Source organism: Triplophysa rosa, linkage group LG23, assembly GCF_024868665.1.
Source record: "Triplophysa rosa linkage group LG23, Trosa_1v2, whole genome shotgun sequence".
Lineage (NCBI taxonomy): Eukaryota > Metazoa > Chordata > Actinopteri > Cypriniformes > Nemacheilidae > Triplophysa > Triplophysa rosa.
Genome location: NC_079912.1, coordinates 14,673,285 through 14,745,373, shown reverse-complemented (window position 1 = coordinate 14,745,373; position 72,089 = coordinate 14,673,285). Strand labels below are relative to the sequence as shown.

Sequence of the window (72,089 nt, the reverse complement as noted above, 5' to 3'; positions counted from 1 at the left end):
TTTGTTAAGACCACAGAGCCGTGTTGAGCAGTTCTTTGATCAATGGATGCACTTTTTGGAGCTTCAAAAAGTCAACACCCATTCACTCCCATTCTACCACTCCGACTGCATTAATCTTCAAGAAGAAAGTCATATAAAACATGGGAAAATTTTGATTTGGTGGTGAAATATCCCTTTAATTAATGCATTAGAAATTAAATGCTAATTTCTAATAAAAAAATGAATTAAACATTAAGCCACATAAACAACAGTAATGCAAGTACATGTAGAACTAAAATGAATAGCAAAGTCTATGTGGAATTGTTTGTTAAAGTCTTTCACAGTGGGCATTTTCTGAGTTTTGGCATCGGCTCAGTCACGGGACTTAAAATCGGATCGACCTGTCTAGTTCTGCGGAACTCAACGAATGAGCGCCGTCTCTTTTCAGCCAACAACTGCTCTCTCTCTCTCTCTCTCTCTCTCTCTCTCTCTCTCTCTCTCTCTCTCTCTCTCTCTCTCTCTCTCTCTCTCTCTCTCTTATCCTTTGTACTGCTTTCTAAGACCATCTGTAGCTATTGGCACAACCCGGCATGATAATAAATAGAATAAAGAGCATTCCTACATTACTGAGACTGTTTTCACATTTGGTTCGATGGCTTGGGAGTCTTATTAAAAATGATGACATGACATTATCACTCTCTACCACTAAAACCACCTGCCCTCACCATAACTCAATATATAACACAGATTACATATTTTCCTTAAAAAAAAGTAAAAATAAAACAGATACATAAATGTACTATTTTACAGAAAGCACCACCACAGTGTGTTAAAAAAACAGAAGTAAACAAGAATTATAAAGATGCATTTTTTTTCCCATATTTATGAAAATCAGGCATGATGAAAGTCAACCTTTATTCTAAAAGACCGCGTATTTCACCTGCTGGTCTCTATGGTCCCACATTTTAACTTTAAAGAGCTAGAAACACCAAATGGCTATGAAAAATATGGTTATTTTGTTTATTGTTATTATTATTATTTTTTCTGACAAATCAGTAAATGGCTAAATAGAATTAAACGGTTGAATTAAATAAGAGAACTAAACGAAAGCACACACGTCAGCTTAAAGTGGGCTCTAGACCAAAAACATATCATAAAAATATATGTTATAAGTCTGAAAATAAAATACATTTATAAAATAAATGTATTAAGATGAATAGAAGATAGAAAAAATATTATTGTGCCAAAATAACCACTGGACCACCTTTACAAACAAACTCGAGTGTGATTTTCACAAGACCACTTTTATATCAACCAGACAAACCAAACTCTCATGATAAAAGCACTTGGGTGTGAACACATCCTTACATTTCATTTCATTTTCACTTCAGAGGAAAATATCACTCCCTGTGGAGAAGTGCTGAACGCTAGCTCTTAGACTTTGGTTTTACAGCTGGATATTTTTTATTTGAGAATGTGCTGAGTGCATGTTTACAGAATTTAGTGTTTCATTATGGACATTCAAATATACGTTCTATAGTTTCTCTTGTTCCACGGGATCAAACCCAGAGTTGCTGGTGACATGATCAGGAATATGTACAGCGTGTACCTGTTTTTATTCTTTAAAACAGACCGGGGCGGAGGAGAGGGTCAGATATACATTCCAGGCAACGTGCTCTGCGTGAGCACTTTTTCGATTTCCACTGGCATGCAACGTTAAGCACGAACAGGATGGAAATCTACCCCACCAACCACAGTTCCCGTGAAAACTAATGAAAGGTTATGAAGGATTTGACTAGCTTGGGGTCACAACAGCAATGGTTGAAGGGGAACCAGGTTGTATCTTCTGGAATCTTTTTCTCTTCAGACCCACACCACTCAGCCGAGGGGAATATATTCTGGCATTCACATCTATAAACCTAATACCATCTATAAGAAAAACAAGACCATTTCTGAGGAACAATACTCCTAAATTCTGGATCGAGTTATTTTTTAAACTGTAATCCAACCAATGAGGAAGAACTTAGTAAAAACAGACTCTCAAACCTAGAAAGCCTGAAAGAGCCTCTCAGGCAGATGTTTCAGTTTAAAACTTCAGACAGAACAAAAGTATAAGATGTTTTATCCAGACTAAAGATCATAGCATGAGGAATGGCATTTCCTCGACTTTACAAAGCTGGAATCAATTTACACCCCCTCCCCAACACAGCTCCCCCTGTTGGCTTTCAGGAAATCCCAGACAACATGTTTCCTCCACCTTCCTGCCTTGTATTCTAGGACTACCCCCACAACTCCAGCTGGTCTCTCTCTTGGGACGGGACTCCTGAGGGCAGATATTTGCTGTCATAGAGAATCAGAGAGGAAGTTGGGGGGAGTTTTTGGTCAGAGCTGTGGGGTTCACAAGGTCAGCTGTCGTATGACTAGAATTGGGGTTGGTCCAACATCTACTTGATTAAAGAAATACTCCCACTCTTGTGTTGTTCCAAACCCATATGAGTTTAGTTTCTCCTGGCTGCTCTTTCACATACAATGAAAGTCAATATGGATGAATGCTGTCCAGCTCCAGAAATGACAAACAGCATCAGGAAAGAATGCTGGTCCATATGCCGTATCAAGCATAACATTTTATTTTATGTATGTTAATTTTAATTTGTATTATTATTTTACTGTATAATACTTTTATTAAATAAACAATATGTTGAATATGTCCTATAGTTTTGACGCATTTAAAGAAACTGTATGGTACATGGTAGCGGTTGAGCTTGGTATCGCAGTCTAAATTCCAAATATTGGAGAGACAAGTTTAGCTAAGTAACGGTTCTTCTCGGTTTCTTTTGATTGTTATCAGAAATAATCTACAGGCACTCTTTTGTTTGTGAATGTGTACCGGAAGTTCAGTTGGGGGTCACAAATGTGCGCATGCGCAGTAACTTTTGTTTATGTTGTTAAGATGAAACCGTCCATAATTTACTCAACCTTATGCAATCTCAGATGTTTGTTGAACACAAACAAATACATTTAAATTAAAATGCTATCATGTTATCATGCTATCTTATATGGCACTCATAATGGCGTAAGCGCAAAGGTCTCCGTTAATGTCTTTTGAAGTAAAAAATTACGTTTTTGAGCAAGAGTATTTATTGATATGAATATTTTATATATATATACATATATTTTGTAATATTTTGAAACAAAATATATAAGAAAATAATGAAAATATAATGCACTATATAAAAAATAAAATGTACATATACTAGAACCAAGTGCTTCTACTTTTTAATATATGAACGTATTATTCAATATATTGTAATATTGTACTATTTTAACAATGTATTATCCTATATATTTTCAAATGATTTAATATATTCACAATTAATTTATAGGATAATATATTTTCTATGGGTAGCCGTTCGATTCGTTTAGGCTACATTTCAGTTCCACACAAAATATTAAGTGTTCCCTTAACACAGCATCATTTCGCTTCAAACGACATTTCTTAACCCACTATACCTTTCACAAAATTATTTTATTAAAATACATATCAGAGCACAATTTTGGACTCGTGAGATTTCACAATGACTGTTTAAAAAAACCATAGAAATAAAATGAGATTTTTTGATGGTGCTTACGAACAACTCTCACTGTTAAATGGCCATCAAAGCAGAATGTTTTTTTTTGGTTTGTTTCCAGATGGTGCAGTTATGGCATCTAAGTCCCAGAAGGAGCCTAATTGCCCCTGCAACCATCCAAACCTTGACCCCTTCTGACCCCGCTCAGGAAATGGACCAGATAGAGTCGGGAGAGGACAAGCTATTACCACAATCACGATGACATCAAGAGTCTAATAAGCAACAGAACGACTGTTTTGTTTGCTTAGGGGGAACGTGATATCTGAAACCCAGATCTGGTCATTGGTCAAAGAGCACAACTTCAGTATGATTATCATGCTAGAGCTCCACATATTTCTAACTACTGCTTACAGACCTTTGGGTGACCCTCTCTTTCTCCAAAACCACTCCAGGTGGATGTGAACATATCCTTAAAATTGATATTTGTGCGTTTGGGTCAATGTTTGTCCGTGATGGAGATTATTGTGGATTTTCTAATGAAAGTGTCTAGGTGGCAGTGGATTGCTTTTCTTTATCAGCTGTCTGTCAGGGTTGAGTGCATCAGAGGGACCATATAAATGCATGTTTCATAAATACATTTGTTTAGTAGTTTCAGCACACACTGGACGAATGCCTAATGCAGCCCATTAACTGCAAGAGCCTCTTTTGGGCCCGTGTCCTTCATTCTTGTATTTGTAAGCATGTGTATAGAGCTTGGCGATACCTAGTGCCAACTGTTTGTAAATGTATAGTGAAAATGTTTAGGTGAAAGCAATTTGCAAAATAAAAGTCTCATTAATTAATTATTTTTGTGTGTGAGGGTTTAGTTTAATGGCAGTGGTAGGCAATAAAACATATCATTAGTCTGGCATGAAAACGAGATATGTAGATCAAAAAACAAACAAGCACAGTACATTTGGCACAAATTGTGACCCAGTCTGTGAAGTCTAGTCAAACAGTCTGTGAAGTCAAATCTAACAAGCACCAACATTTGATTTTAACCATTAATTTCACTATGATTTCTGTTTTTGACAAAGTTTAACTAAAAATATACCAATGTTATATTTTTACAGAATGCTCTTTTCATCATGATATTTTTATGTAGAAAAGTGTAAATCACAGAAAAATGACTTTAGCTGGGTGTTCACAATTTATGCCTAAATTACTAAATTTGTAAAAAAAAGATTAAAAAACAAAGTAAATTGATATATAATGTCAATACATACACTACTGTATTGTGTATATCGTCGCTGTCGGGCGGAAACCTCCTATGTCCAAATTTGGTCAATTTCATATTTTTTCACAAATCGATGCTATTGGTCAGTGCCCATGTGGGTCTGTTATTTTTACAAATTATTAACCAATCTAAAGTGTTGAAAATAGCTTGAGAGCAAATCTCTTAACTCCATTGGTCACTTCAACTGTCTGAGAAGTCTCGTAACTCCACCTCTTCTTCACTCCGCGGGAGCCTCTCGGCATTACGTCTCCTGATTGAAAGTTTTTTAGACAATAACGAGTGAAAATAGTTAGGTTAGATACATTTGAGTAGGCCTGTTTTGTTAAAAATCGATAGCTGTAATGCTTCGGTGCAGAAGGAAGCCCGTGAGCCACGAAGGTAAGTTTGCGAGCAGATTCGGCTAATTTCCGCCTTTTAGACAGCCTAGTCAGCTCATCTTTTTTTGTATTACATCACTTATAGTTCTTAAACCTTTAAAATAGAGTTTAGGAAGTTGTATGTAACCACAGTCGTTAGCTTTGGTTTACTATTGAAGCCTTTTTTCTTGTCAAGAGGCTCAACGCGACTGCCGAATTTATTTGCGTGCAGATCAATTTCCGCCTATATTAGACAGCCTGTTTAACGTTTTATTTTGGTATTGTATCACTCATAGATCTAACGTTTAAAATAGAGTTTAGGAAGATGTATGTAACCACAATCATTAGCTTTCATTAGCTCTTAAAGCCTCGTCTCTTGTCAAAAGGCTCATCGCGACCGCAGACTTTGATGAACACTGCTGGCAGCAGCGACGTCTGTGTCCGTACAATTCTTATCAATGACAGCGTAATCTCGTATCTCCCTGCTGCCAAGTTATAAACCTTGTATCTCCGATTAAACATGGTTTTGGGGAAATGTTGTGTTAATGTTGGTACACAACAGTATATGATAGCAATATAATGTATAATACCAACTTTAACGATACAATGTTTAATAACTCAAAAAATATGCAGTTTTTTTAATTTCCTGAAAAATAATGGTTTTGGAGATGCGAGGATTCCACCCGACAGCGACTATATATACAATATATGCAATTCATTTTAAAAATGCTGGGTTCTTCTTCAACTCAGCTTTGGGTCAAAAAGGTACACACCCAACTGCAAGGTGAAATTAACCCAGAAAATATTTATATTTGATCCAACAAAGGCTTAAAACAACTCAAAATTTTGGGTTGAAACAACCCAGTTTAATTTACAATCCAATGGTTGGGTTCGTCCCTTTTTTGACCCATCGCTGTGTTGAAAATAACCCAGCATTTTTTACAGTGTATAGATCAAGTTTTCAACAACATAAAAATGCAAAAGGTTTTCTGTTCAGGTTAGGATGAGTTCGTCTATCGCAACTACGATGAATCTCCCCATTTAGATAAGTGTATGTTCAGCTCTGGAAAGCATTTTCTTGTCACCGACTCCCTCATATCTCGTTTTTCCTCCCTCTCTCTGTTTTCCTGCTTTCCACAAGCCTCTCCGCACCTCCTTCGTTTCTCATACTCCCTTTGTTTCTGAGATCTTCCATTCTGTTCTTCTCTCTCAACCTCATTTTCTCATGATATCTTCTCACACACGACACATTTCTGCGCTGACCAAATCTGAGCATGTAGCAGTCTCAATTTCCATCAACCAACGATCTTTTTCTAAATTGGTAATCTTTTTCTCTTAGGAGATAGCTGACCTCTCTGCTTCTCCCTGTGATCAATGAGTGCTGCAGGCCTGGCGGTGTCTTTCAAATTCTCACTTTGATGCTAATATCACCAGTTCAGTTTTTCTGCTTGAAAGGTCCATGTCTACTCCATACATTTCTCTTTATCTCTCTCTGTCTCTATCTCTCTGTCTTATGTCAGCTTTTTGAATTCAAAGTTCATTATTTACTTTATTGCTTTACAAACAATATTGTCAAACCATGAAAAGAAGAAAATAAAAGGACGAATGCAATGGCGATCACGGTAAGAATAGCGGGCAAAAATAAGTGAAACCTGAGGAGACAAAGTTGCAGTTTCAAACCTTCAATACTGGCACACTATGAATAACAAAACGAAACGTGCTTTAACTATGTGTTTAAGTGAATTGACCCCCACGAACACAGTTCCCACACAAACAGCATCACACCCGACACACTTGCTCTCTGTTTCACGCGGTCAAAGCCTTCACTATCCACGGGCTCCACGCACACAAACATTGCAACATCATGTTCAACCACACGTCTCTCATTCAGACCCTTCTCAATCCGTCACACAGTTGAAGTTTGCATGAGGGTTTTGTGTTCCTGCGGGTTACAGCACACTGGAGCCTTTTAGAGCTGCTGAAACCAACTTCTCAAACAAGCTGCGGCAAACTTCTCCAGCCTGGAAAGGGCTGTTCTAAGATGGGGAACCCTGACGGGGAATCCGAGTTAATGACCAGACGGGCAGGAAGTAAACGAGCCCTGCTGATATTGAGTTTATTTACACAAAAAATGCCATGAAAGCGATGACATAGAAAAAAAAAAGTCGGGTTCCAATGAACCTTTTGTGAAGCCGAAGGGTTATTTGGATGTTTTTTGTGGAACAGTTCAGCCAAAAAAGGGTCCTGTGTGGCACATCGTGAAGCCCTTAAGGATGTAAAATAAAATAAATGAATGAATAATGTTGCTTAAAAATCTTAAAGGAACAGCTCACCAGTTCTTCAAACACAAAAACTTTAATTCATACACTGTTAAAAGCTGTAAAAATAGGGCGATAATAATGTGGCATAATTTCCCAAGGCATATTTTTTAAAAGAGTTATTAGTATTTTGAATTTGCACGCTGTTTTAGAGTTAACAGAAATGTTTTTTTAACGCTGTAATTGATAATAAGTGCAATGAAATGGATCTCATCGTGATCAAATCTCATGTTTTCTGTTCTCCTTAAAAGCAAAATCAGATTTGGGAGGAATTCAGATTTTTTGAACAATGTCAGTCCATATTTCAACAGACCTCTTCAACAATAAACTCTCTCACAACCTCACCCGCCAAAAACCCCGCCCTCTACGAAATGACTGACAGGCAGAGAGGCACCTCCAAGTTTTCCGACCAGCTGTACATCAACCACACACAGATTTCTAGCCGTTCTCATTATTACTGACAGCCATGGATGGTTCTTACCAAATCTGCCATTAGATAAAATAAATACTAGTTACGTTTTTATTCACAAACTTCATAAGGTCATTAAACAATCTCCAAAAATCTGATAAAGTATCCACATGCTTTGTTAGCCATAAATAAAAAGCTTTTCCTTCCAACAAGCAAAACAGCTTTGTTTTGTATTCATGAGGTCTTTACTCCCCGGCTGCAATGTACTCTTAAAGTTACGTTTGGCTTTGTGTCGAAGCCTTTTAGCCAAAACGTATCGGACATTGGCACAGGTTTTCCCAGACTCAGACTCTCTCGCTGAACATCCTCCAAAGATGCTGCATTAAGGGAGTTTGTTCCTGTAAGACGTCGGGGTCTTTAAATCAGACCTCTCACTCACCGTCTCTGCGCTAACAGACGACCGAGCCAAGACTCCCTTTGGCAGCGTCCTCCAGTTTTTTTCTTCATTACTTTAATTGCCTTTAACCTATAATCAATGTTCATACAGAGAAGGAAAGTAGTGAGCACTTCTGTGTCAGTCACTCTGATTGAATTTCGGTCGGCTGCTTTCTCTGCTGCTGTCTTCGCAAAGTTTCTTTACACTTCGAACTTGGAAGTTATTTGGGTTGGACAAAGATGCCGTGTCATTATTTCGACATAATCTGCTTAACATGCATTTTGATGAGATGGAGAAGAGCGTGTAACTTCTTAAAAGCCTTTTAGTTTGTAAAAAATAAGATGAGAAAGCAATGAGGTGTTACAAGAGGCCTAAAATCTGCATGATAAAACAGAATGGTGGGAACGGGACGTTCAGGGGTACTCTTCCAGAGGCCATTGATTTCACATTGGGCTTTATACAAACAAACAAAACAGAAACGTGTGCACAGACAGAACAGGAGGTGAGAGAGATTAAGAGAGTGAGTTATGAGCTCAGAGTTGAAGATAAAATGCTCACGCAGTGCCACCCATCTGGTCTGTTTGATCTGTACCAGTTTTCATGCACTGTGCAAGTGAGAAAAGTCAGTCCCTTTAGAAAACGTGAATACACACACTTGCTTGTATCTGTAGCAGGAGTCTCCTGGTAATTCTTTGAACATGATGTCTAACACAAATCTGATGTTTGAAACTGAGCCTGATGTAGTGCATGGGGAAAGGGTCAGCAAGACCTTTAGCTGGATGCCTTTTAGAGGTCAATGGGGTCATGCACAACAGCTCATCATCAGGTGACCCTGCCAGTGAAATCCCAAGTAAAGTCATTTTATGTGATGATGTTTACATAAAATCTTACTAAATAATATAAAGAGAATTCTGGGAAAATATAGCCTTGATATCTTTAATATGTCATAAATTAAAATGATAGTGAAATTATTGGTTGAAATCAAACTTTGATGCTCATTATCTTATAATATGATTCTGCGAATTTAGCCTGGATTTCACAGACAGGGTCACAAATTATTGTGAAGAAACCAAGAAAAAATAGTGACTACAGACTACATTTTCTCAGTAGCATAATAGTATTTTGGCTCTTTTCAAGCGACTTTTGAACAAGTAGCAGTGCGGTGTGATGAAACACTACATCACTGTCTTTTATGTCACAACGCATCGCACATCAGTTTATTTAGATTATAAAACTACTTAGATTAAAGACTAGATTATAGTATCATTTTAGGCTTTCTTTTACAACTAAATATTTGGTTGAAATTTGTTTTTACAATGTTATTTCCAGGGCTGGAAAAAGGGGACGGTTGCGCATGCGACAGGGTTGCCAGATCTGTGGATCAAAATAAGACAAACGTCCCACCCCGAATAAAAAAAAACTGAAATTATGTCACTCCTGTATCTAAAATACACACCTTACAGTCAATTTTATGCATTACACACAATTTATTCTTGAAAACCCCTGTATAGAGGGATTTAGCAGCAACAACATAAACAAACGTTATGTGGCCCAAACTCAACTACCTAATGTAATTCTTTTTTTACCCTTGGTATTTGTATTAGTTTTATTATGTCTGTACAGCACTTTGGTGAACATGTCTGTTCTATAAAAGTGCTTTATAAATGAATAAACTAAACTAAACTAAACTTCCGGTTGACCTCTGCAAAGAATGAAAAACTGTTGAGTAGTTTTGATGTCATTTAATACAATTATTATATAATAAAATATGAATAAATTAATATGAACATACATTAAATATGAAATAAATTGTTATATTTTAACCAAACACAGACCGGAAATTAACTTCGGGCCAGTCGCATGCGCCCGATGAAACCCTCAACAGTAGCAAACACATTCTGCTTTCATAAATTACTCTTTTTAATGTAAAAATTACAAATGATTAATAAAATTCATCCACGTTTAATCCCCGGATTAAAAACAACCCGCGGCAAGAGTTTAGAAGTAGCCCATTTCCGCAGGAAAATCATATACTTGGCAACCCTGGAAGTCAATTTTAAAGATTTCCATCTTTTATGATAGTGTCCAAATGCTATGCAAACGTCATACATAAATATAGTAGGATTGCATGCATCCCCCAACTAGTGAATATTGTCCATTTCCACCACAAAGTCGTTTGTAGTTTAGCTAACTAGTTTTCGAAGAGCTAGCTTGACTTTAAACAGTAATTTCAGTGACACGTGACTTGACACGTGAAATCCGTACAGTGACTCAATGACCTGCACAATTACACTTAATACATAAAAATAGCCGAAGTAAACACAGCACATAAGCAAACTACAGGCATGAATGAGCCACTGACATGGATCCGAATCAGTTAAATTCTCGGAATATCTGCGTGTATATGCGAGGCTTAGATTTTCCAGAGAATTTCCTTAAGACCACAGTGACCCATTTGACAGAAAATTTAGCATCAAACTATTTATGGAGTCTTGCATAAGCATTTCATCTTACAGGTAAAAAGGGAATAACGGTGCTGCCGGACCTCGAAATCAGCTTTGGAGAGATTCAAGCAATTCAATGTTTGCATGATGATGACAGAATTTTTGTTTGTGGGTAAAGTATCACTTTAAGTTATACGATACGCAACAAAATGTGATTTTTAAAAAGATCTTCATTTTATAAGTCAATTGAATATCATTTAAATTCAAGTGACGTGTAAAGCCAAAAAAAATTACATTCATAAATTGATTTTTTTTACAGTGTAAAGTTTACAACGTTGCATTCTCATAGATTGCATTAGCGCAATGTTTCAAAAATGTTTCAGAAACCATACCGAATATAAAACAAATTATGTAAGCATGACATTACGCAAAGTTTACCTATTTTCTCATCAAAGAAGTCAGACCAATCTTCAACTTTAAGAAAATATATATTGTGGTATTTACTGTATATGGGAGAAACTCTTTAGTTCTTAAGAAACACATGGAAGAGGATGGTGTAAGAATAAATCTGCCGTGTCATGAGTAGTTTACTGACAGTATCAAAATGTCCGCATTCAGATTTAGTCTGTGATCAGAGTTCTGTTTTGAGACATACTGTATATGGAAAACAGACTAACCTTAATGCTGTCACGTTTGCCTTCTCTATGAAATATATGATAAATAAGTCCTTGTAGATGCCCGTGTCCCTCACAGATTGTTCAGACTGTGAGTGACATTCTGTTAATGTGCGTGAGAGATGGAGAAAGTAAGTATAAGAGAGTCTGAGAGTGTGTATCTTTATCACCTGCACTTTGCAAATGAAGTTGGCCGAGTCCCACGACTTCAGGCTTGAATGTAATTTATGAGCTCTGCAGCAGAACTTGCATTAGGAATATCAGACTCACCATTCGCTGACAGATATTGTACTGTCTGCTGGGCATTGCTTCCAAAAGCGGTGTGTCTGGGATTCTGAACCGTTTACTTAAGCTTACAATGTGTGTGCGTGTATATATTTACAATGTAATACCACATGGTATAAACAGTAGTACAACATTTTTTAAATAGTATGTGACAGTATATTCTGTAGTATGCATCATTTAACAATACACATTTCAAATACATAGTTGTTGTGTTATTATATGAACTCACCGCACTGCACGGCATTCATTTTGAGCTATGATATTGGTATTTTGTTAATTGAGATTTTAGTCACTGTTTAGGACACATTGTGCATTATAAATCTTTATCATCGGCATGGAATAATCTCCCACCAGAGCTGTCAAAATAATGAGAAAAATGATTCTGTGAAACATGCAGAGAAACAGATAGTGAATTATTCCTTTACAAATATTCACCTCAGAATCTGGGAATAAGCATTTTAGCACATAAGCACCCTGGCGGCACACTTTGGGCCATAATACTCCTTTCTAATTTCCTCCCAGCACCAATTTAGACCACACATGGCACAGCTGATAGATGGCACAGCATTCGTTCCTCAGGAAACACGATAAAAGATCAATACAAAATGTAGACTGTTTAGATCTGTTCTGATAATCTGATGATCTAGTATATCCTGTATTTCTGAATGAGGTCACTTCTGGGACCCACTGACTATAAGAAGCTGGGAATATCATACCTGTGATTCTGCATCCTGAAATGAGCATGATCTAACCTAGAGCATAACAAAGAGAGATCTGTCCTTGACTGCATCAATACCAAATATCAGCATGGCTATTGTTGCTAAGGAGATGACTGAACACTGACCCGCCTCCATCTGTCTTAATGAGCCATTGGAATCCTCACTGCTGGAATACATCAGTCAACCTCCATCCATCTAATTCATGGCTGCATCTCAGGGCCAGGTCACATTTCACCCTAAAAACAGAGGAAAAACAATTATTTGCTTAATTTGTAACTTTATTTTCAGGACAATAAATCATTTGAATTCAAAGGTCTAATATGTGATTTTTTGGAGGATCTATTGACAGAAATAAAATGTAATATACATAACTAAAGACCTTACACAATAAAGCGTTACGTTTTTATTGACTTAGAATGAGCTATTTCTATCTTGTTTCTATGTTTCTACAGTATCTCTAAATGGACAAACTTCTAAAAAAAAGACAAACTTCTACAGAGTGCGTTTCGTAAATACGTTATCTCTTCTGGCAAAGAAGCGAAACCATGACAACATCTTTGTTCTGTGTCAGCCACCATATAGTGCTTAGAAAGGGAGGGGAGGAGTGAGCTGCAATTTGCAACCTCACCGCTAGATGTTGCTAAATTTCAAACACTGGATCTTTAATAAAAAATTATAAAGAAAATTTTTAAAAAGTGATATTTTATTGTAAATTATTCACACAACATCATAGATTTTCTTGCACCGTAATCAAACACAACTGCTTCAAAAACACACCACTAAGACAGAAAACACACTCGTTACTGATTTAGGACACACACATTACTTCAAAACAAAAATGTTCTTTTAACGTTTTGCTAGCATTCCCATTAACGTAATAAAACATTATTTCTGAAGGCGTATAAACGTTCCACTAACAATGTTAGAACAACACTGTTGTATGTAATTTTTTATTCGTACTTTTATGTTTGACGTATAACGTTGATAAAATGTTCTTTTAACATCACTACTACATTTGGTGCTTCACCAGACACATTTGACAATCAACTTGTCAAACTAGCAAAAACCGGTTTGGTCGTCTTGTCAGCCCAGTCTGTGGCATTCCCCATATAAACGGACATGCTGTTGAGGAGAATTTAACTGCAAATATTCACATGCCATTTGACCTTAACTGCCAAGCATAAATCTCCCAGCATGCACTTGATTTACATCCATGTGTCTGTTCCATCATATCACTTCCTGACGGAGATGGAAACAGTTCAATTTGCTTCTCAATGTCACGCACTCGATTAATCTCAATTGTCAATCAAACCGCAGAAAGCGCATGACAAATGTTTACGTTTTCTCACGGTAACTGAAATAGAGATGAGGTCAAATTGCTCAGCCGTTGATTGACAGCTACCTCTCTCACCTCATCTATGTGTTACAGAGCCGGTAACTGATTCATCGTGACATTCGAGCTCAGAGCTGATGTGATCAGTATTGCAGGAAACAGAGGGTTTGACTCACTGGGCTGAAGGTCTGTTACCCACAATCCCCTGCTGATTTCCTGGAACCCAAGTCATAGCTAAATGACGCAAGTAATCAAACAGAACAACAGAGAAGAAACTGTAATGTCAGCGTGCTTCATACATTTCGCTCGTCAGAAATAACAGCGCTCACAAAACATCCAACAGAGACCCATTAAACAGTAAATCACCTCACGCAGACAATGAAGAGAGGCAAATTGCTTTCAAAACCCAACGTAATTAATTTTGATAGCGATCGTGATCATTAATCTACAGTACCTGTGAAACTGAAATTACACCTTTGATATAAAACATTAAATTAGATAAGTTGAGCAGAGGGCTAAATATTAAAGACCTACATTTTTGATAAGATATTACAGTTCTATGGTACGTACAAGTATTTCGAATGAATATACCATTTTGAAAAATTTGATTTTGATTGGTCAATCACAGCATTTTTTGTTTTATATTGAATAAACTAGCAATGAGTCTAGAAACATTCATCTTTGCTTGATGATAGAAAACCCGTGCTCAATGACAAAAAAAAGAGATGTTTTATTTTTGGCTTTTATTATAATCCACCAAAAAATCATTCATCATTTACTTGCCATAATGTCAAACCTGTATGACGTTCTTTCTTCAGCAGAACACAAAGGAAGATATTTTGAAGAACGTTGGTAACCAAACAACATAGGCCCCTTATTAACTTCCATAGTATGGACACAACCACTCATACATTTCTCAAAATATCTTCTTTTGTGTTCCGCAGAAGATTCATACTGTATATACAGTAGGTTTTGTGTGAATAAATGATGTGAATGAAAGACAAAACTATTATTATAAACACTATGTGCTTAATTTCTGCGTTCTTTCCAATATAAATCGTGTCTTTCTAAAAGAGGAACCTGTTGAATTTCTCATTCGCCTCCATCCAGATGAGCAACCGATGTGCCGTGTGAAACCACAAGACAAGGAGTGTGAATTACATAATACAGTCAATTTCACATGACTATGAGTGAAATGTGGGTGGGACCGTTAAGCCAGTGAGTTTTCTAAGTGTGACTGTGTTCCCGTATGTAAGGATGTTTCCCACACTATCTGAGGGGAATACAGAAGATCCCATCCCCACGCATGAGGGGGTGGCTGTAGTTGGTAGGACTGTGGAACACAATATGCCAATGATGAGGGAGCGTACCAACAGCCTTTAAAATACACACTGAGAGGACAGAAAACGCCAACGTACAGTCAACCGTTACTTGTGATAAACACACGCACACCACAGACCTCTTAAATTAGCAGGAACGGCACAAAACAAACGAACAAAATGAACAGCAATAGAAATAAAATTACTTATTTTTATACCAACGCTTTTTTGTTCTGGAAAAATCTCAGGCCTCTGAATTGCACAAGACAACAACGGATATGTTGCTAAATTAAATATTTAGAGAGATCTGTTCTGAAACCTTGGCAGCATAACAAGATAGATAGTTTTAGCACCAACAATAAAGCAGCATTGTATGTAGAAGGCAAACCCAGAATGCACTGCAGCAAACACAGGGAAAAATAAATCCAAATGGTGGATGGAAATCAATATTATAAGCTAAACATAAGACATTCAATCCTAAAAAGTATCAAAAGACATGAGATGATACAAGACTAATAGAGACATTTTCGATTTTACTCAATTTAAAAAAATAGTAAAAACACTATGGAACACTAAATTATAAACACTAAAGATACCAAATAGTTAGAAAAATGTGAGATAAGCATGAGATTTAAAATAAAAGTAGAGTGAGGAAGTCATATATCCCAAAATAAGCCAAAGGATCGAGGGAGTGAGATATTATGAGAGAGAGGAAGCCATATTTCTCTTAAACAAAAACACTAATCATTCAACTTTGCCAAATAGATAGATGAGAACAGCTTTATATCACTTATCTTTTTATCTCAAATGGCTTCGTAAATGTACGAAACGATGTCTGAATAAAATGAAGAGTGGTTTTTATGAGGTCAGAGGATAAAAAACATCCATGAATAAAAAGCAAGGGAAAGTTCATGTATTGATGTGTGACTCAGTGACGCATCAGTGAAAATGAGAAATGTAGAAAAAATAATGTCGTCCTTCATTAAGACATTTGACCCATCCCTTCCAAAAGTCCATCTTGTGGAGATTCATAAGCATCCTTCATATCTGGTGGCCTGATATTTCAGCATTTGGACTCATTCGAGCTGTTCTAAAGTATGTCATACAGAACTGTGAATGATTCACATTGAAAACACAGATGGCGCTTGCAGGGCTTTGCTTTTTTCTGCTTCCCAACGACAAGCAGTCCAAGTCTCCTTATACGGCAGTGATATTTTTCGTTCCTGCCAGCAAAAGAACCAAACAACACATTTCTGGTGCCAGTTTCTACCGGTTTTGGGACGGTTTGCCCGGGCCTGCGGGCCAGAAAGGAACTGCTATTTCAGAGTAGCGTCAGAATGCATCAAACAAACCAGAGGAACATGGAAGATGAATAAAGAGCAGAACTTCACTGTCTTTCTCAGCACAAATCCTCCTTTAAACATAAGTTATTTAGTATTTAAGTTTTGACATGTACCAAAACGTGTCATGTTGCCAACTTAATCTGGATTTTCAATAGGATATGTTTGGGAAGAGATAAAACAATCCGTTCATCACCTGCCTGTCAGATCTGAGACTTCTTTTGGGTTCACAGGTCTTGTGTCCCTGATTCCAGGCCTGTCACTATACGTCAGCGAGGGCCATGTTCATCAAAACATGACAAGTTCAGTCTGTCAACGCTGGCCTTTTTGGAGGACTCGCCACACACAGAGCACATGCATATTGACCCTTAACTGACAGCAAGATCTGACATGAAGGACATCTTCAACTTGGGTACGTCTGACAGGATTCAATTTCAAGCTCATGACCTGAAAATTGAATACGAAAGGCAAGTGGGATTAACAACATAAACATTTGCGAATGTGAAGTGATGAAAATGGTGCAACAGGAATTACTGCCATTTGGATCATCAGTCTTAGACTGATTTTATTGGCCTCGCTCATGCAGTCTCGTTTACATCAGCAGAAAACTTTAGGTGCGCTTCTCAGTCCATGTTGTATTTACTAAAAGTACGAGATTCCAACTTGTTAAAAAGCATCCACATGCTTGAATTCAAGATTTTCTCAGAGCTCTCACTGCTTACCACCTGAATGTCGCAACCGTACAACGTCACGTGTAAACACTTAAAATGCTGTCAACTTCAGTGGTAAAAAGTTTTGTCGTAATATTTCTGCTTGATCATTTCTATAATATGCTATTATCAATTTAGACTAATCACTTAATGCAAAATTATTGTACACGCAAACAAAAGAAATACAATACAGTATGTTGCCAGGAAAACGATAATTCAGAGTATGAGGACATGAACAGCACTAACAATACAGGATGTCATCCCGTAATTACGACATGGAAGGTGGACAGTTTCTTTAAAAAATAAAATAAACAAAATGTGCACAAAATCAATAATTTTTTTATAAAATTGTTCATTTAAAATTTAAATGAAAATTTGTATTTATAAAAATGACTTAAAACTTAATTTATAATATATATATATATATTTAAATGTCCTTAAAGACATTAAGGAACTATGCAAGTTTTCTTTTTGCCTTTTTCACGCACAGGTAGCACACAGATACTGTTAGGCTGTTTACAAGGCCTGGGAAGCAAATGTTATTTTTCAGGACATGTATTTCAGTGACACCTGTCAGGTAATGGTGACATTTCAAAACCGTTTAAAAAACATCTACTGCCACTGAAAAATCACACTCAGTCCATTCTGAACTTCTCAATTGAACTCATGAGGGTGTGCATTTTTTTGCTCTCCTCTCCTTTTATAGTTAATAGATATATTTAAATTCTAATTGTATTATTTACACAGTAGCCTATATAGCTTCCCTACATAACATTTAGACAGAGATATGTATATACATTTTTTAAACAATAGCTTTTAAATCGTCTTAAACTGCAAGAGCTGCTAAAAAGACAGAGGAAATACAAATCTAACTGCTCTTTTAGAAAACCTCCACATAACTTCTAACCTGTCGGATAGAAGGCCTATTCAATTCAGACCCGTCACGCTTTGCATTCAGTCCTGATTGGAGAGTCGATCTAAGGAAAGTCGATTTAAGCAGAGGTGAACAAAAGCAGCAGGAAACATGAATCAGCTGATCCAGGCTGCTGTCCAGCTTTACATCTCCAGCTGTCTGGCTCTGTTTGAGGATCCTGGACCCGACGCACTGCTGATCTTCTGCTCAATAGAGCAAGTGCTGAGACACCAGGCTGGAACGATCAATGAAGAATAGAGAATCTGACAATTACTCAGAATAGACATTACTCAATACTGTACACCCAGGACTTTATGCTCATTTGACTATGAGGATAAGACCCGATCCGATTAGACAGTCAATTTAGTCAGACGTTGCAGTCGTATCAGTGAACGAAAGCAGTGTCTTGCATCAAAATGTACATTTGCTGCGTTAAAGGGATAGTTCACCCAAAAATAAAAATTCTGTCATCATTTACTCACCCTCATATTGTTCCAAACTTGTATACAGTACATTTCTTTGTTCTGCTAACACAAAGGAAGATATTTGGAAGAATGTCAGTAACCAAACAGATCTCGTCCTCCATTGACTCCAATAGTATTTATTTTCCCTACTATGGCAGTAAATGGGGGATGATGAGATCTGTTTGGTTACTGACATTCTTCCAAATATCTTCCTTTGTGTTCAGCAGGACAAAGACATTTATACAGGTTTGGAACAACCTGAGGGTAAGTAAATAATGACAGCATTTTCATTTTGGTTCATGGTTCAACCAAAAATAAAAGTTCTGTTATCATTCATTTACCCTCATGTCAACCTTCTGTGGAAAAAAAATATATTTTGAGAAATGTCTCTGTGGTTTTGTGTCCATACAAGTCAATGGGGTCATGTTGTTTGGTTACCAACGGTCTGACTACAAAGGCCGATAAATTGTTATGATTCAGGTTTGACTCTTTGTGTGGGCCGGGAATGGGGAATTTTCAACAGCCTGACTGTTTAATGACCTCGGAGAATAGGAATTGAACTAACAGGTCTAAAAGAATGAAAAGTCGTGGGAAACGAAATCACAGAGTTGCACTGTTTGAAGTTAGGCAAAGATACAGCCTACTGACTCTTTAAAAGGATCATCTCCATCTGCTTCAGCGATGAAGCCAAAAGCAGCTCAGACAGATGAAGATATGAAAGCGTATTATTTTTGATAGATGGTCTCTGTGTGAAGCCTCCAGACCAGACTAAAAGGGCCATCACAGGTTCTGTAAAGTATAGTGGCCATTGTAATTCATCTGCGAGGTGCTCAAAAGTGCACTTCGTCTGGTAACCAAAAAGCTCTCTTTTCTTTTGTCTGATCATATATCTGCCGTGGTTTCCTCCCTGTTCTTTCTGACAAATGAGCTGTGCGCAGATTTGATGGAGCATTTTACCCTGGGGCTACGATACATTACGCGCAACAATTCTGCGGCCGCTGTCTCTCTTCTCTTCCTTTCAATAAAGACACAAGTTGTTATTTCTATATGACAACATTCTCAAATGCACTCTTTACGGCCCCCGTATGTCAAATGAGAGTCAAGATAGTCCTTTAACCGGTGTGAAACACAACGTTCTGTTTTAATCTGTGGCAACATATGAACAGCTCTATAGAAATGTTGCTTTCAGCTAAAACATACAGTATGCCATTCCCAAACTCAAAATCTGGATTGTGAAAAATCTCACTTCGCTTCAAACAGAACTGGCTGGAGGATATTTCATCTGGCTTGAGACAGCTATTGTAAAAAGAGAGAGAGAGAGAGAGAGAGGAGAATAAAATATATTTCTTTCAGGACAATTTAGAGAAACACTCATCGTTCTTTGGTTGACCTGACTCTGCCCCCTTGGTCAAACACAAGCATTGTACGGGTCGCCAGGCAGACCACCTGTCAATCACAAGGGGCTGGATTCTGATTGGACGATACACATGCAGGTAAGTGATTGGACAACATGTTTTGATGAAAGAGCGGTGAGATTTATTCAGAGATTATCTCGATGTGTCACAGCCTTATGTGGGAAACAAATCACACATGTGGTTTTGATCCGGTCACCTCTCCAGTGGTGCTGCTGTAAATTTGTCAATCAGTTCATGAGTCTATTTATATTCACCCTTATAAACATTCACCAGGGTTACCACAGCTTCCCACCAAAATACAACCAGCCATAGTAAATTATATATACGATGGGTAAGAACAGACACATTGAAAATCTCGGATTCAAAATTAAATTAAAATCTAAAAAATAAAAGTTTTGAGCAATTTGAAAAAGTGTAAAGCAATGAAAAATTCCAAGAACACAAAAGAAGATATGTTGAGAAATGTCTCAGTGGTTTTGTGTCAATGCAATGGAAGTCATCGAGAGTCAGTATTGTTTGCTTACCAATGTTCTTCAAAATATGTTGTGTGTTCTGCACATGAACAGTCATACAGACCTGGAAACCTTTCCTGAGGCGTCCTCACAGATGGACAAAAAAGTGAAAGGAAAGAGTCTGCACAGGAAGGCCGAGAGGAAGAATGTGAACTCAAGAACATTCTGTTTGCTTTCTGTGAAAGGCCGCAATAATCTTAATCAAATCTTAATGAGGGAAGCTGGCAGTCCAGTCAGACACACTCATTCCCTGACAGGCTGTTCATCACAGCTGTCCCCTCCCACGCCGCTGTGTCACTGGACCAGTCCCAGTTAACAAAGTCAATAAACCCCCTCTCCAAACACGCCAAACGTTCTGTGAGCTTTACAGTTTACATTTGGTACAACATAACAGCTTTAATAATGACTAATCGTTGCATTTGTTATTGTTCTGTTCAATTGCTGTATTACATTTTGCTCTATTCTATTCTGTTCTTTACTGCTTTTTCTATACTATGCCACTCTATTGTGCTGTATTCTAATATATGCAGCTCTTCTGCATTCTATTCTATATAATATATTCAGCTATTTTTTGCTCTGCTTCTTTTTAGTCTATTCTGCTTTTATATTCTGTTTTATTTCCTGCTTCATTATATTCTATTTAATTTCCATTTAATTCTATTCAGGCTTTTTTATCTATTGTTTTCATCTCTTTTCTGCTGTATTCCGTTCCATGGTGCTCTATGATATGCCCTTTTCTGTTCTATTCAGTCCTAATTCTAATTTGTTCGACTTTATCGCTTGTGAGATGTATCATATACCATTTTCTAAGTGCCTACTTGCGACATTCTTCTCTGATGGATCTCTCTCTTTCCATCATTCTTGCCTTCTCGTCTCTCTGCTGTTTTGCAGCCTCAGGGTCTGGCCACGCTCTGATTGGTTTTATTGGCAGCGGTTCAAGACTTGGATGTCGGCTTCCTGGTGGCTTTCATAATGAAGATGGTTCTGCACATAAATGATAGCGGAGCAATTTTCTTTTCATTTAATCTGGAGCAAAGCAAAGTGCCTCCATAGTTGTATAATTTCGTGTCAGAATGACCGGCACTTGTGTATTCGTCAGGACAATCTCTTTAGAGGTTGAAACAGAACAAGAGCTGTTGAAGATACGAAAGAAAGAAAGAAAGAAAGAAAGAAAGAAAGAAAGAAAGAAAGAAAGAAAGAAAGAAAGAAAGAAAGAAAGAAAGAAAGAAAGAATATTTCATAATGAATTTACTCATCTCACCACTGTGATGTTCAACGCCCCTTGTTTTTTTTGCAGTCCTGTGGAATACAAGAAACGCTTTTCTATAGACTAAAAGTGAATAAAATAATTAGAAAAAAGCAACATTGAAGAACTTGGTTTGTATTCTGTATTCCAAGTGCCAAAAAAATGTCCAAATCAAGCTAATTTGAGTCACATTGGTTAAAGTGATGGTTCAACCAAAAAGGAAAATTTGGTCATCATCAACCCACCCATCTTGTCCTGTCAAACATTTATGACTTTCTTTTTTCCACAGAACAAAAAAGAAGATATTTTGAAGAAAGTCGGTAACCGAACAGCACTGGTCCCCATTCTTTCTATTGTATGGACACAAAACCAATGCAAGTGAATGGGGGCCAGTTAACCACAATCGTCAAAATATCTTCTTTTGTGTTGTACGGAAGAAAGTCACACAGGTTCAAAACGAGTAAATCATGACAGAATTTGTATTAGCTTCATACACTCACTAATGTGTATTCCTGGTTAAAGAAAAACTACTTTTTTCACATGTCACACTCTATCAAAGAGTGAAAATCATACATAATTTTTTTTTTGCTTATTTGATGCATAGTTTTTTGTGTTATTGTGATCAACGTGAACATTGAACATTTTTCTTATTGTGCGCTGCCCCTTTAAAAAATACACAGGTTTGAGTTCAAGTCCTGTGATATCACTGTTAATCAGGTAACTCTGGAAATATTCCATCTGTTTTGCAAATTGCAATCGGGATGTAATGTTCCCCCCGAGAACCACAGAGAAACTCCACATAAAAAGTATTAAGAAGCAAGTGAGGCAGGAGCGTTTATTTATGATCCCACTCCGGTCACGCGCTCTCCTAAACTGTGTTTTTTTACTCTCGCCTGCAATTAAAACGGCGCTTTTGATAAACGACTTCAGCGTGAATGAGATGCACGTTTGCAGGGCCTTTACTGGTCGCGGTGAGAACCTGTAGCCGAGCATAACATCCAGACAATTCCTCCTTGTTTGCTGATCATTAGCGGTAATTAAGACTAATCTCTCGCAGTCTCTCAAACTAGCAGGAAGCTCATTCGTAACCGTGGAGACTTTTACGATCTCAGCGTGGTGTGAGGGGGATGTTTCGACAAGAGGCCCGAGGTCCAGTCCAAACAGAACTCTTATGACATTTCTTCTTCACACGACTCGAAGGCTCCGTCTCCTCTCAGGGCGATGGTTCGGCTCTCTTCAGTGATAATGGCTTCATAAAAGATTTAACAGACTGAGCGGGCTTTCACATCGCTGTCCTGTGGCCATGAACAGACTCGGTTCATCTCATCACTGTAACTGATATTATTATGTGCCTTAGAGCTTGAGGAGAACCTTAAGGGGATGCTTGATATGCTCACCTAGATCCAGACGCGATACTGAAGATGACGTGATTGCATTTTATATCAAACCGATTCAAATATGATGTGCCTTGAGACGCCCATGATGATTTTCTAGTTTAGTGGAGAAGGGTGCCATCTGCCGGTAAACGTTCATGGCGTTTAACGTTTATGGAAATAATGAGGGACACTTACGTTTTCAAAGTTATATTCAGTTAAGAGCTTCATGGAGATATGGGTGTGTTTATTGGTATTCTGTACATTAGGTGATTTGTAGTATTTACAATGCTGACAGAAATAGCACGCTGGCGGCCATCAAAAGTGACACAAAACAGCTCCAGTACAGTTCACACAAAAAAATGCAAAGAAAAAACTAAAGTTTTTGTATTGGAGTCCATGAAACCGTTTGCTTAAGTCTCAACTCTCATATTTCTCCTGAGAAAACGAGCCAAAAATCTCACAAATGTCTCCATTAGTTACAGAAGAGAGATCTCAACAATGTCACAAACTGAGATAAAGTTTGCAATCAAAAGTCAATATTATTGAAGATCTCAATATGCAATCAAACATCTTATTAAATTGACCCAAATCCACATTATTTTACCTCTACAATCTACGTTGTGTTTTTATTTATTCTATGTTTGATCCTTAAAATTAGGCCAGACTTGAATGCGACTTTGCCGTGGTTGTGGAGAAGGCGTTCGCAACACATTACGAAGAACACCTCTTCGGAAAACATGCCTTGATGCATCACGCACAAGCATCAGAAAACAGTTAAAAGAAAATAAGGGTCAAGTTCTAGAACGAAAGGCAGAGAGTGTTTTCTAAGCAAACTTTGTAAATAACATTTCTTCCAAAATATTCTGAGGCTCTTAAACAGAACACCCAGTCACATGACTTCCTCCTAAAAGAGCCAGCCCTTGAGGTCACGTGACTAATACAAATGATCCAATACGTCACATGCATTTCCAACCCATTCATGAAAAAACAGCACACAAACAAACAAACCTTTATCATAGTCCATAACTCTAATCCAATGACGGCCTTTTATGAAAGCAACTGAAGTGTCAGCTGATGGTTACGAACGGTGTGCAGTTCAGGCATTATGAGGGTACGAATAGTGAAGAGTGAATAGATTACCATGAGTGGCATTACATGATTGTGACCCTCTCAGGTGATAGGTGGACAGCACTTGGTCTCTCATGGTTGGCGCGTGTCTGATAAGAGTCTAATCCGCGTCTGATCCGCTTCAGCTTCCGGCTCACACAGGGAAGCAGCAACACAATTTTTCCAATGATCACCGTTACAGGCAACACCAGCGCCAAAACAAAATTGGGCGGCATGTAGAAACGGTAGGACTCCTCCTGAAATGCCCGTTGCCATCCGAAGAGCAGGGCGTGGAAGGTTGTTATGAGAAGGGCAATGTAACCTAAAGTGGACTGGGAGAAAAAAGCCCAGAATTTGATGTCGTGAGAAGTTTTTTTTTTGTAGATGAACTATTATGTAACACACATTTAACCTAGAGTTATGAAAATGTCATTTTAAATTAATGAAATGTCTGTATCCAATAATAAAAATCATATATATAACAATAGTTGTTTTGGTTTTCAGTAAAACTACACTAACCAAACAAATTGCTATGGTCTCACAACAATGTCCGTAGTTTTACCTGGATAAAGCTAAACTCTCGCCAGTTGAGGGCGCTGTTGATTGATGGAATTGAAGTGACGGCCAGCAGAGAAAGGAGCCCCAGTCCCATGATGCCAAAGGAAATGTACATCTCCACCCTCCAAACCTCCTCTTCATTCCATGAGTTCTCAATGTTTGCATGTACCTACAGAGAAACAAAGGTTATTAGATTTATTTACGTTACAAAAGTCTTATATTCAATATTCACTAAAAACATTCCGTCATCATTTATTTACCCTCATATCATGCAAAACTGAAACACAAAAGAAGATATTTTGAGAAATGTTGTACAATGGAAGTCAACGGTGGACCATGTTGTTTGGTTACCAACATTCTTAAAAATATATTTTTTGTGTGTGTGTGTTCTCTATAAGGAAGGCCAAATAGTTATTGACAGAAAGCCTCCTGGTCGACTACATTTTCAGTGTCCTTGCTTTAAATTCCATCATATTTATAAGGATTATTTTAATTTACAGAATAAAGACATGTCTGTTATTTACCTTTGTGCATAATGCAACCCCAGGATATTACACATTTTATGATTGTGCTTTTTTTTTATACATATAAACATCTTTTTGACTCGGCAAGGTTTATGTAAATAAACAGAACAGTGTAGCACACACACCTGTTGATAGGCCATGTTGAGCACCAGGTATCTCTCCGAGCGTCTCATTGGAAGACAGAGGCTGTACAGCACGTGCACGCAGCCGAAGAAGAAACTGAGCAAACCGAGCTGTTTGCGGCTCTCCAGCCAGCCTTCCAACCAGGGCGGGAAACGGCGGTACTTGGTCCCGTAGACGAGCTGGTACGCAGCAGCCAGCTGTCCTGCCAAATACACCAGAGCTAACAGAACTATGGCCACTCCGGGCAGAGTCCTGTTCACGATCTCCATAGGAACCTTGTAGAAAAAACTCTGTCTGGTCTTCATGTACGGATGGATGATGTCCCGGACAAAAGAGTAGGCGAAGAAGAAGATGGACAGGGCGACTGTGGTCAAGACGGGCCCTTTCCAGGCTGTGAAGAGATGCAGTGGCATGTTCTCAATCTCTTTGGCGGAGGAGAGGGCACCCATATCCACAGGGATAAAGTTGAGCTGACGGGCCATCTCGATTATTTGCCGCCGGGCATCCACCGAATTACTGCAAATATAGACCTGTACAGAGTCAGACAGATTACAGTAACAATTAGGGTGTTATCTTAACATGCAGTCTCAATGTAAATATATCTATGTGTCACGAATGTCGTGGCTGAAGAGAGAACCCAAGCGCAGACAGGCAGTGAAGGGGTTAACAAATATTTATTGACACAAAACACACAAAACAAAACCCACGAGGGGGTAAAAAACAGGAACTAAACTAAGAAACAAACAGAAAACAAAAGACTTCCCACGAGGGGGCAAAATTAAAACAAGAACAGTAAAACTAAACTAAAAGACACGACCAAACGTCTTAAATAATACAATGAACAAAACTCACAGAACAGGACAAGGAACAGGACCACGGGTAGCAACACCAGCAAGAACACCGTACACAACGCAACATAGCATAATACACATTACATACAATCCACGAGCACAGGACAAAGAAACATGAGGGTATATATAGGCAAGACAAACAAGGGATAACGACATGGGGCAGGTGTGGGTAATCAAACACTTAGGTAAGGATAACAAGGAAACGAGAGGAATGGGGCCAATGACAAGACATTGGAGAGAACGTATATTACTGTCAAACGGACAATAATATGTTTCTCTCCACACATAACCAAAGACTTTGTCATGGCTCTGCTACAGGACCAAGAAAAACATGACTAAGGAAGCAGAGCCATGACATCTATGTATATAGAGAGAGCGAGAGAGAGAGAGAGAGAATATGCTGCATGCGAAATGAAGTGAAATCCCATAATGTTTAAATTCTCCTGCGGTGTTGATTTTAATTTAGCTCTTTACCTGTCGACTGGAGTCTCTGGGGCCTGACTGCATGGCCCACGATGAGATCACGTTGAAGCCTTTGACCACGATGGAATCTGGAAAGAGGGAAGCCAGGTATTCTGCATTGGACTCTGGATACTGGTTCACCCGTCTGTTGTTGCTGACATCCACCAGTATTTTTCCCGCCAGCAGGTGTTTGATGTCCCACAGGGAGGAATAGTGTTCTCGACGTATGGCCAGGAACATGATGTCGGCTTTCCCCACAGCATCCTCGTGATGGGTCACGTCTACCACGTGCGGGAAGGATTCAGCTGCTCTCTTGGGATGGCGGCTTCCCACCACCACGTGAAAGCCGCTACGAAGCAGTCGAATGGTCAGACTTTTGGAAAAATCGCCGGTGCCGATGATGGCGACAGTGGGCTTGCTGGGTCCCTCCTTGGAGCTGTTCTTCAGCCCGTTGGGCAGGAAACAGACTTTGGTGCAGGCCGGGCTGCTGCCCAGCAGGGAAATAGAGTCCATGTTCAGCCCAAATCACCTCACAGTGGATCTAAAGATGCTGTTGAGATGTTTTAATTAGTTTTATACTAATTATATTCAATTGTGAAATTATTTGTCTAATTGTTTTCAAAAATGTAAAATATTGTTATTTACACTGTAAATCGCATTGTACAGCATTTAAACAGTACGGTAGTATTTGTTACACTACCTTTATACTGATATAAAGAGAATGTCTGGACAGGATGAACACTGTGATATGTTAATAAAAAAATAGTTTTTGCTTTAAGATGTGTGCTTTATGCACAATGGAAATTTTCTTTCGATTTTGCCATAAAATATGACCCATACATGTTTTAAAATACTAATTAGATTGCATTAAACGTGGCTTATTCATATTCCGTTGATTTTGTGGAAAAACTATATTTAGATCCACAGGTTGGATGCACGGTGTGGGGTTTCCTCATACAAATATGAACCCAATGTAAATCTGTGTCCTAATATTATGACTTGTGATATATCTGACCTGTTGTGCTGCCTGTGATTTTATGCTCGTGTTAAAACAAAGCAAATAAATCATTATCGAACACTATACAGTAAATACAGCTTCATATTTTCCGATTGCAATGATAATTGAACGCGTCATGCGCTTTGGGTCAGTTCAGCGCATCCGGCGCATCTGCATTATAAATGTCATTGAGAAAATAACTCAAGGTTATAGATGTAACGTTACCTCTTATGGGATCACCATCGAGCAGACAGACGATATGTACAGATGTCCGTCTGATGTGCAATGACCCACGTTTATAATCGGACACGGAGAAGCAGAAGCAGTAGGATCCCCTCGCCGCACGACGTAGCAACGTTCTTCTCAATGTTCTCCTCTAGAGGGCGCATGGAGACTACAGAAGCGTATTCTCCCTCGATACCCATTCACATCTCAGGGCGGTATTAGTCGCGCTGAATATTTGTGCAACGCAGAGTACAATTACGTTTATTTTTCGTTAGTATTTGTAAGAAAGATACAAAGATACACCTACGCCTATGAAAAAACTTACGCGAACGGCTTTAATTCGTTCTAGTCACAGCAGCGCGGAGAAAAACAACACTTATCACGTGTTACTGTCGCTTTACAGCCAAAAGGGCAAAATTGCAAACAAACAGAAAATAAATTAAGTACATTTAATTGAGTTTTAAAATAAACTAACATGCGAGTATTATAAACCCATCATACCAAACAAAACAGATTGACATCTTGACTTCCTAGACCTTTTCTAGAAAACTTCTTCATGCAAATTACTTTGTGTCAATGCGCTTACACGAACTCTGCTGCAGTGCATGTCTATACCTCATATGCGAAAAAAATGTTTAATATACAATTGAAAAGTGGTAAAGACCCTCTTTATATAAGACTGTTTGTATACACTTAGGAAAAAGCACTGTCTACCATCATGTTTATGCAATAATACTCTGTACAAGTTAGTTTGGCACAAAATTAGTCAGAAAACAACATACTTAACTTTATGAATGACTCTGAACTGTCTCAGCAACACCAGGACAAAGTTCAACCGAGGTTGTTTTCTGATTTTAACAAAAAGCAAAGTTTGTATTTGGCCTCTGCAGTAAACAATGAAAAAGTAAATTATTGTGGCCAAACCTTTTGAACTAAAAAACAAAGGTGGGCGTTTTATAAAAGATTTTAAAGTAAACTAACCATGTGTCAACAGATTAAAAGTGAACAACAAATAATAAAATCCTCATTTACCATGCTCTAAAAGCCCACAGACACTGTATTCTTATGGTTTAAAACAGTAAATACAGAATCATAAAACACATTATAAAATGTTATAAACCTGCACAGAATATCAGAATGCAAAAATCTACTTGCTTTGACTCGCATCACATTGAGATGAAACTGTTCAAACTGTAGAGTTTTATTTTTTCTGAGTTGTTCCAGTTTCTATTGCTAAATTTAATCAGATTTGCAGACGTTTCTTGAATATGAATAATGGGTCAGTTTTAAGGGAACAATGACTTCAGGGACCTCATTACTTGCATTAACGCTCGAAAAGTGTTCTTACTTTACACAGAGACTTTCATTTTTGTGTTTAACATTTACACACCCGTGTATGGCAGTTTCTTTTTATGACCTCAGATGATGGTCTAATTAAATTTGGCAATTCCCCTTGAAGCCTCACTCATGACCATCCTGTGATTCTGTTTCTGTCCCGCATAAACACTGCTCTCAAAACCTTAAGCTGTTTTTGAAGACTAAATCTTGCTAAGATACTGGGAATCTTCATCATGATGCGTATCTCTAACTTTCTCTTAATATGTGTAATAACATTTGGAATATGCGAGTTGCGCTCAGCCGGGCCTCTTCATGCACAGTGCAAAGTGGAGTGGTAAAGTATCAGTCTAATTTGTTTGTTGAATGTCTAACTGGGGTAAAGAAGTTTTGTAAGCTTGAATAAATAAAGAAAAGCTTGGTGCATACACTCTTAAAAATAAAGGTTCCTAAAAGGTTTTTGTTAGGCTGTTTACTTAGAGACTTGAACATAGAGCTAAAAAGTAAGCTATACTTTGTGATGAAAAAGGGTCTACACTAGCTTTTCCAAGACCACTAGATCAAGCATTTCTTTAACTAGGCTATAAAATAATTACCTTTGACAAAAAGGTTCTTTGGGGAACAAAAAAATATTCTTCTATGGTCTCTCTGCGAAAAAACCTTTTGTAAATTCTGTCATCATTTACTCACCTTCGAGTTGTTCCAAATCTGTATACATTTTTTTTTTTGTTCTGTTGAACACAAAATAAGACATTTTGAAGGTGACAGCAAACAGTTCTGGATGTCATGATCCTGTCCTCCTGTAGCTGTTTCTCTTGTTCTGGCTGATGGGATCATGACAGCCCCATGTCTTGTGTCTCTGTTGAAAGCACATGGCCATTGTTTGTGTCTTTGTGCCCTTGGTTGTTGCTAGCAGGGATACAGCTACAGCCGGAAGTGATGCAAAATCTCGCCATTAAATTACAGTAAATTACATTAGCTAATGCCTACACCTACCCCAACCCTAAACCTAACCTTACAATAATAAAAAATAGCAGTTAACTGTTGTCACGTGACAAAAATTATTTGGTATTGAAGGTAGCCGTATCCATTCTATCCAAAACCTGTGCTCTCCTGCCTTTCGTCTTAGCCCCGCCCCCTTGTTTCCTTATTCATTATCCTGTCAATAGTTACACCCTTCACCTGTCTCCCTCCTTACCTCTCCTTAGTTGCTTCCCTGTTTAAAGCCCTTGTATTTGCTGTGTTACGCTGCACCGTTTGTGATCCTACCGTCATGTCGTTTTGTATTTGTAGTTTTGTATTTGACCTTGTTATGTTTTTCACCCTCGAGGGATAGAAGTTGTTTTAATAAAGACTTTTTGGAGCTGTCTGCATCTGGGTTCTGTCCATGTGAATCATGACACTTAAAGCACTTTTTAAAACCATTGTATTTTCTCCTACTATGGTGGTCAATGGGGGGCAAAATCTGTCTGCTTATAAGCATTCTTCCAAATATCTTTCTCTGTGTTCGTCATAACAAAGACATTTATACAGATTTGAACAGCTCGGAGGTGAGTAAATGATGACTGAATTTTCATTTTGGGGTATCCCTTTAAAAATGGTAAAAAAATAAAAATACTAACTTACCCGTGTTGCATTTTTTTTTACATTCTAGAAAGTGCATGATTCTCGTAAGCACAGCATTTTTAGAGAACATCGTATGTATAACCGACAGATATCACTGAAATAGGTGACCTAAAATATCTGATCCTGTCAAACATTTGTTTGAACATGGCGACCCATATTTGGTCAAAAGGAAAACAGTGTCGTACTATCAATAATTGTGATAAATAATGGCATGTATAATCTGGTCAGTATAAAGCTGACTTCACTGTCAGGGATCATTCTTTTTCCTGCTCCATCTGTTATTACTAGCGTCTGCGTGCATGTTTTCAGAGGGCGGGGTTTGTCTAACTCCTCCGGAAATCCAAAAAAGGCATCGCGTCCTTCGTTTTTAAATTAAACTTCATTAACAGAAATGCAGTTTCACACGCTAAGAATACGGCTTCAAATTCCACATATTTTCAAAAAATACCACAACAAATCCTTCAAAATAAAGTCATAAAATAACTATGGCTCCACTAGGTGTCAGTATTTGAATGAATGTATTGCTGTGTGTTTTCCAGGTATTTCGGTCTTCCTTGCAGGAGTGTCTATGAAGCCCTGGTTACGCAGATTAAAAAGTGGAGGACAGCCTCAACCTGTGCCACAGGAGGACAGAAATGCCTGTACAAGGTGCATAATTGGGAAATCACAGAAATTGTAATTGATTTAATGTTGTGTGGTTTTAATGGACCCAAAACACACCAGATAAAGTAATTTTGTCATGGTAATGGCCTAATGGTTCATAATGGTGCGGAAAAAATGAAATATGTTATATAACCATTAGAATTTGTATTGTTTTTACAGGGAGGGATTTGTGGGCGTCTTTATTTATGAATTTTGCTGTAAGGCCTATTTGTAAATATTTTCCCAACTCTCTTTCTCCTGGTAGTTGCAGTCCGCATCTGTGCACTTCATTTCCGCCAAACATACTGCAGCAGTAAAGAAATATGTTGAAGACATCAACTTCAGACTTGTCTCTTATGGTTTCTTTCACTGTCGTGTTTCGGTAAGTGAAAACATGATGCCAAGAACGTTTGACTAATTTTTGCCATTAATGTAGTGTATTGTATAGAATACTTGTTTTGTATATTAAAACTACTAAATCTGGTTTCATGTTAACCAGGCCATGTCAGTAGCAGAGACCTGGTATGCTGTCACAGATCACGGCACCAACTATTGTAACCTCTACAACTTAATGGAAGGTAAAATCAACATATCAACGACTACATGTAGCATTAAAATAGTGTATCTATAAACAAACCAGCTGCTGATGTTTATTACGTCTTCTGCGCAGGTAGTGGACTTATTGAAGCTCCAGGATATAAAGAGATCACAAGTGACTTCCTCTGCACTCAGCGTTCATCTGCGGATTGTTCTGTGTATTAATATTCTGTAGTTGATTTAAAACAAACAATGTAAACAGTTCATTGAAAACTGTATGGTTCACACAGTATATTAAAAATACTAATACATCTTTTGGCTGGTGTTTATAATAAAAGAGATTCATTGCCTTGTTTGTGGTTATATTTTGTATTTTTGTTAGGTTCTGTGGGGATATTGTACTTTCTAGGGCAGCAATTTGGTCTGCTTGGCCCATGGATCTCTTGCTTTCATCACTACAGTCCTTCTGGCTGGTGGCATCAGTCTACCACCTGGTTGCAGTAGCGATCTGTCACCAGTAGAGGGGAGTGTCTGCAAGTGTTTTAGTGGGTTCTGATATTTTCAAGTTAAATCTTTTTGGTGGTTCAAGGTTTTGTTTGATACTCTTTTCATTGTTTATCTCAACAAAACCCTGCTGTAAGGTTTCATTGTAAACACATTAATGTCTTGTCCTTAACTGAAATCTCTGTGTTATTTCTTGGGACAACACGTTTTGTTTTACTTTTAACACAATTTTAACACTACGTGTTATTACAAATAACACATAATGTGTCAAATAGGATAACACAAACAATGTGGTAAAATTAATACATCCATTTTAGGAGTGTAGCTACTGAGAAGAGACAATCTACCATTCATCATATAATAAATAATATTTCATGTAAAAACTCAACTGGCTTGAGAGAGTTGAGTTAAATGCTTCCCGCTCTCAGGTGTGAGAAGTTTAAGTAGCAGTAAGAAGAAAGGTACTCTATTACATCCTAGAATATTGCAGAGATTTTTCACATTTACCGAACCATTACTGTAAACCGAGAAACACAATATTACCCTGAAGCCCTCAGAAGCCTTTTATTAAACTACAGAATGTGTTGATCTCAGCCCGAGGAGGACAACAAATTATGATCAAGAGTGAGCGGTTATCTGAATTACACTGACGTTGATGATTTATTTTAAAGAAACAGTTTTCACCAAAACTTTCAGCTAGATTTGAAATACAAGAGCAATACAGAACTCATTGCTGATTGATCAAATGAATGTTTGTTTGAAGTAATTCAGTGTTATCTGGTAGATCATTGTGTTAGCAACGCAAAGGTCACGGGTTTGATCCCCAGTGAACACACATACTGATAAATATATTTTACCTTAATGCAGTAAATCTTTTTTATTAACAGTGTCTGTCAAATGTGTAAATGTCATTTCTGGTCGCTCTTAATTTTTGTTTAACTTACTGCATCTTAATTTTATCAGATAAAACCCTCAAAATGTAGGTAAACACTGAGACTTTCAAATCCCCGCTATGTGAGAGAGTGTGTGTTTGAGTTGGGAATTGAACCGGCCCGACCCTCGGTGTTATGAAGTGTGTCATTGATAAAAGGGTGCACAATCCTTTCAAAACCAATTAAAGAGGTCCTGGCCCTCAGGGGTAGTGAGCGAAAGTCTGACAGGAGACCACAGAGGAACTCAAAGACGTAATCACTGCCTTACTTTTGAACAATATTGAAAAGCACAACAAAACAAAAGATCCCACAATAAATCACATTGAGCAGTAAACTGTAGCTTGTGTTTTCTAGGTTCTCAAGGACAAACGGGTTGTCACCTCAACCTACTCTGCTTCATCTTTTCTCATTTATATTTAAAAAAAAGCCGAACAAGTGATTTTGTATTAACATACACTTAACATGCATGTGTAAAAGAGTTAAACACTTGCATACGTTCAAGCAATAATAGACAAATTTACATTCATGTTAACACAAAATAACTGTAAGCACTAAGCAGTCAAGCACTGAGCCCCAGTTGTAATAAAAACAACCTGTTAACCAGACCGAAAGGTTTCACACAAGTTACACCTGATGCAAGCCCATCAATTTTGTTGTTGGTGCTGCTCTGGGTTTTTCCATGTGACCCACAGTCACATCACACCACCTCTGCCCTGTGTGAGCGACACACGCTTTATAAACAATCATCTCAACATCTCTACCGCATAAACAGGCCTGTTGCTATGCTATCAGTGCGGATTAAATTCTACAAGCATCACAGAGCAGCTTGCACATCCTGAGGGCGCACGGAATAGAATGCGCTACCTGACAGCATCAGGACCGTCAACAGCATCCCTCTGACATCTCTTCTCTCTCACCAGGCCTGTCATCACCCATCTTGTCCGCTTCTTGTAGGGGAAAATAAGAGAGAAGGAGTTGTGTATACTTAGAGGTTCATCTATTGTACCAAGGACTTCACACCATGCTAAATAAAACAAAAGAAATAATGACCGAATGGATTCAATGGATATAATGGGAATTGTATCGGTTTAACTATAATGGTCTCTGTGGGTCTCTGGTAATGTGTAGGGTTTTATTGGTGAGATGTTATTTGGTGAAAGGAACCAGTGAACTACTATCAAATACTGGAATACGACCCAAAACACATTGAATAAAGGACATTTGTGATGGCTTTAATGGAAAACATCTTATGGTTAATAATGGTGACTATGTAATGATTATTAGAATATGTAATAGTAATTGGTCAAAAGACATGCACGCATTCTTATATATTTCTCAAAGGCAGTTTACTTATATCCACAACATTTAACCGTTTATATCACTCGTGTACGCGTCGGGTCAAGCAGGCAGTCAATATGTAGGCTGTGCTCATTATAAGATCAATATTGGTCTGTGCAATAGCAAAATATCAAGTAGGTCCATTTATCACTTTTCTGCAGCTTACATATCACAAATATGTCCCAAAAAATAAACCGTCTTGTATAACAAGCATTTAAATAACTGACCATTTTGTTTGCACAAAGTAGAAAAAGAAACTGGATCACAAACAACACAGATAGATGTGTATGCACTTGCCATGGCTTGAACAAAACAAGTTCTTAAAGGGACAGCCCAAAAATAAAATATCTGTCATCATTAACTTACCCTCAAGTTGTTCCAAATCTGTATACATTTCTTTGTTCTGATGAACACAGAGAAAGATTTTTGGAAGAATGCTGGTAACCAAACAGTTCTTGGCCACCATTGACTACCATAGGAAAAAATACAATGGTAGTCAAGAGTGGCCAAGAACTGTTTTCTTTCATACATTCTTCAAAATATCTTCTTTTGTGTTCAACAGAACAAAGAAATTTGTAAAGCAAGTTTCCTACAATGCAGTCAATGGTGGCCAGAACTGTTTGGTAACAAGCATTCTTCCGAATATCTTTCTCTGTGTTCATCAGAACAAAGACATTTACTACAGGTTTGGAACAACTTGAGGGTTAATAAATGAAGACTTCAATTTTGGGTGAACTGTTCCTTCCACAAAAAGCTAAACTACATGAAATTAACGCATGAAAATCTGAAAAAGTGAACGAAAAATTCACACTAACAACGTGTTAAAACACTCGCTGAGGTCATGAAGCAAAGCAACAGAAAAATGTCTTTGCCCTTAAATCTCTGAAAAGATCAGGCTTCTTCAGAACGCTTAACAGATTCTCTATTTAAAGCATCCAGTCACTCATGCCTGTGATATTATTTTCCTTTAACAGTGCATTAATGAAATCCTCACTCACATGATTTCATTTGGCCCGTGCATTAATAGCAAAGGGAGTAATAATTACATTCAAATATTAATTCTAGGCCGGAGACAGAACCATGAATCATTAGCACCCACCACGTCCGACAAGAGCTCTCGTCCCTTTTATATTTTCCCCGTGACTGACCAGATGAATTAAAATGACAAATAATTGTAATCCCCCGGAGGGCTTTAAAAACACTTTTGGTTGACTAAAGAGGCAGAGTAATGAGTCTCATTTGTTATGCTGTGTTCTGAACATCCTTGCGCTCAATGGCGAAGGGGAAAGACATGGAGATCAAGGGCGATTGTCATGAGATGAGCATTATGTCTATGATAATCAGAGTAGAGATGGGATTGTGAATGCAACTTTTACTGGTCATCAGGACCATTGTTGGAGAAGAAATCTTTTCTTGGGCATCCCAGTAAACGGTTGATTGTGGTCATCATTAAAATAGCAGGTAGACAAAAATGCAGGTTTAAAAACACATGAGGACGAGTAAATGATGACGACGATGTTTATTTTTATATGATCAGTCTCTTTTAACACACCATATACAAAAAAAGCTGTTTGTTCAACACACACGCAGGTACTTAAATAGTTCTTCCCCTAATTACTTTAAGCTTTGCTGTGCCGTGGGATAAATCTATAACTGGCAACCCAACAAAGAACTGCAGTCAATTACTGATAAATGTGTTTTCAGTATTACACAGTAAACAAGTCTAAAGTGACTAAATGAGGGACTTTAAAAGAACAGGAGAACAAACGTTGGTGTCTACCACATTCTGGACTCCAGACTGAAAACAATATATCAGGTTATTTTCAAAGCATGAATAAAAAGTGCTCTTCATAACCCTAAAGAAACTTAATGTAACGCTTGTGTTTGGACTGAATAAGAGGTAATGTCTGGGAGATCTTAGAGAAGACCTGCGATTTCCAAAAGCGGTGCCCCTTCCTTTCATGCCCCCAAGGAAAATATGTTTAACATATTTGTTCGCATTTGTAAACCTAAACAGACACCATAGAGAGAGAGAGAGAGACACACAATTTGAATAAACAAGACAAGATGAGGCTTTATTGATCGCAATCTGAATCCTCAAGGTTTATTGGTCCAATTTTAAATGTTTCAAAAAACATATTACATATCTGCTTGAAAGTATGAATTCTCAAAATTTCTAAAGAAAAACACTATGAAATAAATTTTTATTATTTTTACATTCTGTGAAATCCCCGAAGTAATTTTTAAAATATGTTTAAAAAATACATAAAATAATTCTACATAATGTAAAGAACGTTCAAACCCGCCTTCCAAACCGAACAAAGGTTTGATTGGAACTCGCCCGTTCTTGAGTGGAGAGAAACAAAACAGACCATAATCTTTTGCAGCGCTTTATAAACACTCCCCGCCACAAACACACAAACCCCCCTTGATTGTAGTGATGGATTATGTAATAAGAAATAGATGCCAAAGATCACATTGAAAGCATGGGCACGTGACAAAGCCATCGGCGTGCCCTTCAAGTAACCCCATAACCCATTCAATTTCTTTACCTCAGTCTCTCTCTCCCACCCATTTCTCCTCTCTTTAAATTTATGGTGAGTTATGAAGTCACTCTTCACACCCTAAGCCCCATAGGCAAACGGACATTGTCTCAGTGCTTTAAATACAAGGCAGAAAGATAGACAGGCCGAGTCGAGAGAGATGAAATAAAGAATAAAAATGAGCACCATAGAAGTGTCATTTCTCAGGACTGACTCGGACCTGGGAAAAGAGGGGCAGTTAGATTTATGGGACCCCTGTTAAGACCATGCAGGCGATGGGGTGAGGGAGACATGGAGAGAGAGAGAGAGAGAGAGAGAGAGAGAGAGAGAGAGAGAGAGAGAGAGAGAGATGAACGCTTGACATTTATTGGTGTAGGGGGAGATGGGCCAAGCTGTCAGGGATTGGGCGGATCCAAGGCCCAGTATGAAGGTTGTGTGAAGACCCACTCATTAAGAGACAGACCCACTGACAGGAAGCTAATCCTCTGCGGGAAGCCCCTGTTTCTCAGAAGGAGAACAAGAAGAGAAGAGACGATGTCGCTCATTGGTGGCAGGAGAAGAGTAGAAATGAGAGGAAGGGCTATATTAAGAAATAAAGAAGAGAAGTTCTCAGGCCAACCATTAGCTGTTCATCCTATCAGGTGTAGAACGTGTAACCGTTGATCATGCTTCAAAAATTCTTAACAATCACATTCTTTGAAATGAAAGAAAATATGGCTTTTTAAACACACGGGGGAAAATTTCGATTCTCAAAGAATAAGGGATGCTTTAAGTTCATTTTTGAAGTATACTTAGGCAAAGATCGACCCTGCGTTCCATTTCGAAGGGCTCATCCCTATGCCCTAAGCCCTTCAAAGTGTTTAACCTACGGAGTGAGAGCTTCAAAGGGTTGAAGGGTATAGGGGACCCAACAACTGTTTCTTGAAGTGCCCTTCTGCGTCATCATCCCAAGCCCATAAGGAGGCGCCGTCGCCACGCAAAGAATCTGCGCAAAGAATCACAGGGGCCCGAAGTGACCATTAGTTGTACCCTTCGAAATCCACGACCCTTCAATACGGATGCCATGATTGTTTTCACCCTGAAGTGCCGTTCAGAGGGTGATATATCCCATTTGGAACGCACTGAAAGTATATTATTAAATAAATACACTTTATGTAGTAGGTACTTGTTTAAGTATACTTGGAAGTGTACTATTTCAATGCTACGTTGGATCAAATTGGCCCACTATTAGTTTAAAAAAAGTGTACTTTCAAGCGTACTTTAAGTGTAACTTTGGTAAACTTTGAAATACAACTCAAAACTTATTGCACAATTAGTTATTACACAAAATAAATAACTCAAGTAGATTACAGAAAAATGAAAAAAAAAAAAAGATTTTAAGTTGACACACAGTAGGAGGAAGATCAGTTAAATATCAATTTTGTCTTAGATGCTTCTCATAAGATCCTTTAGAAAAACTAAAAAAGACACAAATAAGACAACACTTGACATATTGTCGGAGCAAGATCATTTAAGTATAAACATTATATCAGATGTTTCGTTCTCTTAGGGGATCTAAAAAAGCCTCAAAGGAGACAATAGTTGTCACACAGTAAGGGGAAGACATACAAAATATTAAATGTGGAAAGCAAAGATCAACCATTTGATCTTGGAAGAATTTAATGAGAGATTGCAAAGCTCTACAACCACACACCACTCACGTCTTTAGTAAATATCAACATTTTAGCTCAAGATTAAGATGCAAATTCAGAAACAAAACTCACATCCTGGCCTGAGATCTCATGGTTGAAGCAAAAATAAAACCCAATAAAGCATCAATTATTCAATATCAATAACCCAACAGCCCACTGGATGTGACCTTTAGTAAGTGAATTGAAAGCCACCCCTCATTACTCTCTCACAAACACACCTATCGTATGAGAAGCATTAGCATCTACTAATAATCCAATAATACGCCACCATTCCTATGACAGATAGAGAGGGAATTTCGTGACAAAAGCTACATCACTGAATAAAAAAACGAGCTGCAATTTTAAAATCTCACAATGAACCCAAGCAAACAAAGAACCGATTCAGTGGTTAGAGAGAAATATTGCATGTGACGTGAACGCACGATAATAAAATGACACAGAATAGCTCTCAGTGCATTCAGCCAGACAGACATTGAGAAACCGTGACCTTTAGGAGCAGGAAAACAAAGTTATCTGGGAGAGTTTATTGTAAGGTCAGTCATCGTAACACATTTTTCATTTCCGAGTTGTGTCCAAGACGGACAGACTTTTATTTTGATATTAGTGTGAGTCTGATGAATGCATTGCAAGATTCTTACCTGTTACCTTTGCTTTCTGAACTCACAGGTGGACCTCCATTATTACCTTGCTTTTAAATGGACCAATCAGCATCATGTTCTCCGGAATCTGTTATTCTGATTGGTCAATTATGTGCAGTATATTTTGTGCACTGTATGTCTCTCACATCAATCACTTTACCTCATGAAATAAAATAGTTTTAATATTTATTTCTATTTATTTGTTGGTAAGTATCTGTGTGTTCTAAATAAGAAAGATTCAATCAAGTGTGCTTAACAATAATGATGAGCTTATTCTTCACTTAAGGTCAGATGTTAAACTTTTGTATCAACAGTGTATGCATGCATAGCAGTCGCCTGTAACGTTCACCATTTTAGGGTCTAAAACACTTTTATTCTGGGTGGCTTTGTCCCTGTTTGGCAGACACGGAGAGTCCGGGAAAAGGAACAATGGGCCATTGATTTAAGGTAGGCCGAGTCTACGCACTGCTATTCCGAAGCCGTGTAACTGAGGCGATTTGTCACCGAAAAGGTCATAAATCACAAAGTGCCATGAGAGATTGGGCAGTTCGGCTCATCCACCCAGAGGAGCAGTTTACCCACCAGTACATGCTGAGATCTAGTTTGGGGATGAAAAATCTGTAATTAAAGCAATTAAAACATTTTTCTTGATATTCGTGAAATGCTAAACTGGAAACTTTTAGCATTAGCATGTCGCTAACATGATGTTAACATTATTAACATGTTGCTAGCATTATTTTAACATGATTAGCATGTTGCTATCATGATGCTAACATGATTAGCATGTTTGCTAGCATGATACGCCTAGCCACGTGTGAAATGAACCAATCCCCATGTCTCTACAATATTCTGATGCAAAGATATACATCTGGCTAAACGGTTGCTAGGCTAATGTGTTTGGTTGCTATGGGCGTGGCTAGGCATTTGCCAATTGACTATAATCTAAGTCACGGGTGAAATGAACCAACCCCCATGTCTCTATGATGATCTGATAAAGAAATATAGGTCTTGCTAAATGGTTGCTAGGCTAATGTGTTTGGTTGCTATGGGCGTGGATTAGCAAAATTGATGATGCTCTAAGCTATGAGTGTAACGAACCAACCCCCGTGTCTCTACGATGTTCTGATGTAGAGATATAGGTATTGCTAAATGGTTGCTAGGCTGACATGTTTTGTTGCTATGGGCGTGGCTTCGAAGCTTAATGAAGTTCCTGGGATATTGATTGGTTGCCTGAGTAAAATGAGCCCACCCCCTTGTCTCCAAGTGGTTGTACTGCGAAGATATTCAACACGGGACAGTTTTACTCCTTATATGGGCATGTTTCCTGTCAATGTTACACCCCAGGGGTACAACATACACTCCATTTTGAGGTATGCTGTTAAAGAGCCTGCAAGTCTCTTCAAATGTGGTAACCCGCACGTTTCTACGATATCCTCGCTCGGAGCTACGACCCGTCAAAGCTCGGCGCAATGTTAAGTCAATGGGATTTTTCGGGTGATTTTTTGCCCCCCACCCGATCGCTTCTAAAAGTCATAGCACACCATTCCTCAATGGGCCGCTCGATTTGAGCCCTCATTCATGGGTCTACGACAAAAGCTGCGAGACAAGTTACGCGCCAAACTTTTGGCGGAACAAGAAAAATAAGAAGTATGTTCGAATAGTAATAGTGAGCTTTTTTCAAAAGCATCACTAACTAAACAACTAAAACAATAATTAATAATGAAAAAAATAAAATAAATGTTACAATAAATTATTATAAATAAATAATAATGAATAATTTTGATCTATAGTTTAATATTCAATAATTTAAGAATAATTTCGTATATATATATATATATTTTTTTTTTTAAATGCTGCCTTAAATGTTTAAGTACAATCAATGACTACATGATTGATCAAATGGACAAATTGATTTTGAGTTAATGTAAAAAAATATGTTGTCCTCGCTCATTGATCACATCATTTTTACAGAAAACGTTCATGTGAAAACAATTTTTAAGTTTTATATGATAAATCTTGCATGACTAAAAGTCTAATTGCTGGTACTTGTTGCTTTTCTATCGGACAACATCTATTAAACCCATTGGCAGTAATTCATGTTTCGATTACAAATTCTCACAATAGCAGAATTGATTTATTCTGTCGTCTTTACATCTTTGAGGACACTGTGGCTTCAGAGACAGTAAGAGACATCAATGCCCGTGTCCACACAGAGCCGAAACATTATGCATGACTTTCTAATGCCAGACTACCAAAAAAAGCTCATACCCAAAGCTCTCGAATTTTTGTATGGAAGCAAAAGTCACAAGAATAGAGAAGTGGAAAGAATCGTCTCCTATCATTCCATCTCTCTCAGCTGTGCCAAAGCTAAAGGCTACAGACATTTAGAAGCACCCCGCTATCAAGGGGATGTATCAGCGACTCTTTAGAAACCCCGCTTCCATTTAGCTAAAAGTGAGATATCTGCGTTCAGTCACTGTGTGTGGCAGCAGTTTACAGACTGGGACTAACCTTCCAGCACAAAGAGGCTGGAGGTTATCACGCGGGCTGATCTGTAAGGAAGACCGGTGGGTTTGTGGAGGGCCTGTGTGTACGAGATGAAAAGAGCAGAACAGGGACCTTCTGCGCTGATGAATGGAGCTGAAGGGCTGACGAGTGAATGCGTTCGTGTTGGTGGCTTTATGAAAGCAAGACAACAGGTACCTGGGAGGTTAGCAGACGACAGCATCGTAAATCAAACCGAGACACACGCTCCCCTCCCCGACCAGTGCGTGTCTACACATTTACTGTTCTTTATCGTGGCTCTTTCTCTATCTCTGTATAGCTTTGTGCTATTAAACTAAAAAAAGACCATTTTCCTCATGTTGTTTTAGACCTGTGTGACTTTACTCTGTACAACACTAAAGGTGAAACATTCTTAAAGGGAAAGTTCACCCAAAAATAAAAATTCCGTCATCAAAATCTGTGTATCAAAAGATATTTTGAGACATGTTTTTTTGTCTATACAACGGAAGTCAATGATTGTTTAATTATCAACGTTCTTTAAAATATCTTCTTTTGAGTTTTGCAGAAGAAAGAAAGCAACCCAAGTTTGTAAGGCTATCAGGGTGAGCAAATGATCAAAAAAAAATGTCACTTTTGTGTGAACCTTTTAAAAAGATCTTCCGGTCAATCTTTGGCACTTAAGGAAAAAGAGATTTTAACTCTCCCAAAAATAAACCAATAAATCAATATGTGCAACAAAAGTATCATAAAAGTGAAAATAGTCATGTCAAAAGAACAATTCATTCACAAATTAGACATTGGTATGCAATAACAGCTTTCCTGGATGTAGACATTTTCGAAAAATCATTAACAATCACAATAGATTCTTCAAATAACCATTAATATTCCACGGGAAAAAAGTGATTTGAAACAATGTTAAGGAAATAAACACAAAATGAAAAGCGTTACTATTCCTTTAACATTAAGTAGACTCAATAGCCATCATCAAAAATTCATATTGTTACTTCTCTAAAATATGCTTCGCAAAGAATTATGGGTAATTTATCTTTCCTTCCCACTGACATCCCTCCATTCAGCCCTCATAAATGTCTCATCGTTCACCTAGGTCTTCATTTCATGTGCCTGTTAACCTGAAGGGACAGCCCTGGCCGATCAGCATGCGTGGACAAGGGCTAGAAACACTCCATCTATCTCCTCCTCAAGATTTAGGACTTCATAAAGCATTTCCTTCAGAAGATTCACTCTCCGCACCGCTGTGGCAGGTGCCTTTTTCCAGCAGACAATTCTGACCAAAGAGATGTTGAATTGTTTCTCACTTCCCTTGTCACCAAGGTTTATAGGAGCTGTAAAACAGACTCTGTGTGACACACACGGAATGTGCTGTGTCCGTCAAAACACGCGTTCGTGGTTTTGATGGCGCACAGAATGTCGGGACGGTTTGGTAGTAAATAAAAGCCTAAATCACGATGCATGTCTTTAGTTGAGATTTTTGCAGATTTATCTGTGGACTTTAAACTTCACATGTTTGTTTTATATTTCATTAAATGTCCCGCAGGAGCAGTGCAATTAACACTGAGAAATGCACGACCCAGGGTGATCATTACCTGCATGTTAGCAAATGAATCTTTGGGCGTGGTGGCGAGAGGAGAGGAAAGGAGAATATATTAAACGAGAAGAACAGAAGAGACCTGATGAGAGCAAGGGAGAGACCAGACAGATCAGATGAGACGGGAGAAGAAGAGAGGGGATGAGCTTGCGATCAAAATGTGAAAGCAGGTCAGGCAAAAGAAGAGCAGAAAAAAATTAACAATTAAAGGGGTCATATGGCACGAACACGTGTTTTTCTGTGTCTTTGGTGTGATATAAGTTGCCCATGCATGTATTAGACACGTAAAATTGCAAAAATTTAAGTCAGAACAAAAGATGCATTCTATCTTAAAGCGAATGCTCACCCAGACCTGCCTGAAACGCCTCGTGTAGCCACACCCCCATAAATCTACATCAGTTGGTGGTATGACTTGACTAAGACCGCCCAAATGTATAAGCAAGATGGGTGTACCTGTCAGTACCTGATGTTCCAAATATGGGAAGAGGCGTTACATTTCCATCACACGTTTGCAGTATTCGACCAATCACTACGCACTGGTTAACTGGCCAATCATAGCACACCTCGCTTTTCAGAGCGATGAGCTTTGTTAAAAATCTGCGCGTTTCAGAGAGGCGGGGCAAAGAGGAGATACAAACATGCACGGTATGTAGAAAATACAGCGTTTTTTAACCTTAAATCGTGTATATACATTTCATTACATCTAAAACAAACGATAATATTTGTTTTAGCCATGTCATATGACCCCTTAAACATATGACACAAGATGAGAACACAATGAGATATTTAATGTGCCGGACCGACGAGACAAAATGAGACAGAGATTTATGAGCAGGTCAGATGAGATGAGACTAGACGATAAACAGAGGGCAGAAAACGAGACAAGATTAAACGAGCAAAAGAGCTGAGACAAAATGAGACGAGAATGAGAGATTTTATGATCATGACAGATGAGATAAAACGAGACGAGATGATAATGTGAAGTTTTATGAGTAGGATACATGAACTGAGATTGAGAGATTTAATGAGCAGACAAATGGCAGAAAATGAGACAAGATTAAATGAGCAGAAGAGCTGAGACAAAATGAGATGAGAATGAGAGATTAAATGAGCATTGGAGGTGAGATCAAATGAGACGAGACGAGATGAACTGAGATTGAGAGATGTAATGAGCAGACAAAGGGCAGAAAATGAAACTAGAACAAATGAGCAGAACAGCTGAGCCTGGATGAGATGAGACGAGAGGAGAGGAGAAGGAAGGCGATAGTAATTAGACGCTTCACACTGTAGGGGAAGAATTGACTTTAGGAGTGCAGTGTTGTTGTTGAGGAAGACACGGTGTGCGCATCCATCTTCAGCGTCTGTGACTCAGCCTTTTAATGAACAACTTTAGAATCTGCTTTGTCTTCTAAAAGAGATGAAGTCTAATTGTGCTTCAAATTAAACAGCCTAATGAAAACACGCCTTCAGCCCATTCATCACAAGCACAGCGTTCAGCCCCCCAGTGGGCAAAACATGCCAAAACACCACAACACTCGTGGGAAGGATGAGAACGATTTCTAATGAGAATTTGAACTTTGTTTTTCTTAATGAAGGCCTGTTGGTTTCTCTGTTAAGGAAAGAGTCATTACAAACAGATGATTTCAACATACATCACTTTAACTCTGATGAATTCTACCAGTGAGGGAAGGAGAACGCTTTTTGCTTTTTTTGTCACGGATAAAGTCCCCGTGAACAAGAAGTTGCGATCGTTTTTCCTTCCGTATTTTGACGCATTTCCGAGTGAAATGGAATTTCTAATGAGAAAAATAGTGGGCGCGGCTTTCGTGTTTCTCTGCGATTTGATTGGATGGATAAAGACAGCGGTTGCATTTTGAAAATGGAACTGGCAGCAGACTGACAGTTGAAGGGGAGGAGTTAACGAATGCTCCGCCCAAGCCGTCTAACATAGGATAGGAAGATGGATAGTCATTACAGGAAGGAAGTGCAGTTTAACTGAAGATTATGAGGGCACACAACTTTTAAAAAGAAAATGACCCACATTGATAAACTATTTACATGAAACGCTGCAATATTTCATGAAAAAATAGACATTGTAATGTTTAATTTCACCGGGACTTTAAAGCTGCAATCTGTAACTTTTTATATTTAAATTTAGTATGCATTTGGAAGACTCTTTTATCCAAAGCGAATTGCATAGCATAATACTATACATTTGTATTGGAGTATGTGCAATCCCTGGGATCGAACCCATTACCTTGGCGTCGCTAGCGTCGTGCTCTAACCACTGAGCCACAGGAAAGCTTTTGGTTTATAACCTTTTGGTTAAAAACAGTTAAAATATGACGTTTATTTCTCCAGAGAGAGACCACTTAAAAGATTACTGACAGGATCGGTCTCCATTCACTTTCATTGTATGGAAAAAAAGAGTATTATCAGCATTTGTGTCGAGAACAGAACAAATGGAGAAAGAGAGAGTGTCATACAGGTTTGAACTGACATTAGGGTGAATAAATGATCATTTTCAGGTGAACTGTCTCTTTAAGACGGGATGGGTAAGAATACAACTATATAATTGGAAATTCCAGCACAGCATTCTCAAGCTGGTTTGTGACACACTCAGATACAATCGGGCTCCTCCGGGTCACAAACGGGGGGGGGGGGGGGGGGGGGGGGGGGGGGGGGGATTGGTAGGGGGAGCGCGAGAAGCACGTAGATTGAGGGAGGATGGGGCAGGAACAGATTTGATAGCTGTCAGAGCCGTGGTGGCGGATGACAGTCAGAACGAATGACTCCTGGTGGATGGTCCAGGAGAAAGTGGTTTAAGAACGCCCCTGGAGATGACGGGTCCCTCTCTAATGGGGCCTGCCAATCCGATTACTCTTTATTGTGTGTATGAAGCCTGGTGTGTAATTCAGTTTGAGGAGAACAGAGGAGCAACGTCAGCCTGGGAAAGTTCACATTCGGCAAAGTGCAGACGCGTTTCAGGCGAGGGAGAAATATTGCAGGGGATGTGTTGACTTCACCTGGCAGGACGTGAACGTTGGTGCGGATGAGAATGCGATGCTTGCCGTCTTTTAACTCGTCTTTTTTTTTAACAAATAATGAATTTCGCACATTTTAAGTGTAAGCTAATTATTGAAACTCATTTTTAAAACAGAATTTTTCCATATTATTTAATTTAAAATAATTGTAAAACTTTACAACCACAAGGAGTAAACAAACAGTGGCTAGAATTATACAGAACACCATCCTACTTCCTGTAAGAAGGCTTGTGTTTTAAATAGAATATATTATCACCTAACAAACAGACAGCAACAGATTCTCACAGAAAAGATCTCTTCTGAACTGGCAAACTCAGTGACCTTGTTCATAAGTATTAAACAATGCGCCTTCATATTCTGGTCATGGTGAGGTTAGTAATCCACAGTAAAAGTAGCTCATCTTGTTTCATTTGATCCCCTTCTGCTTAAGAACTTTCGTCACTGTTTTAAGGTAGTTTGGATCCGGATAGCCCAAGCTGAAACATTCAGAGAAAACAATTACGTCCACTACTGGATGAGTATTTCACCAAAACATTACAGATGCACTGAGCAATGTCTTTATGTGATTCAACAGTGGTCCTGGGATTTATACGGACAACAAGTTTGTGTGAAACGTAAAATTAAATAACCTAAAAATATATTTGTTATACCTCTCAGGTCCACGGTCCATGGGTTTTAGGGGTATATCTGCAGGTGTCACACAGTATTCACCTCTGCCGTCGGCCACCACAGCAAACATCATCTTGTGTTGGAAAGCCACCTCCAGTAGTCGCAGAATCTTCACCCCTGTGTTGTTGTTGGGCAGGTACGCCACAGAGTCCAGACCCTTGTATCTGTGTCCAGGATGTGGATGTCTGTCCTGCAGGGGGAGTTACTCATGGTCATCACTCATATATTACAGCCAGTTATAAAACCTATTTCTTACACACACAAAAAAGAAAGCGTTATAACCACTCCCTAGCAGTTTTCATGTGTCTTTTCATGCTGTCAGTCTTTCACATTGCTGTTGGATGACTTGATGTCACTCCTGAGGTTTGATTTTGTTGAAATTCAAGAGACACTGGACTGGAATGGACGCAATGGGCCTCATTTATCAATCTAACGTAGAAACGAGCGCAGATCCGTGCGCAGAAATAGTCTTACGACAGGGTTTATGTGCGATTCATCAAACATGCCGTTAATCTCATCGTACGAATGATCGTACCTTGATGAATGTGCAGGCGGAAATCGGTCGTAATTTACATTTATTACACGGCTCATTTGAATGCTTGATTCTGATTGGCCAGTCGCGACATTCCAAGGGTTGTTAACAACTGCTCAAAATAACACCCTGTAACCCGGATGCTGCGAATCATTTTGAGAGGGGCAGTTTAATATTACACAAAAATGAATTATAAATATGTCTTTTAATAACATATATGACATTATATTTACAAATGATTAAACCAATTTGCCTGTTCGTGACGTTTGAACGTCGTTTCTTACTTTAAAACTGAAAGTAAACGGCTTTTCCTCGAGGAAGGTCTGCATTCGGTAAAAATGAGCTAATAAAATATTTCAAATTCACATTTTATGTTCAGTTTTTTTTCTCATGTGGCAAGTAGCCGTGTAATAAGTGGGATAATGTACAAGCAGCCGGCTGTTATCACGAAATAATTTCTGCGATAACAACCGGCTGCCTGTACATTATCCCTTACATAACGCCCCTATAAATTCAGGGTGTAGATGCCTCGCCCTTAGATTTTGCGATATGGGGAAACGTAATCCGGCCAAAACGAGGAACTTTTCCAATTTAGAAATTAAAGTTTGACCTTGGAAAGCGGAATCAAAGGAAGTAAAAAACAGTTTTGGAAAGAGATCGCAGCGTTGGTGTAGTGAACCGATCTCCAGCTGAGGTTGGTTGGAGGTTTGTATTTTTTATTGGATATTTTGTAAATATGATGCAAATCTTTTATTTTATTATAGTTTTTCACTATTATAAATTTACACAAAGTATTGTTGTTGCTTTACATTACTTTGGTTGTATAATGCATTTAAAGTTAAACAAAATTAATCTGACTTCAATCTTGAAAAACATTAAGTTACATTAATGTGTTAATGTAAAAACGAGATATAAATTACTGATCTTTTTTTAAGGCGCAATTATAGAATAATGTTTATATGTAGACTAAATGTTTTTATACAGTTTTCTTCATTTAGGTGAAGAAAAAAATGGTCTGTTGCGGAGGAGACAGATGCATGTTTCTAAGCAGGATAAAGGTTTAAAATCTAATGCTGCTAATCTTGCATTTCAGGCTGCTTAAATCAAGCACACAGTTTTATGTTTGCTTCATTTATTTTTTCTCTTTCAGATCTGTCAGAGGCAGGACCAGCGGTCTTCAGCCCCCACAAACCGGCCTAAAATATTAGAATGCATATTTGTCCATCAAAGAATCTATCATCTTGCAAATAGGTAAACTAACCCATTGCATATAAATATATTGATTAGGCCTACTGTAGTTTATAAAATGTTTGACTTTTAATTGTGCATTTTAATGTCGTAAATTATCTTAGAAGTAGCCTAAAAGTTTTGTACACCAAAGCACCTGTTAACCTTGTAATTTCAAACAATGAAACGACCATATAATAAATAATTAAATAATTAAAAATACTTTATTAATGTAATGAAAAAAGAAATCCCATCGCAATCTATTTTTACATTTGTTATACTAAACGAAAAAAAACTAATCTTTGTTATTTGTCATTATTCCTTTACAGTTATCAAAAGGGTAAAGCGTACACAGACACACTATCTCAAAACTTTCGTACATGAACTGAGACCTGTCGTGAGATTTGATCATAGCAACCGCTCACATCCATATTGATAAATACCAAGTTTTGCGTGGAAACGACTGTGCGCCCAGTTTTCCGGTCGTACGGTCGTTTCATAAATGAAGCCCAATATACTGTATCTAGACTTCTTTTTTTCACCTCCTACAGGCTAGATTACTGTAATGCACTCCTCATCGGGATCGCGGCAAATGCCCACAGAAGCTGCAGTATATTCAGAACAGCGCTGCAAGGATCCTAATGAGGGTGCGCAAGTACAATCATATCACTCCCATCCTCAAATCCCTTCATTGGCTTCCTGTCTCTTACAGGATTCAGTACAAGGTTTCTGTCCTCACTCATCAGTGTATCTATGGTGACGCCCCTCCCTATCTCAAGGAACTTCTCACTCCACAAACCTCAACACGTAGCCTCCGCTCTGCCTCAGCACATCTCCTCAAACCCACCAGGACCAAGCTTCGTACTATGGGCGATTGGCCTTTTGCTCAGGAATGCTTTCCCTGACCATCTGAGGACACCACAATCACTGGGTGCTTTCAAATGTGGCCTTAAAACTGACCTTTTTAGACAAACTTATTGTTTCGGTTTTTGTTTTGTTGCTTCTTTTGTTTTCAATTTGTAGCACTTTGGGATTCTTGTTAATATAAAGTGCGTTATAAATCAAATGAATTATTATTATCAGAAAACTGACAACTTCTCCTTACATGGGTTGAACTCAAACTTTGAACTTCACCACATTATCTTCCTTGCTCATCATGATGCTAGGAGCAAGCACGCACATAGTGCGAAATGTTTAGATCTCATCTGATTTAAAAGGAAACACACAGTCATAACTATGCCGGACAACACTTGAAGATCAGCCATAAACACAAAGACTTCAGGCATTATTATAACAGGGGATTTGAGCTGTTTTCAGCACACATCCATCATTGTCTGTAAGTGCCCTGCAGGAAGTGTGTGAGAAACAAGCCGAACAAGATTCCACGGAGATGAGAAAGAAATAACTGAGATGCTTTCGAGCGTAAACATACTGCTTACACATTAGGTGTGTCATTCCACTTTGATACTTATACGTTGCCAAAGTGATACACTAAAAATGACATGAGCTCACCGACTGAATGCCAGCTTCAAAATGAAAGGCGATTTGAATGGTGTCACAGTCAGAATGTCCCGGTAAGCTTCGTCTTTCAAGGGTCCAAGTCATCTGGCCTTCGGGCTGGTTTCCTTGCATTATCAGAGTGCCTTTTTTGTTATTGTTTGTTCCGTTAGATTCTGCTCACATGGCCATGACACACAGTAAAAAGAAAAAGCATTAAGCTTTAAATTTAAGTAATATATCGTTGCTGTCCTTCCGAAACTTTACATGTCCAAATTAGTTGATTATAATGATTTATGGCAACAAAAAAAAGAGAAATACAGAAATAAGGTTACATGGTTTTAGAAGGACAGCATCGATATATATAGCCAAGTGGCATTGGCAAACAAAGATTTCTATGCAAATAATTCATTCAGTTCTCCAAACCATATTTTGCTAAAAATATTTTAATATTTTACATCAGTTCTACTTAAATGTTCAAAGGTGCCCTGCAGAGTAACCTTACGGTGCTTTTAGTTCATAGTTCATAAAGATGTTACACTAACTTTGGCAACTATAAAGTGTTCAAATACATTTTGCAATTATTTTCAAAAGTGTTCACATAAAATGTATTTTTCTGAATCGCTGTCTTTCTATAAAATACATGCCACTAGGTTTAGTATTTTGTTATCTACATGCAAGGACATTTATACATTTTTTATACTATGCTTTTTAAGAATAGCATCCAAGTACTTATGTATGAAGTGACACTTTCATTGTCATGATCAGTATAAAGGAGCTCAGAAACTCACGGATCTCTGTCAGCGCTGGTGGGCCTTTGCCATTCAGGTACCTGGTGCAGTGCATCTTATCTTTGCTCTGTGAAGACCCCATGATCCAGTCAAAGAAGTGATGAATTCACAGGTCCACAGATCATTGACAGAAATTGGTTGCTGTTTATCTCTAAAATTGATACAAACAAAAGTTTATATTGGGTCATTTGTCATGGATAATTAGCATACACAGATTACTTAATGTTTAAGTTTGACTTACCAGACACTTGCTTCTCTCTTGGACTGTAGGTGGAGTGCTTATCTACACACCGGCTTCTACAGATTTTTAACATTCGTTTCTGTCACGGATAAAGGTTTATAAACAAAAACATTCGCGCATAAATAAGGAAGTGAAGACAAGTGCAGTTAAACCTGTTCTGGTTTAGACAGCTGAGAGAGAATGGGTGGAGTTTAATGACACGCGTGTTAGGATTTTACAGGATGAGCATTGAAAGAGTTTTTCTGTTTTTGTTCCACATAGGCATGGGCCGAATACCGGTTTCAAGGTATACCGAGGTTTAAAAGAGTTAAGGTTTCAAAACCACTAAAAATGTCGGTGATACCGTTTCTAAGGTATGAGCTGTGTTTACAGAAAAACAAATAATTCAATCATGTAATTCAATGTTTGATGTTTATGTCAAATATATATGACAAAAACATTTTTTTAAGAACATTGTAATTTTAAGGCTTTATTTTTACCTGACACACATGTTCTATATGTTGGTTCAAAATGAAATGTATTGTGTCCAGTTGAAAAGTAGTTTTTTGTATACGCAGATATTTGGAAATAACACATTTTAGTGTTTTAATAGCAACACAGCAATACCGCGGAACCGTGGTATTTTTGATAAAGGTTATTATACCGCCAAAATCTCATACCGGCCCATGCATTCCACGTTTGTGTGGATGAGGGGTCCACACTTTTTAGGTGATTTCGATGAAGATGATGGTCATTTACTGCAGAGCTAGGATCCAATCTCATGCTTGAGACATTATAGATAGCAAGACAAATTTGTTTATCTTCATTTTATTACATTAACATACAAACTCCAGAAGAATTACTTTATAACTGCGAAATATTCTTGTACTATATCGTTTTTCTAATGCTTTTGACAGAAAATACAAGTTTATATCACTGTATTTTTGTTGGGCATCACAATAACTGGTATTGCCAGTAACCGTGGTATTAAAACCATGATTATTGATACCATGTGAAAAACTACATATATGATAATATCGTAAATAATTCAGAACCCGTTTCAAGTTTTGTCTTAAGAATTACAATGGTTACAAACTCTCTAATCCTTACACTCGAATTTTAAGTGTGATTTGTTGACCAACAAATGAGAAAACACAAAAACAAAATTAAAGATGAATTTAACGCATTATTTGTTCATTTAAAAATATATAAAGAAAGAAATGAAATAGTTAAAGTGATATTATCGTAACTGCGAATTATTTTGGCCATGATAACCGTGAAGAGAAAATCTGATATTGTGACAGCCCTATATAGCGTTTAATAAAAATAAACATTTTCATAAAATATTCCAGCAAAACCCCGATGCCTGCACTCCTGTTTCAAACTTTATAATAATTCAAATAAATTTTATGATGCTCTATAGTATCGACTCGTACTTCACGGACATAATTCACATCTCATGAGGTTTCAGTGGCCATCAGACTCTTACATTCATAGAGATCTGTTCCTTATCAAACACGGAGGTTTTTGCCAACTCTATAAAGTATTATTTAATAAAGCAAGGATACACCGTCTATAGTTCTTTTCCAGCAGCGTGGAGAGAAATATCAGTCAGACAGCATGTGAAGCCGCGGGATCACCGCAGAGGCTCAGAGTGAGATGAGGGGAGATGAGACGGAAGTCTCCGGGCTGAGAAGAGATCGAGAATTCCTGCTTTCAGCAGATTACAAATCCAGAGACATGAGAAGACACAAGGATCAGCTGATCTTCAGACCGACATGAGCATACTTTTTCATTGCATTCTCTTCTCAGTGCAAAACAATCAGATTTTTTTATATTTTAGGCTGCCTGTGCACATTCTGTTCTGCTATTCTTTCAATCACACACATACAATTCCACCTTTTTCTTTTTGCTCTCATATACATATTGATTACAAATGCTAAATCCGGCATTGAATATTTTGGGGAGCATTATAGTGTCCTGATGACTTGATTAGAAGCGCATGGAGCTCATCAGTCTGATCATTTACACACGCACACTCATGACCGAGAGAATCGTCTGATTAATGATATTGATAATCACGTGCATTAAAAAAACTATATCTATAAAGAAATACTCATATGTCTCGTGCTCTTGGTAGCCTTTTCTCCACTGTCACTTTGAAGACTTTACTAAACCTGTATGGTTTCTTTAAAGGTTTTTTCTTTTGTTCCAAAAAGAATCATAATTTTACATTACATTACGTTACATCAGGTCCACCTCAAGACCAAGAGCAAGTCTTTAAAGAGTTGAGACCAAGACAGGGCGAGATTGAGTCAAGACCAAACTAAAGAACTCATTTTCATCTTGAAACGTTTTGATTTTGAGATTGCTTAATTATATCAGAATTTAAGATCTCATAGATTGAATTTTGAGGGCATTTTTTTACAGTAGCTCCTCACTGCAGAACGCGAGATATAGGGGGCAAGATTGGATCCAGATCCAGTCTCCTTCCCTTCCACTTTGATTGGTCAACACTGGATCCAGTCTCCTCCCACTGCATACTTGTGTTGTTGCTCTACCATTTCCGCTGAAACTAAAGTTATTCTTTTGACGGAAAAACAAACTTGCCCGAAGACAATCGTTATTTATTTATGTATTTTTAATAACGTATTTTATGAGATTTAGTGTAAGGGTTTGGGTTAACATATATTTAACTGTGATCATTACTTAAAGGCGTACACAATATTTTTAATGTGTCTCGACTATAATGCACAGTGTAACAAATTTTTGTTTTGACCGACCTTTCGATAGTTCTTGAACAATTCTGTGGTGCTAATTATTGTGGTAATATTTATTTTCATGTAGCATCCATGTTTTAGTGTATATTACGCTCAAGTAAATTTTGAGCTTAATTACGATATATCGGTATATTGCAAATAAACAAAAACTGTACAAATTTTCACACCAAACGCGAACAATCGCGTTCCACGTTATTTACTACTCATGGGGAATGTTTGTTATTAATGGCGTGAGTGACGCGATCTGAAAAATATTTTCAATCTTCGTGGAAGACAAGATTGATGCGCGTTCGCGGCAAATGTGTGAAAATACTTTTTTTGTGAGTACCGTCGATGGTAAACAAAATAATGTAATTTTCGTATTCAGCATGTTAAACTTCATAAAGAAACAGTAAAAATTAAAGCGAAACACAACTTTTACAAAAATGTGTTACATTGTGTAGAATTTAGACGTTAATAAGAGCAAACGTTAGCGACCACGGGTTGCAAATTAATCTCTATATTGCGGCTAAGTACAGTATATAAAGTGGGAGGAGTTTGATCAGGATCTGACCTCGCCCCATGGATCTTGTTTTCTGCAATGCAGACCATCACATTTTTTACACAATCCTGCATTCGTCCAGTCACAATTAATGCTGTTAACAAATGGAGTCCAGTTATCAGACCAACATTTCTAGCCTACCAAGTTCATCCACATCAGTTTAAGCCATAAGAGAGAACATCACTTCCAGCTCTCTCCAAAAACCACCAACCTTCTTACCTCAAACACCTCAGGAGCGCACATACCCATTCTCTGGGCAGCATGGCAGCGTTACAGGGTGTGTGTTGACTGTGTCACGTATAGTGAAGAAAGAACAGCCGGGGTGGAAGAGAGGCATCGCTGTACCCTGCTCCTCTGAAGCGTGCCAGAACATTCCTCACAGATTTTGGTGTCGGCTTCTTTCTCCTAAGTCCCTGGGAGTGTGTTTCCATGGTGATCTAAAGTTATACGAGCCATCTTTATTCATTGCTGTAGCCTAAAGGGCCCGAGAAGAACTGAGGATGGGGAGAGATAAAGAGAAGCAAAAGAGAAAATGTGAGGTAAGGTGAGAAAAAGAGCATCTATATACTCTTTTTGTAAAGAATAAAACCAAAGATCAAGCTTAAACGAACAGTTCACAAGACATCAAACTCAGCACACATTTGTGTAAATGTCTGTGCCTTAACTCCCCCCTAACTCCCCTGATCCCAGCAGCATATGACACATGAAAGATACACAAAGCTCTCAATGGAGAGATTCATTCACACAAACAAACAAACAATCACAAACCCTGTACCAGTTTCATATCCCATCACGGCCACTGGGCTCTAAACCTCTAATCTGTCTGTGTGTGGTTCTGTCTGAAGTTTGCAGCTCTATTAATAGTTATCTGGGACTGAGCCACAGAACCGATATTTTATTCTGACGCTGAGTCTGTATCGCCAGCCTTCTCAAGAACTGCCTGTTAAACATCTCTCTCTCCGGCCGTTTTCTCTGAGATCAGACGTCCCAGGACGCTGCGGAGGGCAACACTGCTGACATCATACTGGAATATTATTGTAGAAACACAGTTAGTGTTCATATTCTTCTACAGATTTTACATCCACAACAAAACTTACTGAGGTTCAAAAACAAAACAAACAATGCTCAGAAAAATGTATTCTTTACTCAAGATCATCTCTAAAAACTTAAATTGATTAATTATAAGCCATAAAAACCATAGAACCATAAACCATTATAAACAATTAAAACCATTTTAATTTACAAATTAATTTATGTAGTGTTTGGGTCTATTCCAGTAGGATTTAATGGTGTTCTATTGGTTCCCATCCTTCAGATAGCACCCCACCATGTGTACAGTAACATCAAAAAACATTACCAGTAGAGACTTGAGACTATAGTTTCCATTAAAACTAATACAATTCCTATTATAACCATTCAATCCATTAGACTTTTTGTGGTAGTTTTTCAGCAGGGGGTTTAACATGATGGGTGACACGTTATTAACAATATCAAAATGTAATCATTAAGATAACATTTAGGGTACAAGTGTGCACTACATAGAAGAAAAAAGATACATTTACCAGATTGCGCGTTGTAATCCACAATGCCGAAGCGATCTGTTTGTGGACGCTTCCGCTCGGTTTTAACGCCGTAGTTTATGCTGACTTTTCGTGCAGTTTAAACCTGGTAGAAACTGGGGCCAGTTTAACTAATAAAAATAATTTCCCGTGAATAACAGATAAAATCCTCAGCAAGGATAGATGATGGCAAGGAAACGCTTTTCGTCTCGTGCAGGTAATTGGTCCGTTTTCTACGGTGGCCCAGAGGTGCTCAACCCATCAACATAAGCGGCTAACGTTACTGTAGTCAATTTAGCGACTTTGTCAGTAGATTTAACGACTTGTTGAACTTCTTCTTTTTTTTTTTTTTTTTTAGAAAAAAGCGCTTAGCGACAAATTTTGTGACTTTTTGGACAAACCTGAGCTTCTCTAATAGTTTTAATATGTCACATTCTTTCACAGTTTCCTACTGGTTCTGCGGCCTGACAACTGAACTGTGAAAACAGCTTTCAGCAGTAATAAAACACAGTGTGTGAGCACAGTGAATAGATAAATAAAAAAGTGACAATAAACAAAAATTCAAATACAACGTCAGGAATATGCCAAATATTATGACATCATCGCACAACATTCAGGTACCTTTCATTGAAAATCATTGGCAAAACTCATAATTATGGAGAAAATAGCCTATCTGAAATAGAAACATGGTGAGATATTATTTAGATAGTACTATTTTTAGAAACTGATAGCCTATTTTTATTTGATTTATTTTCAGTACAACGTGATAAAAGCGTTCTTTTCTTTTTCACTTTACAGAGTAGCTACTAGCTACCAAACAGTGTTCTGGATGTCAAAAACAAAGCAATACTTTCAACTACAACAATTTCTGCATCAATGTAGTAAGTGAGTTTCAGGCGAGATAGTGTACAGTATGTGGAGTGTGTGTGAACTAATCCAGATGTCTGTGATTTATTAGTGAGGGGCAGCACGGTCAAGCATGCACTGCTAACAAATTGGCTACAGAGCAATTGACCCCTCAGTACAGTTCTGTTCATGAGCGAGAGAGAGAGAAAGAGTGAAAGGGAGCATTTTTAAAATGAGACACTTCGTTCCTATTGGCCTTGTTCAGACAGAACTCAAAACGTTTTATAAGCAACATATAAAGTTCTATATTTAATTCGATTGTAGGAGATGTTGTGTGCCTGATTCTTTAAAAAAAATCTCAAATAGTTTTTTATTGTATGGTCACTCTCAAACCTGTTGTCCTCCCATATCTGTCTTTATGAGGACAGACATTTGGGGAAATCTAGTGGGAAATACATTGTTCTGTGTACCCACAACACCTCTGTGATGGACTAACCACATGAGCTCTCTTATATAACCCATTACTGCCACACTCCATGTATTTTTTATCAACCTTTAAATATAGAGAGCTGGGAGCGTTTAATACCAACCGGACAAATAAGGGTCTGACCACACTGTCACGATCAATAAAATCTCCTTTACAGGAAGCGTCAGATCCCCTATTATCCAACACCAGAGTTCTCATACACGACGGAGAGTAAGAAAAGATACAAGGCCGCTGGGACTGGCAGAGTCAATACGCCTCCCTGTTCACAGGCCTGAGGGGTCATGTAATGATCCGTTCTCTGTGCCGAATATTGTACCTGCAATAACGTTTGAAACAAGACAGAAGAGTTCACTTCGCACTGCGTGATTCACTTTTTGCCTTGTCTATCAGCTTCACGAGTCTATGCTAATCAGAGCCACTAAAGCAGCAAGTTCGGCTATTAGAAATGTAGGATGGAAAGTGGATTTTGTTAACAGAATCAAGCCGTTGAAGGCATTTGCTGTAATCTGGCAGCCTCTGCCAGCTGCCAAATAATTAGCTATCAGATGTGCGGCCCTACAGGAGAACGCTGAGCAAAATTAAGTGAAAGCCACAAATAAATGGACAGTGCTTCCTGACGGCTTAATTCGGAGCGTCTTAACAGACAACCTGATTTCTGCTTTACGCAGGCGTGTCTTCAGATAATTCAACATTCTTCAGAGTGTCTCGTGCTAATTAAATGCAAAACGTTCTATACAGAAATGTCACAATTGATTTATCTACTTCTGTGGCTGGTGACTTCAATCTGTTTACATGTAAGGATGAAGGTAAAGTGGGGAGGAGTGACCTAAAAAGGCTGTCTTTAGGATCGGTTTTCATAGGACGCGCACGCGCCTGACCCCCAATTAACTTCCAGTTTGTGTTTGGCTAGTGCTTAATAATATGACTATTTATATTTAATTTAATTTATGTTAATAGTAATTTATATGATTATTTTACTGTATAATAACTATATTAAATAAACGATTTGTTGAATTTTGTTGTATGTTCATTTTATGAAATAAACGATTTGTTGAATGGGTCCTGTTTGGTCGCATTTAAACAAACTGTGCGGTACATTGACATCTAGCGGTTGAGCTTGGTATCGCAGTCTAAATAAAAAATATTGGAGATGCAAATTTAGCCAAATTAGGGTTCTTCGGTTTCTTTTGATTATTATCAGAAATAATCTACAGGCACTCTATTGTTTGTGAATGTGTACCGGAAGTTAAACTGGGTTCACAAAAGTAACATATTGTTAAGATTAAACCATCTACCCTTTCGCCATTTTACTGGTGTTTCTTTTACTTACCAAAGTAAATTAACTTCAAACACACTAAAATGTATGTTTAGTAAATAACCGCAACTCTGAGGAAAATTGCATTGCATTCATTTGAAGTTGCATACTGTAGTTCTCAATTGTTCTCAAATTAAAGTCTTATTTTAGTCTCAGATGTTTCTCCTACAGTAACATTGCTTAAGAGAAATCAAAATAGACACAAAGGAGACAACGATTGTTAAAATACATGAAGAGTAGGCTATGGGGGTGTAAAATAAATGTAGAAAATAATCTGGATTTGGCTCGGTTTGACAGAAAATTAGTTCACATTGAGGTCTTTAATGTTGGCTTTTGATGACAAATCTGAGCTCAGTTTGAGATCTCATCTCAACATTTTTGAGATTTCTGGCTCTTCTCAGGAAAAAATCTCTGAGATGCAGGACATGTATGCAATAGTTTCTATTGCTCTTTATTTAATCTCATTCATGTCTGGGAAAAATAATTGAGATATAAAAGATTCTGATTTTTCTCTCTTATGGAAAAGCTCACTCCACGTGTTTGCGTTCAGTCTCACAGGAATTCGTGACATTGTCACGAACTGTAATCTATTAATTCGTGTTTACCGACACGAATTTCCCCCTTTTTTCGTGTCACACTGCACGACTTTCAATCTAAAGGAATTCATACCTATTTTACAAGGTGGCTCATTCGTGTGAATTCCTATTTCCTACGATCTCATTGGTATGTTTTGACGTTTCCCGTGTGACGTTAGGTTTAGGGGCGGGGTTAGGGGAGCCATTTAATTTATCGTTGTTTTGCCACCTCGTGAAACCCGCGTTTTTGGCAAAATTAGCATTTGCGGCTGTGGTTTTAGGGTTTGGGTGAAGTAAGGTGTTAGTTAGCCACATCCTAAAATATGTACGACTTCTTTTGATATCAGGTTGTAAATATATAAATGTAAATACACACGCAGTCTGTGTATTGAAAGTCATGCTGAGTGACACGAAAAAAAGAAAGTCGTGCTGAGTGACATTAAAAAAATGTCGTGCTCACCGACACGAAAAAATCGGGGATATTCGTGTCCATGAACACGCATTAATAGATTCCAAATTTCATGTCAATGCCACACTGCCGTAAAAACTGGGTAGTTGCGTTCAATCATAACAATCTCCATAATGGGACTGAAAAGCAAGAAAGATACGCTCTTTCTCTCTGTCACTTCTTTTCTGTCAGAGAGAACGGAACTAAAGCATCATGTCATTGTAAATGTATCAGCCCCTGCGTTGTCATGGTAACCAACTATCAGAACACAGGCTTATTAGGGTTATGTGGACCATGTTTAGCTTGTCTAGCCTGTCCAAAGTTCACCTCATTCCCAAGACGGCCTTCCGCACTGGTTTTTAGTCCACGGCGCCGGCTCGTTTCCTATTTGACCCTGCATCCACGGTGATGGACGTGCGCTATGAACGTGAATTGTGATGGCGAGGTGTGATTTGACACGTGTTGCCTCAAAGCAACGAGTCATGGAATGAGAAATCCACCAGGACATCAATGTCCGAGAGTTTGCGATCAGTGTTTCAGCGTGGGCACACTCACACACCATTCTGTCTGAAACACACAGCGCATGCTTTCAGATTCAGACAGCTGACCTCTTTATCACGTTCAAAGCGGTAAAAGCAGGTTGAGTTGTTCCCTATTAGTTTGACTTTTTTGTTGAGCCCATTTGTACCTGCGAGCAAGAAGGACTGCGCTTGACTTCTGCGTTTGAGGTTCAGGAAGAGTGTTTTAGCATGTTGTGTTGTGTATTGCTCCATCATTTTGAGTCTCTTTGAACCAGAATTATGTTTCGAGTTTTATGCATTAATGGAATAGTTCACAAAAATAAAAAATCTGTCATTTATTCACGTTCATGTCGTTCGAAACCTGCATATGACTCTTCTGTAATTTCTTCTGTGGAACACAAAGAAGATATTTTGAGAAATGTCTCAGTGGTTTTGTATTCATACAATGGAAGTCAATGGGGGCCAGTGTTGTTTGGGTAACATTCTTCAAATTATCTTCTTTTGTGTCCTGCAGAAGAAAGACAGTCTTTTTTTTAAAGAGGCTAAATAATTTCAGAATATCTACAATTTTATTATGTATCCCTAGCAGTACAGATTAATTACTAGACAAAGTACAAGTTGTAAAAACATAATAGCCATATAAGCATTGACAAGATACACAAGAATAATGTGATAGGATAGGAGAGGAAAATAGAGAAAGAGTATAAGGTGAGACGCCATGACAAATGTGCTTTTGCCATCACCAAACAGAGCACAGCTGACTACTTTACACTGTGACAACAAACAGAGATATTAGGCATATTGGAACAGACAAGCCCCTTTAAGCTACATGGCACAATTTGCTCCGAGTTAATAGTCTCCTCTCTGGGAGATTTGATAAGCATGGAGAGTAGTGTATCACATCCCTATCCAAATAGTTCCACAGCACTGTCACAACTGATAACATCACAGCGAGGAGGTGAGGGCCAGTGTGTGTGCGTGTACGTGTGTGTGTGGACCTGATCTCTGCCACCTCAGACAATCAGTTGTTTACAAAGCATCAGATGGCTTCATGTTCCCAAAGTGTTTGCACTGCTTGTGACAGCATTGTCAGTGATACTATAGGGGAATTATTGGTAAGTTTGCACAGTGCATTTCCACTGCACGTCATGTTGGTCCTGAGCATGAGGCACACGAACACTTGAAACCAAATGTATACAGGAAATTACGTTTATGTTGTATGTGCAAGTGTATTATAAATACACGGAAATCCATGATTTTAGTATTCAGAAAGTGTCTTAATGTATTCAATAGAATTCATCATAATGTATTCATCAGAAGCATGGAAGTTTGACCTTTTGTGCAAAGGAATGCCACTAATTTGCTATGAATGGTGACCCATAAATAATGCAGAATTTTGAATATTTCTTCTTACACGCCACAGCGTCTTCCAATGCATTCAAGATGTACATTTATCATCAGTAATCAAAACCCACAAGTTTGTGCTGCTTTAAAAAAGCTTGTGTACGAGATTTAGCGGCATCTAGTGGTGAGATTGTGAACTGCAACCAACGGCTCACTCCACTCTTCCCTTTCGAAGCACTCCAGCGGCTTGCACAGGACTAGCGCTGCGTCCGAAATCGCATACTGTGACAGTACGTACTGAATTTGAATAAGTACCTACCTATCGGCCGTTAAACAGTACGTTCAATATAGTATGAGTGGGTGTAGTATGAATACATTTGGGACATACTGCGTCCGCCATGTTTTATGGTCATGTGACCCGTATGCTCTTTGACCTTTGACATATTAACAACAACCTATATGTGAGCGTTTATAAAAACATAATTTAGTCACGAGAAATTCATTTATTAGCACTTGCATTAAAAACGGACATCCGCCTTAAAGTTTTCCACTATATTTATTTTATTTACTTTTGAAATTTGACCGTTGCTCAGCTCCCGTGGCATCATGGGATAGAAAAGTGTCCATCCAATCCACACTCACGAATCTCGGCGAAAGTAGTAGACCATCCGGGTATTTCTCGCCTACTGAGGTTTCGGACATACTATTCATGACTCATACTCATTTTCGCCTACTGCATAATTATTTTCAAAACATCACAATCTTATTGGTTGCTTTAAGGACATAATGATGCAAGTAATAGATTCTCTCTCCTTGTTTTGAGCAGTGGGGGAGGGGCTGGGGCAGTAAAGGTAATTGGACATATTGGTTTTTTCACTGTGGATCCGTCAAAGTCCGGAAGGATTTTAGGCTGTCAGAGATGGTTTCGTGTTGGGTTTTAATTATCCTCCTTGGAGCTTTGTCAGGGACAACAGTGTCAGCGGCCCAAAGTGTTTTCCAAACAGAGCTTTAAGATCTCAGAGTCCATCGAGCTCAGACAGGGTCATCTGCCATCACAACCACCCGCTTGTTTTGTATTCATACACACCAGCAGAAACACACTTCAGTCTGGAAATCAAAGGCTGAAGGGAATTCTCCTCACTCCTCTCTTTGATGTTTAAACACCTTATGATATGATGCTTTGTGAGTTTTGGTCAATGTCTCTTTGCCTTGAGGTTTTCTACTGCAGTGGTTCTCAAACTGGGGGCCCCAAGATGTGTCCAGGTGAGGCACAGATTTTGTGGCATTTTATGAAATATAGAAAATGATCATAGATTTTATGCAATCAAACATCAGAAAAATAAGACCACCAACCAAAATAATTGATATTCCAGCATTGTATAACTGAATATGTTTTTGGTCTAATTAAAATTCTAAGTTTAAGATTACAAGTCTTTATTTGGGGGGCCACAAAGGGGGCCCTACAACGGAAAAGTTTGAGAACCACTGATCTACTGTATTAACACAAACTCACAGAAATCCGAAACTATTTTATTAGGTGGCTAATTCGTATACATTTGTACTATCTTATATGTACGTTTTGGTATGATTTGCTTTTTGTGCCAGTGACAGTAAGTGTAGAGGTGGGGCTTCTGTTTAGCATTTTTCTACTAATTGTATATTTTTGTTCGATTAACATCATATGAATTCATATAAATTAGCCACCTCGTAAAATAGTTGATTTGCTTAGGAGAAATATCAAAAGAAACAACATCGTTTAGAAGAGTATGGAGGTGTAAAATGAAGGTGGATTTGGGTAAATTTGATGAGAAATGTTTGAGTTCATATCGAAACTTTCGACTTTCGATTGCAAACTTGACAAATCAGAGCTCAGTTTGTGACATTGTTGAGATCGCTTCTGAAACTGAATGAGATTTCTGCTCCTGTTTCATTATAAATATTTGAGCTGCTCTCTTCATCCTCACACAAAGGACAGCTTTTTTCTCTTCTGACCTTGAACATGTATAAATATTCTCAAACGCATGTGTGTGTGATGTGGATGAGACACTTAAAGATGTTCCCCACTCACAGATGTGACACACATCCATTGATCGAACGAGAACAATTCATCTCCCCCATTTTTTCCTCCCCACCTCCCGCACCACCCTCTCACTTACTAGCCCACAAAAAAAGCATTTATCTTATTAGAATGCCCATAGACCTGATTATTAATGAGGCATCTCTTGAGGATTATCCTTTCGTTAAAAGCTCTTCTGATTATCCCTGTTACATTGTCTTTTATTTGAGAGGAATCACACCGATAAATAATCATCGCAAGATCAATTTAAAGCTCCGTGAGCTGGTAAACAGGGTTGCATCTTGTTCGTGATCCCCAATAAGTAGCACAACATGCCAGAATTATGAATGTCCCGTAGCTCTAACGGCTCTCAGAAATGAACAATACGGATTGATTTTGCAGCTCCTCGTCTGGTCTGCAGGCCTACGATCGTCCAATTCTCTCACTAGCGCTGCTAGATAAATGACACACAGCGTGTTCCCTCAGCATTTTTATCAATTTGTATTGAATTTTCTCCTCTTTCTCTTTTCGTTCTCCCCTAGAACACTGTGTGCACGTAAGTCACAATATTTCAATTGACGCTTCTTATTCATTGCAGATCGACGGTATTGTGTTTTAAAACTGTATGACTGTCTCTTAGCTTTCCTCTCCTGACAATAATCGCCTCTCATCTCAAGAGACAGATCTCTTTGATCATAACTTAAATAAATCTTTCCCTGTCTCACCTTTTACACTACAGACGAGACTATTTTTATCTCAATGCCAGACGTATCTCTCAAGTTCTTTGTGGATGCGTGTGCTGAATCTGTTGGTGTTTATTGGAGCAGCGTGAACAAAATTAATGCATAAAATGCATTTAACGTATACTTTTTTATCAATAAATGTGTGTCCAAGGAATTGATGTTTTTACTTGTTAGTGCTATGCTTTAGTAACTTTAAGCCCATTTCAAATGTTAAGAATGAAATGTCAGACTGATCTCACAGGAATATGTAACTATTTTACAAGGGGTTAAAGAAACAGTTCACCCAAAAATGTATAATTCTTTCCTCATTTACTCAAACCTGCATTGCTTTCTTTCTAAGATATTTTGAAGAATGTCGGTAACCGAGCAATGGCGGTACACACTGACTTGCATTGGTTTCTTTTGTGTCCATACAATAGTGAATGGGTACCACCATTGTTTGATGACTAACTTTCTTCAAAATATCTTCTTTTGTGTTCTGCGGAAGAAAGAAAGTCATACAGGTTGAAAATGACAGAGGGCGAGTAAATGATGACAGAATTTTCATTTTTGGTTGAACTATCGCTTTAATTTGCATGAATCTGTACGATGTGAATTGTAAAAAAACAATCGATTATTAGAAAAAAGCAATAATAAAGCCCTACGAAAGCAGGTTGTACTAAAACGTAAAAATTAGACTTGAGATGAACTAGCAATCTTGTAAAATAATGCTGTGAGATTGTGTTTGTTGGGGCAACGTGAACCAGCCTTTATACACATATATTCACATATAGATACTTGAAAAAGAGAATTAAAATGATGAGAACTAGGTTGAGGCTTTTCTGGGCCAACACACCACAGAGAACAAGAATGAATTAAAAAATCACAGAGGCATTTCAGGGATCCTGAAGACACACGGCTTTAAAGATTCTTTAAGATCCAGTTAAACAATTTAAGTTTCCACCCCACGAGTGTGAACGACAAACCTCCCGTCTAACCTGTGGTATGCTGGGCTTTTTGTGGAATATTCAGAATTGCTTTGCTTTTATCAATGCGGCTGAAAATCTGATGGTGGAGTCGAGTCATAAGTCTCTCTCGGTGTGATGGTGACCTTTCAGAGCGTGGCAATTTTATTTTCTGTTTGCATAATTAGATCATAAAGTGTGCCTGGTGATTTTGTAAAGACGTGGGTCATAAATTCATATCAAGAGCTCAGAGTTACACCAGTCAACCTGTTGGGAATTTATGTGCTAAAATAACTCATACCCTGGTTAATTTTTTCTTAAGTTTACATCTTTTAATTCTGTTTATGTACCTGACAACAATTATACACGATTTATGTTTGATGGTCAAACAGTTGTTCATTTTAGACACTGTAAATTCAAGAAATGGGGACAACTCTTGATCACTATTTCAACGTCCCAAAACAGATGGTCATTTTTTTATACTTTTAAAATAAAACACGCACACTGTCTGAGTGCCAATCACTGTTCTTCCGATACAAAAAAAGAGAAAGCAGTTTTGAATGATTAAAAAAAGCGGTCAGATAAACAAACCTCATTTATTGACAGACAAAAAAAATAATTTATAACGCGACACATTTCGTCCGACCCGAAATGCATGTCTGATTAGAAAACCAAAATGCGTTTTGAAATCTTTTCACGTTTTCTGGTCCTGATGATGATATCATGGGTGAAAGGTGACTGATGTTGAGTGATGTGGCAGTCGTGGTCACCCAAGAGGAAGGACGGCGAGTGTTGCTTGAGCAGGTGGCTTCTTGGGTAGGGTCCTCTGTGATGAATGACATCCGTTAAGGGGGAAGAAAGAGATTTTGTTTAGTCACAAAAAGAGGAAAAATTGCCCGTCACTGCTGGCCTTGGCTTCTAGGAGTCAGGTCTCGGTTGGATGAGTAACCGACCCTGTAAAATCCGTAGAGTACTGGAATGTTATTTGGAACAAGTGACCCTTTGACCTTTAAAATAGAGGACATGAATGCCCACACTTCCTTCAAATTCTTATTCTTTAGATCTGAATATAAATATTTATGGGTGTTTAGTGCAATAAGGTGAGATAAATAAAACAAATGCCTTGTTAGAAATCCCTCTTAATACACACACACAAAAAAAAACAAGGAAAAATTAAAGATGGAAATTGGTCAATGTACCAAACAAGTCCCTCATAGCACACATACATCTTCGGAGACGTCGATTTGATGTCTGCAAGATGTTTTTTTTTTAAGTGTTTGCTCATCTGCAATACGTCTCTGAGACGTTTAGAAGATGTCTGTAAGATATTTATGACTTAGAATGTATGTAAAACTGTTTTTATAAGACGTTTCTCAGATGGTTTTACACAGCAGATGTTTTCCAGGTCTTTAGCAGACATCTTACGAACGTACCTGTGCTATCTGGGGTAAATCTCTGGAAATCTGTCAAGGACATGTCTGGGTCACATTTCACCCTTTGAAAATAATTATTTTTATATATTTTTATTAATAGGTACTGTATGTGTTTCTGTACTGTAGCTCAATTGGTAGACAGGTTGTGTTGACAAAATGTGTCCTATGGTGTGACAGCAAAAATTTAGAGAACAAACTGTTAATAATATATTACTTTATATCATTTATATTATAAAATAGCAGAGATTTTTCTTCTTTGTTAGTTTTTTTCTACATTTTTGTCACACCTTAGAAAGGTACAGTATATTCGTCAAGTACCCCCATACTGATAAAAAATGTACAAAAATTAAATGTACATAAATGATATGATTGTAGGTTGAAATATGACCCATGCATCATTTCTGACAGATTGCAAATATACATCAAAATCTATTGAAGCAACCAACCGTTCAGAAACTGAGAGAGACTTTACATAAAAGGAGAAAAAGAGAGAAACAGACCACCAGATAGACAGAAAGAGTGCATGTGTGTGCAGATGTCATTATAAAAGCCTGTCTTGATGTCAAGGGGTCTTTAGGGGTCTTTCAGTGTTTTACACAGAGACTTGACTTCTGATTGACCCCTCACTGATTAGCCCGGTCACACAGAGCTCTCCTACGAAATGAAATGTAATCCATAAGGGCAAACGCACATGAATGTGCTTTATATTAACGTATGTTTTCTTCGGAGATATCAGCATCTGGTTGACGTTATTAAAGGACTGAATTCATCTGGAGTGATTCATTTGCGTCCATTCACAGCTGTAGAGGCCAGACCTCCATCTGGGGTGTTAAGTTCTTCATGTGACCTTCACCGTCCACCCTGACTGAATTTTAATCTGAAAGTGAGAAATGATTTTATAAAGCCCAACAACCTTTCAAGTCAAGTCTGCTGTTTAGCGAGAAAACAATGTCAAACTTTTAAAAGCAATCTTTTCTAGCAATTCTTTTTATTATGTTTCTCAGCATCTTGCTAATTCAGACATGACCTGACAACTGAAATGCTTTGATCTGATATTATAATCGATACCATTTTTTAGCATTAAATTCAACATGAATTCAAAAATGACCCTATTTACCTTGTTTTTGGTCTTTTGTTCACAAGTGATCTTTTATTAAAGTATAACTGGCTCCGCCTCTCCTTTTCTGATGATGTCATCTAAGGCAGTGGTTCTCAGACGTTTCCGTTGTGCGACCCGCTTTGTGTAGAGTGCATCGCTTTGCGGCCCCCCTTATAAAAACTAATTATCTTAAACTTATCATTTTAATTAAACCAAAAACTAATTCTGTTATACAATCCTGGGACATCAATACTTTTGGTTGGTTATCTTATTTTTCTGATGTTTGATTATATAAAATGTATGATAAATGTCTATATTTCATATGATGCCACAAAATCTGTGGCCCCCCTGGATCCATCTTGGGGCCTCCCAGGGGTCCACGGCCCCCAGTTTGAGAACCACTGATCTAAGGCAGCTCAGGCTATTGGCAAATGTTAACCGAAAGCCAAAGAGCTGTTTTGGCTGTTTTCCGACATTGTTTTAGGGCACAAAGCATTTCTTAAATTTTTGCACTTTTATTTTTAGAGATGCTCTTGATGGTGAACTTGATATTCTGCCCTCACGTCTTGGTCCAAAGCCTCTTTAAAAATAGGTGCCGACAACACTTACCCACAATACAACTCTCATTAAGATCCGGCTCTGGTACGGAACGCCCTCGCCATCCAATCAAATTTCAAGATGCATAAAATCAAGTCCCGCCCTCCATTATTTTCCCACTGAGTATTTTGTTTCACTCTGAAATACATCACATTATGGTTGTAAAATGGGTTGCGACTGCCATTTCACATTGACTTTAAAGTCAAGCGTTACGATTTATACATCAAAACTCTCAAAAATCAGATTAAACTAATATTTAAACTAATCCCTATTCATTTTCATATAACTGAACCCATTGATATATTTGCTGGGTTTATCTGAACAAACAAGAAGAATGCACATATCCGATCAAATTTCCATTTAATGGAAAACGTGTTTGAAGGATTGGAGATGTGAATGAGAATTACAGCAGCAACACAGGAAAAATAATCCTCAAATATGAATTCATCACACACATTCCTCGACACCCCAACCTGGAGAGTGACACGTCGCTACATCGCGAACACCTCATGCTCTCCCAACAGTTTCACTTTAAAAACGAAAAAAGTTCAACTACCCATTACCATATTTACACAGAAAATAAGATGCAATAGTCACATTCTGGAAATTTCTGAATACAGATATACATGTTTACATATTAACACCCATACTCTGCATAGTGCTCTAAATATCACACGAAACATATTCCTCTTCGGTCTAGACCGTCTGTGTGCAATTCAAAGATGTCGACTAACGTTACACAAAAACAGAACTGCATGTTTTTGACACCGTAATACTGTAGACTAAAGTGAAACGCAGAAAGCATTGACAATTCGGGAATATTTCACTGCAAGCCATTGGTACTGAGGTATATTGTTTTGTTTTACGTTCCTATTTCACAAATAGTTCCTTCGCTCACAATAGTCAGGGACAAGCGTCTGCAGACATTTTGCAGATCTATATACTGTATATATATATCATGGAACACAAGAGGATCATTTTGGTTACATTTTCTGACTGATGGTGGGCTGATAATTATGCAAATGAAGATATTTAAGAATCATGAAACTCTTTGAAGCATCTGACAGCTATTGTTGGCTATTTCTGAGATGGTCTGGTAATGACAAACGGTGACGGTATCTGAATAACGCGTATCGTAGTTTACTTTATTGCACATATATTTGATTATGTCAGGTTACATATAAAATATCTCACAGGCTTCTTTGACAGACACAGAACGACGGACACTCCAGTAACTCCTTTAGATGCTTCTTTGCAGATTCTTGATATATTTTCAGGTTTAAATCTTTCCAGTGCTTGACCGTTTTTGGTTCGTTCTTGATCTCTGGATCATCGGGCAACAAGTTCTGCTTCCACACCCACATCTACACGCTAATGATGGGAGTGTTTCAGCAGGTCGGGCTGCTCGCGCTGGGGCCCAAAGAAAATGGTGCAAAAGGAAAAAGCGAAGGGGGAATAGAGACCATCTCGAGAAGGAAGAGCCAGTGCGTGCGTCCTAATCGGCATAAATGATAAAGCCAGAGAAGGTGCTGTACTTGTTGTTGTTCCCCCCGTGGGCTTTGCCTCCGTCTAGTTTGATGTAGATCTCATCGCCGGGTTCCAGATGAAGAACGGCACTGTTGCTGGCATAGTCGTAGTTCTGATCTGCGTCCTGGGCAATGGCGCTGGCACGGACCTGCGGGTGGAAAGGAAATTTTAGTCCAAAGGTTTGCATATACATTGTTGTATACTTGAACATGCTTGGACCTGAAATTCTGGAGAAAAAAAAAACAGAAAAGGTTAAAGATCATTAATGATGAAGAAATTTCTATTATATTTTGTTATAAGAACACTATCATCATGATATCATATGTTAATGCCACACCCCTTAATAGTTGGTATTTAAGAAAAGCACAGAATGTTCACTTTAAGCTACACCAGGGCTTAAAGGGCATATACCGTATGTCATATAGTAAACTTTGCAAAGAAATGGGAAAAAAAACATATTTGGTCTCATGAGGATCTAAAATGTAAGCATCAATGCAAACTGTAAATTAGCTCAGGCATATAAAACATTCATTTCTGGAGAACAGACAGAAAATCCTATAAGTGGCTTCTGAATATGTACTGTTCATAATGTGTGTGTTTGGTGTTACTGGAAACATGAAAGTGGAACTGCTAGCTATTGCATTTATTATCAGTTTATTTTAGAGTTTGTATTTAGGTGTAAATATATTTAAGCCATTCATTTTCACCTTGGAAAAATTGGTTCGTAAGGGATTTATTTAAACCCCTGCATTAGCTCAAATTTGATACCCCTTTGAGATATACATGTAGTTCATTTGAGTAGACAAATGTTGTTTTTAGTCCCCTGGATCTTGTTATTTAAACAGCAGAAAAACAGGAAAAGAGACTATACTGAATTAAAATGCATTTCTTAAATCAAAACATGATCATATTAATATGATACTACTAGACGTTTGACAACTAGTACTGGAATAAAATGATTATTTAGAATTGTATACAATTATTATGATTATTATTTAAACCACATAAATAACAATAAGGTTGATATTTCTAAAACAAATAATATATTAATAAACAATCAATAATCATCTTAAGATTTGTAGCTATAGGTCAAACACCACCTAACTGTAACCTGAGCAGACTTATGTGTGCTAAACTATTGCAAATGTATAGTTTATGTGTTTAAATATTCTCTGAATTAGGTATTATTGGAGACTTTTAAAAATGCTTCCAGAAAGAACACAGTTCAGAAATGGTTAAACTAGTTTTTATTCGGATGTTGTGTAATAAACCAAATATTTATTTCGTATGTGTGCTTGAAAAAGTGTTTGTGTGCTCACCTGGTTGTTCTTACACAGGTCAGCCCACATGCTGGTTCCGTCTCCTCCTCGCATGAGCACATGGTAAGTAAAGAAATATATTCCCGGAATGGAGCAGGTGAATTTCCCCGTGGTGGGGTCGTAATGATTCCCAAGGTT

At 38.1% G+C, this 72,089-nt stretch overlaps 4 protein-coding genes across 4 annotated transcripts in view; 1 reads left to right on the top strand and 3 right to left on the bottom strand.

Annotated features, from left to right (window-relative positions):
* Nucleotides 1–23,310: 23,310 nt before the first annotated feature.
* Nucleotides 23,311–28,069, bottom strand: steap2 (STEAP family member 2, metalloreductase). The gene is made up of 5 exons (XM_057322678.1): nt 27,941–28,069; nt 26,731–27,268; nt 25,408–25,935; nt 24,763–24,927; nt 23,311–24,532 (listed from the first exon to the last, which is right to left on the bottom strand). The coding sequence occupies exons 2-5, from the start codon at nt 27,229–27,231 to the stop codon at nt 24,245–24,247; spliced, it is 1,482 nt and encodes a 493-aa protein (XP_057178661.1). The 5' UTR covers nt 27,232–27,268; nt 27,941–28,069; the 3' UTR covers nt 23,311–24,244.
* A 1,375-nt stretch (nt 28,070–29,444) lies between these two features.
* On the top strand, nt 29,445–32,412 carry LOC130547423 (uncharacterized). The gene is made up of 5 exons (XM_057323383.1): nt 29,445–29,612; nt 31,441–31,549; nt 31,809–31,925; nt 32,043–32,121; nt 32,214–32,412. Exons 1-5 carry the CDS (start codon nt 29,512–29,514, stop codon nt 32,303–32,305), a joined length of 498 nt encoding a protein of 165 aa, XP_057179366.1. The 5' UTR covers nt 29,445–29,511; the 3' UTR covers nt 32,306–32,412.
* A 14,596-nt stretch (nt 32,413–47,008) lies between these two features.
* dtx3la (deltex E3 ubiquitin ligase 3L a) lies at nt 47,009–52,028 on the bottom strand. The gene is made up of 5 exons (XM_057322973.1): nt 51,839–52,028; nt 51,598–51,748; nt 50,822–50,982; nt 47,532–47,740; nt 47,009–47,357 (listed from the first exon to the last, which is right to left on the bottom strand). The coding sequence occupies exons 2-5, from the start codon at nt 51,677–51,679 to the stop codon at nt 47,288–47,290; spliced, it is 522 nt and encodes a 173-aa protein (XP_057178956.1). The 5' UTR covers nt 51,680–51,748; nt 51,839–52,028; the 3' UTR covers nt 47,009–47,287.
* A 17,420-nt stretch (nt 52,029–69,448) lies between these two features.
* Nucleotides 69,449–72,089, bottom strand: part of c1ql3a (complement component 1, q subcomponent-like 3a) — a 3,320-nt gene continuing 679 nt past the window's right edge. The window contains exons 1-2 of the mRNA XM_057322440.1: nt 71,952–72,089; nt 69,449–70,780 (exon numbers count right to left, since the gene is read on the bottom strand). The exon at nt 71,952–72,089 is cut by the window's right edge and continues 679 nt beyond it. Of these exons, the coding sequence (XP_057178423.1) occupies nt 70,601–70,780; nt 71,952–72,089 (318 nt within the window). The 3' untranslated portion in view covers nt 69,449–70,600. The remainder of the gene's footprint in view (nt 70,781–71,951) is intronic.

Coding starts and splice junctions, on each gene's coding strand:
- steap2 (XM_057322678.1), bottom strand. CDS start 27,231: ATGGACTCTATTTCCCTGCTGGGCAGCAGCCCGGCCTGCACCAAAGTC. Junction 25,936..26,730: donor CCAGAGACTCCAGTCGACAG/GTAAAGAGCTAA, acceptor GACTCTGTACAG/GTCTATATTTGCAGTAATTC. Junction 24,928..25,407: donor TCAACATGGCCTATCAACAG/GTGTGTGTGCTA, acceptor GTTTCTCTGTAG/GTACATGCAAACATTGAGAA.
- LOC130547423 (XM_057323383.1), top strand. CDS start 29,512: ATGATGCGTATCTCTAACTTTCTCTTAATATGTGTAATAACATTTGGA. Junction 29,613..31,440: donor GCACAGTGCAAAGTGGAGTG/GTAAAGTATCAG, acceptor TGTGTTTTCCAG/GTATTTCGGTCTTCCTTGCA. Junction 32,122..32,213: donor CCTCTACAACTTAATGGAAG/GTAAAATCAACA, acceptor TCTTCTGCGCAG/GTAGTGGACTTATTGAAGCT.
- dtx3la (XM_057322973.1), bottom strand. CDS start 51,679: ATGGGGTCTTCACAGAGCAAAGATAAGATGCACTGCACCAGGTACCTG. Junction 50,983..51,597: donor ACCAGCGCTGACAGAGATCC/GTGAGTTTCTGA, acceptor CCATGTGAGCAG/AATCTAACGGAACAAACAAT. Junction 47,358..47,531: donor ATGGACCGTGGACCTGAGAG/GTATAACAAATA, acceptor TGAATGTTTCAG/CTTGGGCTATCCGGATCCAA.